Source organism: Bubalus kerabau, chromosome 16, assembly GCF_029407905.1.
Source record: "Bubalus kerabau isolate K-KA32 ecotype Philippines breed swamp buffalo chromosome 16, PCC_UOA_SB_1v2, whole genome shotgun sequence".
Lineage (NCBI taxonomy): Eukaryota > Metazoa > Chordata > Mammalia > Artiodactyla > Bovidae > Bubalus > Bubalus kerabau.
Window position 1 is genome coordinate 35,033,782 of NC_073639.1, and position 72,089 is coordinate 35,105,870.

General features: G+C 36.6%; 1 long non-coding RNA gene across 1 annotated transcript; it reads right to left on the reverse strand.

The window, feature by feature from the left end:
* Positions 1-27,239: 27,239 nt before the first annotated feature.
* Positions 27,240-44,292, reverse strand: LOC129629918 (uncharacterized). The gene is made up of 3 exons (XR_008703384.1): positions 44,098-44,292; positions 41,688-41,816; positions 27,240-27,277 (listed from the first exon to the last, which is right to left on the reverse strand). It is a non-coding gene; the product is annotated as an uncharacterized LOC129629918 (long non-coding RNA).
* Positions 44,293-72,089: the final 27,797 nt, after the last annotated feature.

Consider the following 72,089-nt stretch of genomic DNA (forward strand, 5'->3'; position numbering starts at 1 on the left):
CTTATCTACTCTAAAAATGAGTGTTATAAAATGTTACACACTGAAGCTTTATTGATGTAGAAAAACTATACATGCCAAAACATAGTCCATTGATTAAATATGTTATGGAATATATTCAATATATAAAAAGGGAGCTTATTGTATACTGAGAACTAACTATCTTAAAATGTCTATAACATGCTCCTTGATGTGTTAGGGTTGGTGCAAAAGTAATTATGGTTTTGGACTCTGGATTTTAAATCATTATAACTGGCTCAAATACACCTTTATTAATCAAAATAAGAATCATTACAATCAACACATTTTTGCCAATGAGAAATGTTGGTTTATTCCTGTAGCATAAAAATCCATGTTTCAGAGTTCGGCTGTCTTTTGGAAAGCATTTTCTGCATCCCACTGGTTGTGAAAGCATTTTCCCTGCAAAAAGATATTGAGATGCTTAAAGAAGTGATAGTTGGTTGGTGAGAGGTCAGGTGAATATGGTAGAACCTTGCAGCCCAATTTCTTCAACTTTTGAAACATTGGTTGTGCGACGTGCAGTTGAGTGTTGTTGAGAAGCAGAATTGGTCTCTTTCTGTTGACTAATGCTGGCTGCAGATGTTTCAGTTTTGAGTGCATCCCATTGATTTGCTGAACATACTTCTCAGATGTGATGGTTTCACTGGGATTAAGAAGGCTGTGGTGGATCAGACCTGCAGCAGATCAACAAACAGTGACCATGACTATTTTTGGTGCAAGTTTGGCTTTGGGAAGTGCTTTGGAGCTTCTTCTTGGTCCAGCCCCTGAGCTGGTCATTGCTGGTTGTTGTATACAGTCCATTTGGTCTCACATCACATCCAATTGAGAAATGGTTTGTTGTTTTGGCATACAGCAAGAGAAGACAACACTTCCGAATGAAGATTTTTTTGATTGCAGTCAGCTCATGAGGAACCCACTTATTGAGTTTTTTTTACCTGTCCAGTTTGCTTCAAATGCCAAACAGCTGTGGAATGGTTGACACTGAATTCTTGGGCAACTTCTCATGTAGTTGGAAGAGGATCAGGTTCGATGATGCTCTCAGTTGGTCGCTGTCGACTTCCAGTGGCTGGCCACTGTGCTTCTCATCTTCAAGGCTCTCATCTCCTTTGCAAAACTTCTTGAACCACCACTGCACTGTACATTCGTCATCAGTTCCTTGGCTAAATAAGTTGGTGATGTTGCAAGTTTTCTCCAGTGCCTGATGACACATTTTAAACTCAAATAAGAAAATCACTCAAATTTGTTTTTTTGTCTAACATCAATTCCATAGTCTGAAATATATGTAAAAATATGTAAAATAAACAGCAAGTAGTAATTCATTAGCAAAAAACATAAAGCAGGAAATGCACATTAAAATGATGTCTAACACAACCACATTTATTTAACGATGTATTCCAATATCAAATAGCAGAGTTCAACAATGCAAAACTATAATTACTTTTGCACCAATGTAGTATATTAAGCATTGTGTATGCATATCTCTTTATTTATGAATGGAGAAATTATGCAAGGAGACATAGAAATTCAGGACTTCCTTTGGAGATAGAGACAGGGGTCAGGTGGTAGAGGGATGCAGAGAGGCTTTGCATACCTTTTATTCTTTCTTTTTGAATCATGAAAACATAGCACTTATTCCAAAAATAATATTTAAATTGCAGTCACAAAATGAAGATCAACTATAATTTGTGAATATAGCAGCAATACTTAGATTAATTTTGAGTTGTGCCAAAGTGTTATTAGATCATAGAAAAGCAAGGAAATTCCAAAAATCATTGCTACTTCTGCTTTATTGATTACACTAAAGCCTTTGACTGTAATCACAACAAATTAGAATATTCTTAAAGAGATGGGAATACCAGACTACCTTATCTGCATCCTGATAAACCTGTGTGCAGGACAAGAAGCAACCATTAGAACTGGCAACTAGAACGACAGACTGGTTCAAAATTGGGAAATGAATACATCAAGGATATATATTGTCTGCTTATTTAACTTATATGCAGAATACATGATATGAAATGCTGGGCTCGATGACTCACAAGCTGGAATCAAGATTTACAGGAGAAATATAAACAACCTCAGATATGCAAATGATACCACTTTAATGGCAGAAAGCAAAGAAGCACTAAAGAGCCTCTTGATGAAGGTGAAAGAGGAGAGTGATCATGCTGCCTTAAAACTCACAGCAGGATCCTCTATGACCCACCTCCCAGAATATTGGAAATAAAAGCAAAAATAAACAAATGGGACCTAATTAAACTTAAAAGCTTCTGCACATCAAAGGAAACGATAAGCAAGATGAAAAGACAGCCTTCAGAATGGGAGAAAATAATAGCAAATGAAGCAACTGACAAACAACTAATCTCAAAAATATACAAGCAACTCCTATAGCTCAATTCCAGAAAAATAAATGACCCAATGAAAAAATGGGCCAAAGAACTAAATAGACATTTCTCCAAAGAAGACATACACATGGCTAACAAACACATGAAAAGATGCTCAACATCACTCATTATCAGAGAAATGCAAATCAAAACCACTATGAGGTACCATTTCATGCCAGTCAGAATGGCTGCGATCCAAAAGTCTACAAGCAATAAATGCTGGAGAGGGTGTGGAGAAAAGGGAACCCTCTTCCACTGTTGGTGGGAATGCAAACTAGTACAGCCACTATGGAGAACAGTGTGGAGATTCCTTAAAAAACTGGAAATAGAACCGCCTTATGATCCAGCAATCTCACTGCTGGGCATACACACCGAGGAAACCAGAATTGAAAGAGACACGTGTACCCCAATGTTCATCGCAGCACTGTTTATAATAGCCAGGACATGGAAGCAACCTAGATGTCCATCAGCAGATGAATGGATAAGAAAGCAGTGGTACATATACACAATGGAGTATTACTCAGCCATTAAAAAGAATACATTTGAATCAGTTCTAATGAGGTGGATGAAACTGGAGCCTATTATACAGAGTGAAGTAAGCCAGAAAGAAAAACACCAATTCAGTATACTAACACATATATATGGAATTTAGAAAGATGGTAACGATAACCCTGTATGCGAGAGAGCAAAAGAGACACAGATGTACAGAACAGTCTTTGAACTCTGTGGGAGAGGGAGAGGGTGGGATGATTTGGGAGATTGGCATGGAAATGAATTGCCAGTCCAGGTTCGATGCAGGATACAGGATGCTTGGGGCTGGTGCACTGGGGTGGCCCAGAGGGATGGTATGGGGAGGGAGGTGGGAGGAGGGTTCAGGATGGGGAACACGTGTACACCCGTGGCGGATTCATGTTGATGTATGGCAAAACCAATACAATATTGTAAAGTAATTAGCCTCCAATTAAAATAAATAAATTTATATTTAAAAAAAAAAAACCCTCAGTATTCAAAAAACAAAGACATGCATCCGGTCCCATCACTTCATGGCAAATGGATGCAGAAACAATGGAAATAGTGCCAGATTTCATTTTCCTGGGCTCCAAAATCACTGTGGACAGTCACTGCAGCCATGAAATTAAAAGATACCTGCTACTTGGAAGGAAACTATGACAAACATAGACAGCATAATAAAAATCAGAGATGTCACTTTACCAACAAAAGTCTATCTAGTCAAAACTATGTTTTTTTTTTTTTCCAATAGTCATGTATGGATATGATAGTTGGATCATAAAGAAGGCTGAGTGCTGAAGAATTGATGCTTTCAAACTGTGGTGCTGGAGAATACTCATGAGAATCCCCTGGACAGTGGAGATCAAACCAGTCAATCCTAAAGGAAATCAACCCTGAATATTCATTGGAAGAATTGATGCTGAAGCTGAAGCTGAAGCTCCAGTATTTTGGACACCTGATGCAAAGAGCCAGCTCATTGGGAAAAACCCTAATGCTGGGAAATATTGAAGGCAAGAAGAGAAGGGGGAAATAGAGGATGAAATTGTTGGATGGTATCACTGACTCAATGGACATGAGTTTGAGCAAACTGTGGGAGATAGTGAAGGACAGGGAAGCCTGGTGTGCTGCAGTTCATGGGGTCTCAAAGAGTCGGATATGATTTAGCAACTGAACAACAAAGTATTACAGTTATGTTTAAGTTGTCCTTACTTGAGGGATTTGATTGATTATCTTGTCTTAAAGATATATTTGTATCTCATAAATCACAGTGCTGACAGAATCCCATAGCTTACAAAGATCACCTTCTCTGCTTTTTCTTTACAAGAACAGACATATTTAGAACACTGTAATTTCGATAATCTGTCCTTAATGTAGTACCATATGAGATATTGGAGGACAGTATTGCACAGTTTTTTTGCACAATGAAATAAAGAACAAAGATCGCTTATGACCCTTTACATTACGTTTATGTAATCATTAGGAAGCTCTGGAATCTAGAAGTCAGAGGTCAAGATTTTAGCAGGGTAGGTGTCTTCTGAACTTTCTCTCCTTGTTTCCAGAGGGCCGTTTCCACCTCCCTTGACATGGTCTTCCCTCTCTTTGTGACTGTAGCCAAATATCCTCTTCTTCTAAGTCCACCTGCATGCCTTCATTTTTGACTTGATTACCTTTTTAAAGACTTTATCTCCAATTACGGTTACATTTTGTGATATTGTACAACCCAGGTGTGCTAAATGCCAACTGTGCTAATCAGAAAATCAGGAAGTTATAGCTTTGGTTTCCATTGAACTTTCAAAATCTCACTCACTTTCTTCTCATTAGCTGAACCTGAAAAAGCTCTTCCAGCAAGGGCTGCCTGGTGAAAGTGTGTCCAAGGTGTACAGACTTCTGATTCAGGGGAAAGCAAGTCAGGCAGTGAGTAATTCTGAACAATAGGCAGACAAGCTAGCAAGTTTCAATATGTTAGTTGATAATTAAATCATTACACCAAAATCATAATTTGCAGTCACGTTTTGAGAAGAAAATTAACACATTTAACCCAACTTTGCCATTTCAGTTTGTCCAATATGCGTCATTCATTTGAAATCTACAGGATACTTGACTGCATTCACCAGGTGTTTTAAAACAAATGATGTTTTAAAAGAATTCAGTGAAGACTAAAAGAGTTATTTCAAAAAGTGATACAAGGTGTATTTGAATTTTCCTCAACTATTGTATGTTTTATCACTGACTGTTGAAATTAAAGCTTTCAGAAAGTAATCCTGAGTTCAAGAATTCACTAGAACAGAATATTTCTTTTTTTTTAAATAGTTTGTTTACTAGTAATCAGAATAACTTCTGAATAGTGCAAATATATCCTTCATTTTGTTTTCTTTTAGGTTATTACACAGCTTTACTTCCCCTGTTCTCTTAATCTACTACTGAAAGTGATTCCACATATTTTTAGTAGAATATTTGTCCTTTGTTTTTGGACATTTTCCCTGATTTTGACAAAGTCTTTATATTATCAAACAACAACAACAAAACAAGAAACCAGTCTTCTCTTCCAGAAGAAACAGCTTTTGCTTGTGTAAAATTGAAGTCTAGTGGCCCTGAGAGTAAATGGGAAAGGCACAAAAAGGAATTTAAGAAAGAAATGTGCTGTATCTTTCTCAAGGTTTTTCTGACTCTTATTGTCCAATTTCCATGCTTTTATTTCAATTTTATTAGCTGGGATGTCTGCTAAAGGAAGTATGAGAACAAGCAAAACCCAGATAGAAGTACACAAGTTGATAATTTGCAAGCTTTCATATTATTTGACTCATTATGGAAATTTCTGCTAACCTAAAACCTTTGCCTGATTCTGTGTTAGGTTTAACTAGGTAGGCATGAAAGATACTGTATATGTCCAGTGAAATGTAACCAGCTCCCAAAGCATGTGCTACTTTGGATGAATATAATGTACATGCACATTGGCAAATGTTTTCCTTGAATATGACAACAGAGTGGTTCCAAGACAGATGCAATTTTAGTTTTATATAAAAAAAAATATATATATAAGTGGATGAGTGGGGATATAGAGATATAAAGCCCAATGGTTCTGACCAAGGGAAAAATAAATATTAACAGGTACGCTGAATTAATAAATGGTGTTTCTAACTTGAAGCATTTAGTTTAAGAGTTTCTTTGTATTTCAAAAGGTGATGCAACACCACCATCAGAGTGTAAGAATTTGTTACTAATGTGCTCTAACTTTTATAATAAATAGACATTAGCTCCACAATTTATTGTGAGTTATTGCTTGATTGTGTGACAGCAGTATTTAATGGTTGAAATAGTTTTATAGGCATAGCTGTCTTTCCTAATGCCAGAGTAATTATCCATATTTTCATTTTGCTTTGCCCCCACAGGAGGAAAAAAAAAGACCAAAAATGATCTAATTATGCTTTGAAAACAGGGATATATGAAGTTTTCACTTCTAATTGACATATAATACACTACCATGTGTAAAACAGATAGCTAGTGAGAAGCTGCTGCATAGCGCAGGGAGCTCACTCAGCACTCTGTGATGACCTAGAGGGGTCGAATGGCAGATGGTGGGGTGGCAAGGCTCAAGTGGGAGGGGATATATGTATACATATGGCTAATTAACATTATTTCACAGCCCTCTAATGAATGGAATTATCTATTCTACTTTCATCTTGAGAATTGCTGATTATTTGTTTTTATGACAAATGTTCAGAAACATCAGCTCCAATCAGCTCAATGCAAGAGAGATGTATGTACCATAAATATTAACATCTGTAGTATTTTCAGAAGGAAAAAGTGGGCTAATTGAGGCTTTTGAATGGGTTAACTCTATACAACAAAGCTGAAATTGGTACTTTCATAGCATTATAAAAATTATTTAAAAAGGAAAGCAAAAATACAATAATGTAGTTGTCTTAGTACTTGTGTGTTATTCCAATTCCCAGCTGACTTGGGTAAACACTCAATATAAGGCTAACTATAATTTACAGTGATTTCTTTCTTAAATTGTTTTGGCTGTTTTGTGTCCTTTTCCATATGAATTTTAGGATCAGTTGGAATTTGATATGAAATTCCTTGAACCTTAAAAGCCTATAGTTTGGGGAGTAGTGTCATTTTAACAGTGTTAAGATTTTCAATCCATTAATATGGAAGCTGTTTCTACCTCTTTAGATTTTTTTTTATTTCTTTAAACAATGTGTTGTATAGTTTTAGTATACAAGTTGTGCACATCTTAGGGTAGTTTTATTTCTTTTTTTTGAATTTTATTTTATTTTTAAATTTTACATAATTGTATTAGTTTTGCCAAATATCAAAATGAATCCGCCACAGGTATACATGTGTTCCCCATCCTGAACCCTACTCCCTCCTCCCTCCCCATACCATTCCTCTGGGTCGTCCCAGTGCACCAGCCCCAAGCATCCAGTATCGTGCATCGAACCTGGACTGGCAACTCATTTCATACATGATATTTTACATGTTTCAATGCCATTCTCCCAAATCTTCCCACCCTCTCTCTCTCCCACAGAGTCCATAAGACTGTTCTATACATCAGTGTCTCTTTTGCTGTCTCGTACACAGGGTTATTGTTACCATCTTTCTAAATTCCATATATATGCGTTAGTATACTGTATTGGTGTTTTTCTTTCTGGCCCACTTCACTCTGTATAATAGGCTCCAGTTTCATCCACCTCATTAGAACTGATTCAAATGTATTCTTTTTAATGGCTGAGTAATACTCCATTGTGTATATGTACACAGCTTTCTTATCCATTCATCTGCTGATGGACATCTAGGTTGCTTCCATGTCCTGGCTATTATAAACAGTGCTGCGATGAACATTGGGGCACATGTGTCTCTTTCCCTTCTGGTTTCCTCAGTGTGTATGCCCAGCAGTGGGATTGCTGGATCATAAGGCAGTTCTATTTCCAGTTTTTTAAGGAATCTCCACACTGTTCTCCATAGTGGCTGTACTAGTTTGCACTCCCACCAACAGTGGAAGAGGGTTCCCTTTTCTCCACACCCTCTCCAGCATTTATTACTTGTAGACTTTTGGATCGCAGCCATTCTGACTGGTGTGAAATGGTACCTCATAGTGGTTTTGATTTGCATTTCTCTGATAATGAGTGATGTTGAGCATCTTTTCATGTGTTTGTTAGCCATCTGTATGTCTTCTTTGGAGAAATGTCTATTTAGTTCTTTGGCCCATTTTTTGATTGGGTCATTTATTTTTCTGGAGTTGAGCTGTAGGAGTTGCTTGTATATTCTCGAGATTAGTTGTTTGTCAGTTGCTTCATTTGCTATTATCTTCTCCCATTCTGAAGGCTGTCTTTTCACCTTGCTAATAGTTTCCTTTGATGTGCAGAAGCTTTTAAGGTTGATTAGGTCCCATTTGTTTATTTTTGCTTTTATTTCCAATATTCTGGGAGGTGGGTCATAGAGGATCCTGCTGTGATGTATGTCGGAGAGTGTTTTGCCTATGTTCTCCTCTAGGAGTTTTATAGTTTCTGGTCTTACGTTGAGATCTTTAATCCATTTTGAGTTTATTTTTGTGTATGGTGTTAGAAAGTGTTCTAGTTTCATTCTTTTACAAGTGGTTGACCAGATTTCCCAGCACCACTTGTTAAAGAGATTGTCTTTAATCCATTGTATATTCTTGCCTCCTTTGTCAAAGATAAGGTGTCCATATGTGCGTGGATTTATCTCTGGGCTTTCTATTTTGTTCCGTTGATCCATATTTCTGTCTTTGTGCCAGTACCATACTGTCTTGATGACTGTGGCTTTGTAGTAGAGCCTGAAGTCAGTTCATGGATTGGAAGAATCAATATAGTGAAAATGAGTATACTACCCAAAGCAATTTATAGATTCAATGCAATCCCTATCAAGCTACCAACAGTATTCTTCACAGAGGTAGAACAAATAATTTCACAATTTGTATGGAAATACAAAAAACCTCAAATAGCCAAAGCGATCTTGAGAAAGAAGAATGGAGCTGGAGGGTAGTTTTATTTCTAATTATTTTATTATTTTTGCAATTTCTTTAAACACCCAGAACCAAAAAACACAAAATCTTCCACTACTTCCCAAGGGGCTTTGTGTGTGTTGGGCTGTACGTGTCACCGTCAACACACATCCAGGAAGTTTAAAATCGTGCCTGCATCTTCACTTTATGCTTCCTCAGAGCCTCAAGATTATCAAGAGATGGCAGCTACGGCTTTCTCTAGTCTTTCCTGAGGACTTAGTATTGTTTAGTCTCTATGTCATGTCTGACTCTTTGTGACCCCATGGACTGCAGCATGCCAGGCTTTCCTGTCCTTCACTATCTCCCAGAGTTTGCTCAAACTCTTGCCCACTGAGTCAGTGATGCCATCCAACTATCTCATCCTCTGTTGCCCTCTCCTCCTCCTGCCCTCAATCTTTCCTAAAATCAGGGTCTTTTCCAATGAGTCAGCTCTGCATCAGGTGGCCAAATATTGGAGCTTCAGCTTGAGCATCAGTCCTTCCAATGAGTATTCAGGGTTGATTTTCTTTAGGATTGATTGGTTTGTTCTCCTTATGGTCCAAAGGATTCTCAAAAGTCTTCTCCAGGACCACAGTTTGAAAGTATCAATTCTTCAGCACTCAGCCATTTTTATGGTCCATTTCCTACATCCATACATGACTACTAGAAAAACCAGAGCTTTGACTAGATGGATTGTTGTTGGTAAAGTGACGTCTCCTTTTTTATTAAGTGTCTAGGTTTGTCATAGCTTTCCTTACAAGAAGCAAGTGTCTTTTAATTTCATAGCTACAGTCACATCTGCAGTGATTTTGGAGCCCAAGAAGTTAACATCCATCACTGTTGGCATTTTTTTAACCCATCTATTTACCATGAAGTGATGGGACCAGATGCCATGATCTTAGTTTATTGAATGTTGAATTTCAGCCAGCTTTTTCACTCTCCTCTTTCACCCTCATTAAGAGGCTCTTTAGTTCCTCTTTGCTTTCACTTTCTGTCATTTGAGTGGTATCATCTGCATATTCTGAGGTTGTTGATATTTGTCCAGGCAGTCTTGATTCCAGTTGGTGCTTCATCCAGCCCGGCATTTCACATGATGCCCTCTGCATATAAGTTAGATAAGCCAGGTGACAACATGCAGCGTTGATGTACTTCTTTCACAATTTTTGACAAGTTCTATGTCCGGTTCTAATGGCAACCCGCTCCAGTGTTCTTGCCTGGAGAATCCCAGGGACGGGGGAGCCTGGTGGGCTGCCGTCTATGGGGTCGCACAGAGTCAGACACGACTGAAGCGACTTAGGAGCAGCAGCAGCAGCAGCATGTCCGGTTCTAACTGTTGCTTCTTGACCTTGATTAGATGTTTTTGTGGAATTCCTTTGCTTTTTCTGTGATACACTGGATGTTGGCAATTTGACCTCTGGTTCCTCTGCCTTTTCTAAACCCAGCTTGTACATCTGGAAGTTCTCGGTTAACCTACTCCTGAAGCCTAGCTTGAAGGATTTTGAGCATTACCCTGCCAGTGTGTGAAATGAGCACAGTTGTACTGTAGTTTGGCCATTCTTTGGTACTGTCCTTCTTTGAGACTTGAAAACTGTGCAGTTATGAACATGCGCAGGAACTTGAGATTCCCAGGAAAATGTTAAGGTTTTCAAAATCCTTAACGATGCATCTTTCCCCAGCCTTTCATCCAAAGCTTTTTTTTTTTTTTTCTTTTTTAGGCTATTGTTTACCTCAGCTGTTATCTATCACCTTGGGCAGCAGCACAATGTAAATATTTTTGACAAATTCTCTTGGAAGTAGCAATAGAAATAAGCTTTTAGAAATATGCTAGTCAATTCTGGTAGGTGAAATGAAGACACACCTTTTATGCTGTTATTCTTGGGCACAGGTCAGAACAAATAATTAGTGATAATTTATGAATGAGGTCCATTCTGCTCTTACAGGTACGGGGAATGTAGGCTGTGACTTTCACTCATTCCATTGAACTGGGGTGTGGGAGATGGGACTGGGGCAAGCTACAACTTCACTGTTCTTACCAAGAATCCACTGTTTTGTTTTGTTTTTTCTTCTTCCTTTTTTTTTTCTTTTTTTTGAATAAGTGTTCCCATGAATTGCTTCAAGCCTTTGGTTAATTTTGAGTTCTGAAAAAGTTTATTCTGATGATCTTTGCCCATTTGAAAAAAATTGCTTTATGGACGGGAAGAATTTCCAATTCCCTATTGTGCAGTTTTTGCTGATATGCTGACATCATTGTGTGCTAATTTTTACTAAAAAAAGTCTTTACCCTTTTATTGATCAACAAATTTATAGTCTTATTTTCTTAATCTTTTATTAGTTGATGAAAGCTTTCTTTTTGACAATCTGTTTTGCAACACTGGCTCTTCTGATAATAAACTTTATAAATATGTTTGTGCAACTTCTGTTTATTCAGCGAACATTAATTGAATGCATGCTATATGTGAGGTACATATCTTACTAGACATAGGATATAGACAAGTGAGCAACTCAAAGTTTAGTGGGGCAGACAAGCATGTAAATTGTATGATCATTTATACACTTTTGTCATTAATTACAAACATCACATTTTTCTAATATGAATATATTTACCCATTAAATAAGTCATTTAAATTAAAATAACAAGGTTAATTTAGCAACTGGGTATTTCTGATTTTGAAAGCACAGTCCTATTAAGGTATAGAACAAGGATTCTGAAAACCAGACATTCTCCTTGAGTTTGTTTAACTTGGACCAAGGACCTCCTTGCCTGAATGACATGCTTCATTCCGACTTTTAAACTGTCGACTGAGTTAAGATGTGTTGATGAATACTAATTTCTTTTACTAAAAGCTCTAACACTGAGACATGCCTGTTGTCTGCTTGCTCCATCAAATAATGAAAGGTCTTGGTGATTTCCTCCAATGTGTGGATGTTGGCACCTGGAGCTAATGGACATATTTCAGAGAACCCGTGTTATAAACTACTCTGTTTTGCCATTTATTGATGGCCTTGAAGGTGCCTTTATTCTATTTCTGCTGCACGTGTTTGATACTGTAGCCCCCTTTTGAGACCGTCTCAGGGATTATTTATAATGTAGTGATGTTACCTTCTTAGTAGCTGCTATTTCTGCACAGAAGCATGAGGTTTGTTGACACTTGTTTTACTGCTGAAACTTTATTTTTGGTGTCTGGTAGACCACTATGGAGTTTCACTCCTGAAACATTATGGCAGCCTGAGTGAAAAGTCATCCCATGTTCATTTTCCTGTGGGTCCTAAAGGTTCAAATAAGCACCTGAATAAGCTTTAGAGCGTGACAGATAATGCAATTTCACAATGTTACTGCATTCTTGTTTCAATTGGCACTTTTAATAGTCTTACAGTTTGTGGGGTTGATAACTTTCCTTTGCAGGAGTATTTAAAAAATAGGTTCAAAGTTATAGTATGAATGCAAATTTACAGAAGGGAGACATATTAAAGCATTTTTTCAAATTTAATTTTGGAACAGTGCTCTTTTAGCACTGCTGAGTAATTCCCAAGGCTGGCTCTCCTGTGATCTAGGAATCTACGCACAGAAACAACGTGAGATGATGGGAAGCCTTCACTCTGTCCAATTTGCAGGGGGTGCTTTTTTCTTCAGCTTCTTCATGAAGAGCTCCAAGCTAAGGCACTTTGGGTGGTCTTGGTTCTTTTTCTTCTCTGCCCTTTAGACATCTCTGCACCATCTCCTTTCTAGTTTAGGATAATCTAACCATTTTTAAATGGATGCACACAAACTAATTTTTAATTTAAAGTACATCTTGGGGGACAAACATTAACAAAATTGTATTTTCATTCTTTGAGGCAAGTTGTGTTTGTAAACATATTTATTTATTTATGGCTGTGTGGGGCCTCAGTTGCAGCATTCTGTCTTCTATCTAGTTGTGGATGTGACACACCAGCTGCCCTGCAGCATGTGGGATCTTAGTTCCCAGACCAGGGTCAGAACCCACGTCCCCTGAATTAGAAGGTGGATTTTTAACCACTGGGCCACCAGGAATGTCCCAAGTTGTGTTTTTTAATTAAAGCTTTCCCCCTATAAAATATGTATCTAAGACTGTTTTGTTGTTTCATTTTTCTTTGGTTATAATATGTTATAAAACAAGAAGGCTAGAGCTACATGTAAAATAACCCAAAATTTTGTAAAACTGAGGGTAAGAAGATTATATTTCTCATATATATACACACATACATACATATATATGTATATAGTGTCTGTATGCATACATATAAATATACAAATTACTCATCAGTGCCTATATACATACATTGATTGCATATAGTCAGTATATATACATATGCATATATACTGTCTATTGTATGTCTCTTTGTATACATATTTATTTGTGTATATATATATGTGTGTATACAGCTGGGAAAGATTGAACGTGGGAGGAGAAGGGGATGACAGAGGATGAGATGGTTGGATGGCATCCCTGACTCAATGGATATGAGTTTGAGTAAACTCCAGGAGTTGGTGATGGACAGGAAGGCCTGGCGTGCTGCAGTCCCTTGGGGTCGCAAAGATTTGGACATGACTGAGTGACTGAACTGACCTGAACTGATACACGTATAAATATGTATACAAAGAGACATACACGTTGGTATATGATATATATCCATATGTATATATATATATACACACACACACACTTGGGTTTCCCAGGTGGCACAGCGGTAAAGTATCCCCCTGCCAATGCAGGAGACATAAGAGATGCAGGTTCAATCCTTGGTTCAGGAAGATGCCCTGGAGTAGGAAATCTTCCTCTGGAAAATTCCACTGACAGAGGAGCCTGGTGGGCTACAGTCCATGGGGTCGCATAGAGTCAAACACAACTGAGCACATACACATACACCCACATATATGTGGTTATATATGTAAATATGTGTGTGTATATATGTACATGAGAATGGCTAAAATTTAGAAACAGATAAGTAGAATGTAACTTTTCTCATTTATTCGACATTTGTTTTTGATTTCCCAATGCATGCTAAGTTATGACACTCAGCATTGAGATACAAAGTGGCAAATTGGATGCTTGGGGCTGGTGCACTGGGAGGACCCAGAAGGATGATATGGGGAGGGAGGAGGGAGGAGGGTTCAGGATGGGGAACACATGTATACCTGTGACAGATTCATTTTGATATATGGCAAAACCAACACAATATTGTAAAATTAAAAAATAAACAACAACAACAACAACAACTTGGTCTTATGTATAATGACTATTTGTGTGTTTTTTTCTGAGAAATTCTTTTTACTCTTCTTGGCCTGTTTTTCACTGGGGATTGTTCATTCTTTAGTCATTGATTTGTATATCTTATTGTAAATGAACAGACATAGGCATTTATTTCTCATATGTGCTATAGGCATTCTTCCAATCTGTCTTTTGTTTTGACATTTTCAGTAAGAAAGCCTTGCGTTTGTTTGGGGGAGGGGACTTGGTCTTGCTTTCAGGTTACTTATACAGAGGAGGTTACAGACAGCTAACAGACATTTATAAGAGCCTGTGGAAACTGCTGAGACAGCAAGCAGAGAGTACTAGAAGAGCAATATAAACCACCTGAGGAGGCACAGAAGACTTCTGCGAGGAATTCCTGTCTACTGAGACCTGCAACGGAGAAGGCAATGGTACCAGTACTCTTGCCTGGATAATCCCATGGACGGAGGAGCCTGGAAGGCTGCAGTCCACGGGGCCGCTAAGAGTCGGACACGACTGAGCAACTTCACTTTCACTTTTTACTTTCACGCATTGGAGAAGGAAATGGCAACCCGCTCCAGTGTTCTTGCCTGGAGAATTAATTCCAGGGATGGGGGAGCCTGATGGGCTGCCGTCTACGGGGTCACACACAGTCAGACACGACTGAAGCGACTTAGCAGCAGCAGCAGCAGAGACCTGCAAGGTTGAATCTTTACTAGACAGAAGAAATGAGTGATGAGGAGGTAAGGAGGCAAACCAGAGCAGAAGGAGCAGCATATCTGAAGGCCAAGAGACCAGAAAGAGGGCATATATATATAGCTGGGGAGATAGGAATGGTCTTCATCAGGAAGATTTTCATAACTCATGTTAATGAGTTTTGAGTAGGAGAATAAGATGGTCACACTGAACATGTAGCAAAGAGCTGCACGATAGTGAGGTTGGAAATTCTAGAGTAATACAGCCATCAGGGAATTTTAAAACATGTCATTGATACTTAATAGCTCAGAATCACTTTTGATAAGTCTATAGGGCTTTCCTGGTGGCTCAGCCTGTAAAGAATCTGCCTGTGATACAGGAGACCTGGGTTCAATCCCTGGATTGGGAAGCTCCCCTAGAGAAGGGAATGGCAACCCACTCCAATATTCTTGCCTGGAGAATCCCTATGGACAGAGGAGACTGGTGGGCTACAGTCAATGAAGTCACAAAGAGTTGGACATGACTGAGTGACTAACACTTTCACTTTCATGTAGGTTAGCAATAGTTTAACATCAGTTAGGTTGACCTTGTTTTATCCCATAAATTATATATTATGTGGTAGTGAAGATCCCTTAAAATTTCGGGTTGACTTTGCTATGAATGTTTTATCTCTGGTTAGAGACAGTATTAGTATTAATATCTTGTTTCCTCTCTTAGTTTATAATGAATACCAATTAGGTAAACCTAGTAAATAGTAAGTTGTCAAAAGAAAATAGGAGAGAATTACAGACATATGAATGTCCCCTTAAGGAGGAAAATTCAGATTCTATATATTTTGGAAAATCAAGAAAACAAGAAAACCTGTTATGGGACAGGTCTAATTCCCTCCAAAAGAAAAAAAAAAAAATCATGAACATCATCAAGCCCCAAAGGGAGAAATGTCTTAAGGATAAATAATGGTTAAATATTTGACAAAATGTGAAGAAAGTCCCAAAGTTGTTGATGGCCCAGAGGACCTGTGCACCAGGATTTTCAAGATTCCTGGAATCTTCGATCTTATGCACCTCTTCAAGTTGGATTGGACTCTTGAAGATCATATTAAAATACTTTCATTTTTCCCTGGAAGAGTTATATATGAATTCATTAGCCTAGATTAGTTTGTCAGCCGAGTTGAATGTTGTCCAAGAGATGATAAAGTTGAAAAGAAACAGGAATTGGAGTACATATATTCTATGTGATAGAAGCAAGTTTGGGAAACTTGAAGATTTTAAAAAGTCAGGCTTGAGTGGGGAGCAATAACAGCAGTCTCACTATCTGGGGGCAGGAAGAGTTAAAACTTGGAGGTATGTTAAAAAGAAATTGAAGAAAAACTTGCATCTTGAAACTGCTAATTGTATATTGGGTCTAAGTGCAAATTTAATTAACAGAATTTTAACATAGTTACAATTATCTGGCGATACCTTAGAATTAATTGTAATAAAATGAGTTTTAGCATTAAAGTTCAGAGAAACAGTTTCCTTGTGTTGCTGTTGTTGTTCAGTCGCTCACTTGTGTCTGAGTATTTGCCACTCCACGGATTGCAGCATGCCAGGCTTTTCTGTCCTTCACCATCTCCCAGAGTTTGCTCAAACTGATGTCCATTGGTTGGTGATGCCATCCAACCATCTCATCCTCTGTCGTCCCTTTCTCCTGCCTTCAGTCTTTCTCAGTGTTAGGGTCTTTTCTAATAAGTCAGCTCTTTGCATCAGATGGCCAAAGTATTGGAGTTTCAGCTTGAGCATCAATCCTTCCAATGAATATTCAGGACTGATTCCTTTAGGATTGATTAGGTTGATTTCCTTGTAGTCCAAGGGATTTTCAAGAGTCTTCTCTAACACCACAATTCAAAAGCATCAATTCTTTGGCACTCAGCCTTCTTTATGGCCCAACTCTACATCCATACATGACTACTGGAAAAACCATAGCTTTGACTACATGGACCTTTGTTGGCAAAGTAATGTCTCTGCTTTTTAATACACTGTCCAGGTTGGTCATAGCTTTTCTTCCAATAAGCAATTGTCTTTCACTTTCTAGGCTACAGTCACCATCTGCAGTGATTTTGGAGCCCAAGAAAGTAAAGTCTGTCACTGTTTCTACTGTTTCCCCATCTATTTGCCATGAAGTGATGGGACTGGATGCCATGATCTTCATTTTTTAAATGTTGAGTTTTAAGCCAGCTTTTTCACTCTCCTTTTTCACCTTCATCTAGAGTCTGTTCGGTTCCTCTTCACTCTCTGCCATAAGTTTGGCGTCATCTGCATATCTGAGGTTGTGATATTTCTACCGGCAATCTTGATTCAACTTTTACCTCATTGAAGAAGAAATCACCAAGACTTGGAGTCTATTACATGCTCCAGCCTCTGACTGTTTTGGTACCTGAGTAACACTGAGAAGCGAACAGCTAATAGATGATATAATCCAGTAATGTCTATAATTCAGTAGGAGTGCCGTCACTTTCACTATGTTCCCTGGGGTTTCTGAATAGTTTGCTCATAAGGATAATGAGGAAATGTAACAATTGCTTTTTGAGGAACCCTTGCATCCTGTTTGGGAGCTTTTAGGAAAAGAGGGAGAGGGAGGCTGGTACTTGGGCCCTCCCTTCTCAAGCTGAAGCGGGCAGAGTCACTGTTTTAGTAACTAGGGTTCCATATAAGATTTCCTTAGGAAAAAAAGCTATTTTTTTAATAGAAGAAGAAAAATATGTGAATCCGTTCTTCTCAGTTTACCTTGAAAAAACTATGTACACTGAGGTTTAGCTCAGGTTTATACACAGATTAGAGCAAAATCAGGTAGTGAACAGGGATGCCTTATTTTCTAGTCCAATTTCTAGTCACCATATGGTCCTACAATACAGTCAGTACACATGGGTAACCGCTTTTTTTTTTTTTAATTTTATTTTATAACTTTACAATATTGTATTGGTTTTGCTATATATCGAAATGAATCTGCCACAGGTATACATGTGTTCCCCATCCTGAAGCCTCCTCCCTCCCTATACCATCCCTCAGGGTCGTCCCAGTGCACCAGCCCCAAGCCTGAACCTGGACTGGCGACTCGTTTCATATATGATATTATACATATTTCAATGCCATTCTCCCAAATCATCCCACCCTCTCCCTCTCCCACAGAGCCCACTATGAGGTACCATTTCACGTCTTTTGGTAACCACTTTTTAATTAACAAAATGTGTTAGACCACAGCTCAGAGGGTAGGCTTACTCAATCATTTGTGCATACTTAATCATATATGTCTTTTAATTTCCTAAATTCGTGGCTAATGCTAACTGATATAGTGGATGACTTGTGATCCATTTGGTGATGAATTGAAAGTCAGCCTGGTGTTTTTCTTTTCTGGCATACCTAATTCTTATTTGTGGATTAATCACTGATCCTAATCAAGCAGCTTGAGATAGATTTACTTCTTCTAAGTAGAAACAGCTCTTCTTGGGATAATAATGGATATAGGACACACACACATGCTTGGTCATATTTTTGAGTGTTTTGTGCTTATCTGCATGCATATTTTCCCGTGTATCTTATCAGTAGCATGGATTGAAAGGCAATATTTTTGAGACAAAGGATTGCTTGGTAAGCTTGACAAGGGGTGCAACCACAGTCGTCTGGATAGGCCTTGTGGAGGTAAACATTCTTTTATTAGTTGGAAGTGTGCCCATTTTCAAATTTGTTTAAAAGGAAAAGGAAATTTTCTCCTTACTGCTTATTCCATTTCTAAACATCTTGTAAAGACCTCTTTTTCATCTTTTATTACAGGACATTATGAGGATGGCAGAAATGAGACTTTCCTGGGCATTTACAAACCTAGTGTTTTGAAAGGTATATTACTTTTTCCACTGGAAATTAATGTAATGAGAAATGTTTTACAGATACTCTAAACTATAAAAACACAAACACGTTTCGTGTGTGGCATTTCTATTTCAATGGAACCCTAGTTTCTGGGTAGATCATCCCTCCATGGCCCTGACACTGTGACCTCTGCCTTGCTAGCTCACCCATTTTTCTCCCTGGCTCACTTTTCTCCTAAATGGTCTTTACACCTTTGTTCCTTTTCAATCTGCCTTTACTTCTTATTTCTTTTCTCTAAAATTGTACTTCCTTATTTGCTTGTGTTTATATGAATAACTGACATTTTTCTTTCAGATTTGCCTTGATATATTTCTATTTTTCCTGGATTTATGTTATTCTTTTATGCTGAGGACTACTAAATCTATATTCCTAACCACTGGAGGAGGAAATGGTAAACTACTCCAGTACTCTTGCCTGGAGAACCCCATGAATGGTATGAAAAGGCAAAACGATATGACACCAGAAGATGAGTCCCCCAACTCTGAAGGTTTCCAATATGTTACTAGGAAAGAGTGGAGGGCAATTACTAATAGCTCCAGAAGCAGTGAAGAGGCTTGGCTAAAGCAGAAATGGTGCTCATTTGTGGCTGTGTCTGGTGGTGAAAGTAAAGTCTGATGCTAAAAGAACAATATTTCATAGAAACCTGGAATGTTAGGTCCATGAATCAAGGTCAAGCAAGAGATGGCAAGATTGAACATCGACATATTAGGAATCAGTGAACTAAAGTGGATGGGAGTGGGAAAATTTAATTCTGTACTACTATAGGCAAGAATCCCTTTGAAGAAGTGGATTAGCCCTCACAGTCAATGGAAGAGTCTGAAATGCAGTACTTGGGTGCAGAGCCTCAAAAATGACAGTATAACCTCAGTTCATTTCCAAGGCAAATCATTCAACATCACAGTAATCCAAGTCTATGCCCCAACTAGCAATGCCAGAGAAGCAAGCTGAAGTTGGAAAGTTCTGTGATGATCTGTAACACTTCTTAGAACTAACATCACAAAAGATGCCATTTTCATCATAGGGGATTGGAATGCAAAAATGTAGGAAGTCAAGAGATACTTGGAGTTGCAGGCAAGATTGGCCTTGGAGTACAAAATGAAGCAGAGCAAAGGCTAACAAAGTCTTGTAAAAAAAATACTCTGGTCAAAGCAAACACCCATTTCTAACAACACAAAAAATGACTCTACCCATGGAATCACCAGATGGGCAATACTGAAATCAGATTGATTATATATATTCTTTGCAGATGAAGATGGAAAAGCTCTATACAATCATCAAAAAATAAGACCAGGAGCTGACTGTGGTTCAGATCATGAACTCCTTATTGCAAACTTCAGGCTTAGATTTAAGAGAGTAGGGCAAACCACTAAACCATTCAGGTATAACTGAAATCACATCCCTTATGATTATACAGTGGAGGTGATGAATAGATTCAAGGAATTAGATCTGATAGACAGACTGCCTGAAGAACTATGAACAGAAGTTTGTAACAGTGTACAGGAGGCAGTGACCAAAACCATCCCAAAGAAAAAGAAATGCAAGAAGGCAAAGTGATTGTCTGAGGAGACCTTACAAATATCTGAGAAAAGAAGAGAAGTAAAAGGGAAAGATAGACCCAAACTGAATACAGAGCTCCAAAGGATAGCAAGGAGAGATAAGAGGCTTCTTAAATGAGCAATGTGAAGAAACAGAGGAAAATGATAGAATGAGAAACTCTAGCGGTCTCTTCCAAGAAAATTGGATATATCAAGGGAATATTTTATGCAAGGGTATGCATGATAAAGGACAAAAAAGGTAAGGACCTAACAGAAGCAGAAGAGATTAAGAAGAAATTTCAAGAATACACAGATAAACTCTACAATAAAGGTCTTAATGACTCAATTAACCACAGTGATGTGGTCACTCACCTGGAGCTGGACATCCTGGAGTGTGAAGTCAATTGGGCCTTAGGAAACATTACTATGAACAAAGCTAGTGAAGAAGACAGAATTCCATCTGAGCTATTTAAAATCCTAAAAGATGATGCTGTTAAAGTGCTGCACTCAATATGCCAACAAATTTGGAAAACTCAGCAGTGGCCACAGGACTGGAAAAGGTCAGTTTTCATTTCAGTCTCAAAGAAGGGCAATGCCAAAGAATGTTCAAACTACTGCACAGTTGCACTCATATCACATGCTAGCAAGGTTATGCTCAAAATCCTTCAAGCTAGACTTCAGCAGTATCTGAACCAAGAACTTCCAGATGTACAAACTCGGTTTTTGAAAAGGCAAAGAACCAGAGATCATATTACCAACATTCATTAGATCATAGAGAAAGCGAGGGAGTTCTTGAAAAACATCTACTTTTGCTTAATTGACTATGCTAAAGCCTTTGACTGTGTGGATCACAACAAACTGTGGAAAATTGTTTAAGAGATGGGAATATCAGACCACCTTACCTGTCTCCTGAGAAGCCTGTATGTAGGTCAAGAAGCAACAGTTAGAACCAGAACAACTGATTGGTTCAAAATTAAGAAAGGAGTATGATAAGGCTGTATTTTGTCACTCTGCTTATTTAACTTATATATAGAATACGTGCATGCTAAGAGTACCCCATGGACTATAGCCTCCCAGGCTCCTCTGTCCATGGGATTTCCTAGGCAAGAATACTGGAGTGGGTAGCCATTCCATTCTCCAGGCAATCTTCCCAACCCATGGATCAAATCCATGTCACCTGCATTGGAGGCAGATTCTTTACTATCTGAGCCATCAGGGAAGCCCAAGTATTATATGGATATTGTTAAATGGAATTTAAATTGCAAAAATAAATGCAGTTTGGTACTGTTGCTATGTAAGCTAATATTGTTATTCTTAGGAAATACACATTGAAATATTCAGGGGTAAATGACAATGGTATATGGAAAATACTCTTAAATGGTTTAAAAAGTTATGTTAATGTACACATGCATATATATATACACATAACATATATAGATGTATGTTTAATTGGGTGGATAGGTGGACAATGAAAAAGCAAATGAAGTAAAATATTAAATGTAGGTAAATACAGAAGCAGGGTATATGAGTATTCATTTTATCATTTTTATCTTTGTCTAAGTTGTGTCACTCCCATATGTGGTGTCTGTGATTTATTATGTGGGCCTCAAAAGGAAGACCTTTAAATGAGTAGATGTTTTTCACAGACTTTGAGAACTTTTTATTTATCTGCATGGTTTATTATTTTTATTTTTAACCTGACTTTCGCATAAATTAGTCTGCCCAAGATAATAAGTAGTTGATTATATCCATATTAATTAAGAATTGATGATATTCAAACTATGTAAATTCTTAATAGCCAGTAGGACTCAGACACTGACTAGTCACAGCAGGCACTTTGGATTGTAGTGATCTGGCTGACATGCGAGGTCAAAAGCTACCTTGAGCTGAAGTGGTGTGTGCTAGTGAAAAATTAGCTATGATATTCCTACTTTGAAGAAAGAATGAGAAAAATCTCATCTTTAAAGATAAGATAAAAGATAAAGAAAAAGATAAAAGAATGTATGAAACTTAGCTGATTAGGTCACTTTAAGGGCTTTATTGATAACTTTATGTGGTTTATTGGAGAAGGCGATGGCACCCCTCTCCAGTACTCTTGCCTGGAAAATCCCATGGACGGAGGAGCCTGGTAGGCTGCAGTCCATGGGGTCGTGAGGAGTCAGACACGACTGAGCGACTTCACTTTCACTTTCACTTATGTGGTTCTAAACTTAGGTTTTTTCCATGAAACTACTTTTCTTCTCCCCAAGTTGCTGCCTTTCTCTGTAGAAAACCAAGTTTGCTTGGCACTTTAGATGTGTTATCTTTTATATCAGGCATAAGAATATATGTTTTACAGATGAGGAAATTGAGTCACAGAGAGGTAGATTAATAAAATGCTTTTAAATTTACAGGTTTTCTCATGGTTAACACAGTAAATTCTATTCTAGAGGATCTAGTTTTAATAAAGAATTTGGTCTGTTTAATCTACTACTGTATTAATTAAACAACACATTTATGCACATATAGTACATATACCAAATATATACACAAAATATATATGTAACATATGCATAATATTTATATACCATATATAAAGAAATTTCTCCCCAGCATAGTCTACAAAATTTCTATTTTCATAAGCAGTGTATTAGATCTATTTCCTTCTCCAAAAACTTGGCAGTTTTGTTTTTGGGAGTTCTGTAATCTGATAGATGTGGTTTGGGAATTTTTCTTCAATACCTAAATATTTTCAGTACTAGATAGGGCCTTCAAAATCATCTATTTCAAATATTCATTTTCATGTAGAAAAATGAGTCTCAGGACCTTTAAGTGATTTAGCTAAGCTTTTAGAATCCATTACTTGACTCTCTCCCAGTCTTGTTCCCATTCTAATATGCTACAACCAGTGATCAGTGATCTTATCTATCTAAATTGCTTCATACACTGTTTCTAAGTTAAACTTTTTTCAAATCATTCAGTGCTAATTTTAATTTGAATTATTTGTCTGAGAAGCTATAATACAGAAAAATAGAAGTTGGTCTTTATGATTTAGATCAGCAAATTCTTTAAAGCTATTAAAATTGTTCCATAACCTGATTGAATGGCATTGTGCAATTAAATTATTTATTCATTGAATTGAAGCTTCAGTATTTACAGTACGCATTACACTCTCTGAGATGTTCTTTAGTTTTGCATTATTAACATGGATAAAATTAAGTATTAATTTAGAACATTCTGTAAAAAATTTATAACATTCTATAATTTAGAAGCGTGCGCCCCTAACTCTAATGTTATCACCATAGTGGATAATGACTCTGGAAGTAAAATTGAATTCAATAGATTACTTTAGTAATTCAAATGTGGTTTTACTAAAACCATTAAATGTGCATGAAAACAACCTTTAAATGTGGATAATTTGAATACTTTCTTCACATTTTAAAATGTTAGTTTTGTTTTTCCCACTACTCTCCAATCGTTGTCTTTAAAGAAAAGCAATTAACTTTAGAATACATACTTGACATTACTCTAGGGACCTAATTCTGAAAAAGATTAGCCAGGATAATAGAAGAGGGACAGGGTAGTTTTGTATTTCCCATGAGCTGATGCTTGATTTTCCTCAGGTCTTCATTAGATTTACCTTATGCTTCTTGGCATCTGTGTTGGTGCTTATTTCCAAGATTTTATTAAGGTAGTTAATTATGCTGTTGTTTGTGGACTTTTAATCTGAATCTCATTATTTTTTCAATAACTGTTTACTCTGAATTTAGAATGCACAGCAGGAAAGCCAAATTAAAGGGGTCATTATAGAGCAAGAGGTACAGAGTGCTTAAGAAGCTTTAAAATATGAATTTGACATTAAAACAGTTTTAAAAACCTTTAAAAATTCCCTGTCTCTCCCTGACTCTCTTGTCTCTCTCTGTCTCTGTCTTTTATTTATTTTTTGACCTGGAGTTTATTTGTGTCCTTTAACCACACAGGAGATGATGTCAGATGACAGGAGAGTGTTATAATGTCTATATGAATTATCATAATGGGTTACAGACTTGACAGTCCGCCATGATCTCACCAAGGAAACAAGGTTAATACAGATTCATATGTTGGAAGCACACAGTCTGGAGCTGTACTAGTGAGTCAGGGAGTAGATATCTTAATTTGGGTTCCTACAACCTGCATATTTCTAAATACTAATTCATCAATAAACTTCATTAGTTTCAGAAATTCACTGACAAAGAATTTTATTTTTTAGGTGGTGAATAAGGAAATTATCTCTTACTATATTTGAAAAATCTCTCTAGTATTTTTCATCTTTAAGCTAAGAAGTATTTATGAAGTTAAGTTTTATTATCTTTATGTTTACAGTTTTGAACCAATGATTCAATATGAGTCTTAATGGTGCAACAATGAGTACTAATTGAGTGGAAGAAAGGAGAAAATTGTTATGATTGGTGGACAAATGACATGAGTGTAGAGAAGGTTTCTGCTTCTTTCTCAGTACTTACTTTACCTTGGACTCACAAATTTAGATTTTAAAAAGAGATATCACTGTAGAAATTGCATTTAGAAGGTATCCTGTTCAATAATATTGTGTAATAGAGTAAAAATAGCTTTGCCAAAGTGGTAGGCAATCTAAAGTAGCTCAGTTAGAGAAAAAGACGAAGAGAATTTGCTCTTCCTTTCTCTGAGTATGAGTTAGTCTGGACTCAATTAACAGCTACCTACCTACCCAAAGTAAATTCAATTATAGCATACTATTAGGTGACCATCTTTTAATTTTTATGTCTTTAGTCATTTATACTTATCATACTTTCAAGTTGAATTGTCCCATATGAAAAGTTTTACTTTAAAACAGATAAGATAGTATAAAATATATATTTCATATGATCAAATGTATATGTTTAGAGTGTGTATATTATTGTTGATACTGATTACATAACACTCACTTGTTAATTTTGTGACTTATTGTTAGTAGTCCAAACAATGTTTTATCATTAGTCCCATATGATTATCTTAGCCTACGAAGTTCAAGATGTTTTCAGTTTTTAAACATTAACATGGACAACAGCTGGATGATGGAAAACACGTTCATATTCCCCAAGACTGCTTTTCATGTGAACAATAAATAGAAAATCTTAGAACATACAACTGAGGGTTCTAAGATTAGCCCAGCCTAAAGATAGAGATAACATATCAACATGAATTTCCAAAAATAATTGAGCAAAAGAACACATGAAAAATGTAGGCTCTTTTACAGCCCTAACTCTAATATGTGCTATCCATTTTTATCAGGTGGAAACTAAAGCATGGGATTTGGATCTTTCATTTTCTTTTTAAGTTCTCTTTCCTCACCTTGTGCATCTTATCTTTGAAGAAATCCATTTCTGAGAAACAGTTAACTGATTTCACGTTCTCATTTACAGTGATTTCTAATTTATATAGTTTTACATGTATGGCATTCAACTTGGTTAAACCACAGAAGAGAGGAACAAGTCTTTTAGGCAAGAATGTTAGTGTATCTTGAACAGAGAAACTTAAAAGGACATAGTACACATTCTAAAAGAAATATACATGGTCTTCTTATTTATTTATCTCAGAGGCTGATACCTTATTATTTTGCCTGGTGCCTTATTATAATGTCTCTCAACCTGATGTAATAACCAACTATGATGCCTTTGTTTTTTGATAATAAGTTTTGTAAAACTCTCTAGATTAATGTCAAACCAACTTTTCTGATACACAATGAAAAGGTGCTTATTGGCCTATCTAACCTAATACTGCTATGTTCTAGTCAAATATCAAAATTGTAAATCTCATTTAACTGTTTCCTTTTGGTCTTCTGAAATTTAGGAAAATTTGCAACTACTGGTGAATAAAAAATATTATTCCTTAGGCAGAAATATAGTATTGATGACTCTAAATAATATAATTAACAGACTAACATAATATAAAATACAGACATTAAAAAGGACTTCTAATAAGTCAAAGAAACACAAAACATAAGGAAAGACAAAGAAGTGGGGTAAGCAAAGGGCTAAATATTACACTGTAAGTAGAAAAATATATTTCTAATAATTTACATTGATATCATTAGTTAAATCTTTTTAGAAATATTTGGGAAAACTCTCCAAAGCATAAAATATTACAAAACATAGTTAAGTATGATAAATTAGAGAGACTAGGCTAAAAATATGCCCATCAAGTTTAACAAATTTGACAATGATAGAAAATAGCTTAAATTTTTCTTTAAATAGGAATAATCTATTATTAAATAGAATCCATTTATCTGCTAATACAGGAGGCACCAAAAAAATCACATTATTTAAATACTAATAAGAAAAAACCATATATAAATTTAACTCAAATAATAGTAGGGATTTTAATATCAATTTTGAAACATAGAATTTAACCTGAGAAAACTAAATTTCATTTCAAGTGAAAATCACTGATTACAATATATTAAAATTTAAGGTGACTTATTATTACATCTTTTGTATAAAAATCATAGCATCAGGAAAAAACATTGTTAAAAAACCATAATAAATAGAATTTTAGATAGAAAATATTAAACATTATTATTAGTATGTCAGACCAATTAGCAGGATCAGTAAAGAAATGGATAAAAGAATAAAATGTATCACATTACACACTTTGCAAATATAGACTGTGCTTTCTATTGCGTCCATTTAATATATATGTTGATGATCTTTATTGACAAATACAATTCCAATAAATACAATAAGAAAAAAAACAGGGTTCTGTTTTCTGATGAAAATATAATAGTGTGTGTGTGTGTGTGTGTGTGTGTGCGTGCACACAGTTACTCAGTCATGTCCGACTCTTTTGCGACCTCATTGACTGTAGCTTTCCAGGCTCCTCTGTCCATGTCGTTTTCCAGGCAAGAATAATGGAGTGGGTAGCCATTCCCTTCTCCAGGGTATCTTCCTGAAGCTGGGAATGAACCCATGTCTCTTTGCATCTCCTGTGTTAGCAGGCAGATTCTTTACCACTGTGTCACCTGGAAAGATTTAATAAAAACTAATTGAAGGTCAATAAAAATTAAGTAGAAACAGTGACAGATTTTATTTTCTTGGGCTGAAAATTCACTGGGACGGTGACTGTAGACATAAAATTACAAGATGTTTGCTCCTTGGAAGAAAAGCTAGGACAAACCTAGACAGCATATTAAAAAGCAGATATATCACTTTGTCAGAAAAGGTCTGTATAGTCAAAGATATGTACGGATGTGAGAGTTGGACCATGAAGAAGGCTGAGCGCTGAAGAATTGATGCTTTTGAATTATGGTGCTCAAGAAGACTCTTGAGAGTCCCTTGGACAGCAAGGAGATCAAACCAGTCAATCCTAAAGGATATCAACCCTGAATATTTATTGGAAGAACTGGTGCTGAAGCTGAAGCTCCAATACCTTGTCCACCTGATATGAAGAGCCAGCTCACTGGAAAAGACTCTTTTGCTGGGAAAGACTGAGGGCAAGAAAAGTAGGGGGGCAACAGAGGATGCGATGGCTGGATGGCATCACTAACTCACTGGACATGAGTTTAAGCAGCTCCAGGAGAGCAACCCTGGTGTGCTACAGTCCATGGGATTGAAAAGAGTCAGACATGATTTAGTGACTGAGCAACAATTAATTAAATGAATTAAATAATTTAAAATTTTATAATAAAATATTAATCATTTGATAAAATTAATTAAACTAATAAATTCAGCTAAAATAATGACAACTATGAAATAATTCAGTTAAAAATAATTACAACTATTGCATCAAAAAGAGCTAATATATTTATAGCAAACATCTATTTCTGCTTTACTGACTACACCAAAGCCTTTGACTGTGTGGAACACAATAAACTGGAAAATTCTGAAAGAGATGGGAATACCAGACCATTTGACTTGCCTTTTGAGAAACCTGTATGCAGGTCAGGAAGCAACAGTTAGAACTGGACATGGAACAACAGACTGGTCCCATATAGGAAAAGGAGGACGTCAAGGCTGTATATTGTCACCCTGCTTATTTAACTTATATGCAGAGTACATCATGAGAAACACTGGGCTGGAAGAAGCACAAGCTGGAATCAAGATTGCCGGGAGAAATATCCATAACCTCAGATATGCAGATGACACCACCCTTATGGCAGAAAGTGAAGAGGAACTAAAAAGCCTCTTGATGAAAGCGAAAGAGGAGAGTGAAAAAGTTGGCTTAAAGTTCAACATTCAGAAAACAAAGATCATGGCATCTGGTCCCATCACTTTATGGGAAATAGATGGGGAAACAGGAAACAGTGTCAGACTTTATCTTTTTGGGCTCCAAAATCACTCCTGATGGTGACTGCAGCCATGAAATTAAAAGACGCTTACTCCTTGGAAGGAAAGTTATGACCAACCTAGACAGCATATTGAAAGGCAGAGACATTACTTTGCCAACAAAGGTCCGTCTAGTCAAGGCTATGGTTTTTCCAGTGGTCATGTATGGATGTGAGAGTTGGACTATAAGGAAAGCTGAGTGCCGAAGAATTGATGCTTTTGAACTGTGGTGTTGGAGAAGACTCTTGAGAGTGCCTTGGACTGCAAGGAGATCCAACCAGTCCATTCTGAAGGAGATCAGCCCTGGGATTTCTTTGGAAGGAATGATGCTAAAGCTGAAACTCTAGTACTTTGGCCACCTCATGCGAAGAGCTGACTCATTGGAAAAGACTCTGATGCTGGGAGGGATTGGGGGCAGGAAGAGAAGGGGATGACAGAGGATGAGATGGCTGGATGACATCACTGACTCAATGGACATGAGTCTGAGTGAACTCCGGGAGTTGGTGATGGACAGGGAGGCCTGGCGTGCTGAGATTCATGGGGTTGCAAAGAGTCGGACACGATCAAGTGAATGAACTGAACTGAACTTAAGCGTGAATATAATTACCTTAAATAAAATTGAGAATATGATAGAAAACTACAGAATTTGGATTTTTAAAATTTGCATTTTTATGCTTTCTTAAGTAAATATAGAACAGATATATGTGAGCCAAGCTTTAATATCAACATTTAATAAAGTATAAAACACTGTTAATCAAAAACTAGTAAAAATTATGAATATACATAAATTATAAATGAGATATTAATATATAGATTATATTTAATATAATTATTTCCCATCATCACACACTATTTATTTTATGTTACAAAATTAATTATCAGAAATCTATTTAAAAAAACCCCACAAACCCCACTTTTTCTTAGTATATTCTTGAAGCCAGAAAGAAAGAAACAAAGAGACAAACATTTGAACTGTTGAACATATTTTTCTCTGTCAGTATGACTGAATATGAGGAAAATCTTACTCTTTTGGATTTCATGTACATCCTACCATATTTTCTGATATTTATTGTCAAATATGTGGCTTCCCTCATAGCTCAGTTGGTAGAGAATCTGCCTGTAATGCAGGAGACCCCGGTTCAATTCCTGGGTCAGAAAGATCTGCTGGAGAAGGGATAGGCTACCCACTCCCATATACTCAGACTTCCTTTGTGGCTGAGCTGGTAAAGAAACAGCTTGCAATGCAGGAGACCTGGGTTCGATCCTTGGGTTGGGAATATCCACTGGAGAAGGGAAGGGCGATCCACTGGAGAAGGGAAGGGCTACCCTCTCCAGTATTCTGGCCTGGAGAATTCCATGGAGTATACAGTCCATGGGATCTCAAAGAGTCAGACAGGACTGTGTGATTTTCACTTTCATTGTCAAATATTTAAGAGAATCTATAGCATTTATCTGATGCAAACTGCTCTCCACTATAGATGGACAGGAATAATCATTATTTCCTTCATCTTAACCTCCATTTCTTTTTCCTCCAGTAATGTGAGTGTTTGTATTTATTTTATTAAAAGTTAATCTAGGAAGCCCCAACAGGAGAAAGGGAAATAAGGCAAAGAACATGAAAGAATTCATGATAGAGTGTATTAATGAGATGTTATCCTTGTGGGCAAGTAAGGCTTTGACCTGTTGGAGACTGCTCATGTAAAGAACACTTCTGGAATCAGTCCCATGGAAGGAGAGTGGAAGCTGGGGCATTTATTCTTCAGTTCTCATTCATCAGTGACCAAGATTGCCAGGGTTGAGAAGGAGTTATCTCCCTAGCACTAACGAACTGTCCCTTGCTAAGAGAAAGCCCTGGTTGAAGAGTCACAGGTACTAGATACTAGATCTGAGAGGTTACAAGTAGAACACCTGTGGTAGGAGGACTTCCTCTCCTCCTGCTTTAAAGAATCTTTTTACACAAAATTACTCCGATGAGGCAAGCAAATTGACATTAGTAGTACAATATCTGAGTCATAATGAAGTACTATAGATGGCAACTGAAATAGTATTCTTGGAAAGAATGAACTGCTGAACTTTTTAAAAATAGGAAAGAGATCAATAAAATATATACAGAAAGATTTTTTTGGACATACCTGAAAAAAAATTCAAAACTGAGCAGATGTGTTAAAGTAGAAAATGGGATTAAATGAGAAATTTTTATAGTCTATTTATATGGAAAGTAATAAATAGATGTTTTTTCAATTAAAACATTGTAAATTATTTCAAATTATACCTATGCTCAATTTTGGAATAGTGGTTTATAATGGAAATTTAAGAGACTTTGCATTTTTTAAGACAGGTATTTTAGAATATTTATATATATATAAGCATATTTAAAATATATGCTTTAAAATATATTTTTTAAATGTGTATTTTAAAAATATATATTTTTCCCCACTTGAGAAACTAAAGTATCTTTGTTAGAATATAGAATACGCAAATAAGCAAATATCAATAGAAAATGCTTCTAAGTTCATTAATTGTTCAGGTTATAATTAAAATAAATGTTTAAATTTTTATGACATTTAATACTTTGAACATGAAAAGTGGCTGGTGAATACTTTTATTCGGTATGGAAAAACAACTTATATATTTGATTCAAACTTCTTGTTTTAATTAAGAAATGCTATGCATTAAAAACCTACAAAGCTATGCATTATTTTCACTTAAAATCAGTTACACTTATTTGTGGTGGTTGAAGTAGAGCCACATTTTAAAGGTGGGGTATTCCTGACTATCACAGTTTTATCATGAGATTATTTTTAGGTGTGATTGGAAATCCTATGTTCTGTACTTCTTAGAATAATGCACCGATATATTTTTGTTCCATCCTCTCTCCCTCCTTTCCTCCCTTCCTTTCTTCATTTCTTCTATCCTCCCTTCTTTTTTTTTATGTGGGATTTTCTGAAATATTTAGGTCTGTTTACACTTCTTATTTCAAGTTCAGTGTAAATGGTTACATATATTTTATGTAACACTGAGATTTTCACAGCATACATAATGTAAACACACGACTTGTATAATTCCAAATTCTGGATTACCCCTTTTTTAACTCCATTTTTTTCCTTCCATTCAGAAAAGTGTATGGAAATTCAGTCAAGTAACAGTGACAATTAAAGAGAGAAAAAATTTCAAAATCCAGTTTCTTGTTGCTCAGGCTATTAGTCTCAAACTAGCTTTCAGTATTCATCAAATACTGTCAGCACTTTGATCTACAATCTGCTCTAGAGGGAACTTCCTTGTTGCCATTCTGAGTGTTATTGCTCAGAATTCTGAAGGAATATCTGTTCCTAATCACCCGCAAGATTTTGTTCATTTTTTATCTATCTTTCTTGAATGGTTAATGCTAATGGAAATTACCTTAATCTTTTGCAGCTTCACTTTTTCTTAGTTAATTTTTTCCGCAGAAGGATAAGGCAGGGTGAATCAGGTGTCAAATAGACATTATTCAATTTTACTGTTATTAAAATAGTATTGAACTATATTGATATGAACAGCTGTCCTGTTTATGGATTCCTGATTATGATTAAGAATAAGAGAATTTGTGATTTTTTAAAAAATATGCTTACTCTGACAAAACTAGATTTTTCCTCAGAAGAAAACTCCCCATGTAAGTTCCCGAGCCTGGCTTAATTCAACATTTAGTGTTCTAATTGGGTTATGTTTATCTTCTAATGACATCTGTTTTTTCATTTAAAAATTTTCAAGTTTCTGTAGGGTTTAGACTCAAACTCAGGATATCATGATACACAGAAATTAATATGTGCTTTCTTGAAGGAAATTATTCAAAGTTACCTGAAAGGAAGGCAATGATGTTTTTGTTTTCATCTGTAACATAGGAAACCTTGATTTGAGGAAAACAAAAAGCAACAGCAACCACCAAAAATCCTGTGTCCCTCTTCTTAGTAAGGCCTGAAACACTGCTGATAATCAACCTAGGATCTAATCAGCCTACACAGCTTGACAAAGCTCCAGCTTCTGGGTCCTTTAACAGTAAACCAAATGCATCAGATTATCTGCTACTGAGACCCAAAGTTCACCCTCCTCTAAGACTGTTATAACTGTCTAATATTTTCAAATCCCTGTTTTCCTCAGTCAGTGTCTAAAATGTAAGCTTTTAGCCACTGATTTTTTATTTTTTTGCCACATCATAATGTCACCCATAATGGTTGTACCTCTTTACTCCTAATGTAATCCTTCATATATCCCCACTAAGCTGGAATTGGTCTATAGCAATCCTATCCAATAGAAATATAATGTCAGCCCCATATACAATTTAAAATTTTCTAGTAGCTGCATTAAAAAAAGTAAAAAAAAAAAAAAGAAACAAGTGAAAATAGTGTTAATAATATTTTAACCTCTTATATTCAATATTACTATTTTATATGTATTGACAGATTATATATTACAGGTTGACTATATAATGGGCTTCCCAGGTGGCGTTAGTGATAAAGAACCTGCCTGCCAATGCAGGAGACATAAGAGAGGCAGGTTCGATCCCTGGGTTGGGAAGATCCCCTGGAGGAGGGCATGTCAACCCACTTTAGTATTCTTGCCTGGAGAATTCTGTGGACAGAGGAGCCTGGCAGGCTACAGTCAGTGGGGTTGCAAAGAGTCGGACATGACAGAAGTGATTTAGCATGCATGCATATATGTAATAAATATAAAAATAATTTTAAAAATTTTGTGTATTTTTATATACTAAACCTTAGAAATCTGGTGTGTACTTTACACTTATATCATGTCTTAATTCAAAGTAGCCACATTTCAATGTTCAATAGCTACACGTGGATAATGGATACCACATTGGACAGAGCAGCCATGAGGAACATGGCATTTATTCTCAACCTTTCTTTCTGTATTTCCTGGATATCAAATTTGAAGGGATAAACTTACATGACCCAGAGAAGTCTCAGCAGGAGACTGAACATAGGAGTGAGTCAGGCATCTTTCTTGAGAAGTGGCAGCTGGCAAGCCATGTTGAACATGTGAGTGTGGTGGCCAGGCTACACGTTTCATGTGTGAAACCTCCTCATAGGGGTGGGACAGTGAGGCAATGGACTGGTGGGAGTAGTAGCAGAACCACTTGATCTTTTTTCCACCTGGGGTCCTGCAGTTTTCTCTCAATGTCTAGTCATCTTTTCATCATATCCTTTCTTTCTTTGAGTAATATGCTTTCAAAAGCTAGCTCAGGAAACATCTCCTGAGCAACGTTCTCTGCCCTTACCAATGTACAATTACTTCTTCCCTGAGTACTTATCACACTATTTTATACTCGCTTTTTAAATTTTTCTGTCTTACTGAAAGTGGGGATAGTCTTTTCACTATTGCTGTTTTTATTATTAATAGTTGTTTAGTATCTGGCACATTATAGGTTTTCAGTAAATGCTTATGAAATGAATGAGTGAAGAATGGACAGAATAACAATGGTCAGAGTACACAGAACTAAGAATAGGACAATCCTGGGGCATGTGGTGCAAAAGGAGTTCTGCAGTGTGGGAGTTTTGGGCACGGGGGCACAGCATGTGGAGAGTTCTGACAAAACATGGTCCACTGGAGAAGGGAATGGCAAACCACTTCAGTGTTCTTACCTTGAGAACCCCATGAACAGTATGAAAAGGGAATAAGATAGACACTGAAAGATGAACTCTCCAGGTTGGAGGGTTCCCAGTATGCTACTGGAGATCAGTGGAGAAATAACTTCAGAAAGAATGAAGAGATGGACCCAAAGCAAAAACAGCCCCAGCTGTGGATGTGACTGGTGATGGAAGTAAAGTCTGATGCTGTAAAGAGCAATATTGCATAGAAACATGGACTGCTAGATTCATGAATCAAGGCAAACTGGAAGTGGTCAAACAGGGGATGGCAAGTGTGAACATTGACATTTTAGGAATCAGTGAACTAAAATGGACTGGATGGATAAAATTAACTCAGATAACCGTTATATCTACTACTGTGGGAAAGAATCCCTTAGAAGAAATGGAATAACCCTCATAGTCAACAAAAGAATCTGAAATGTAGTACTTGGATGCAATCTCAAAAACGATAGAATGATCTCTGTTTCCAAGGCAAGCCATTCAATATCAGAGTAATCCAAGTCTGTGCCCTAACCAGTAATGCTGAAGAAGCTGAAGTTGAACAGTTCTATGAAGACCTACAAGACCTTCTAGAACTAACACTCAAAAAAGATGTCCTTTTCATTATAGGGGACTGGAATGCAAAAGTAGGAAGTCAAGAGATACCTGAAGTAACAGGCAAATTTGACCTTGGAGTACAAAATGAAGCAGGGCAAAGGCTAATAGAGTTTTGTCAAGAGAACGTACTGGTCACAGAAAACACCCTCTTCAACAATGTAAGACTCTACACATGGACATCACCAGATGGTCAATACCGAAATCAGATTGATTATAATCTTTACAGCCAAAGATGGAGAAGTGTGATACAGTCAGCAAAAACAAGACCAGGAACTGACTGTGACTCAGATTATGAACTCCTTATTGCCAAATTCAGACTTAAATTGAAGAAAGTAGGGAAAACCACTGGACTATGAAGGTATGACCTAAATCAAATCCCTTATGATTATACAGTGGAAGTGAGAAATAGATTCAAGGTGTTGGGGGCCAGCGTGAGGCACTCTGCCCGTGGCAAAGGTCATGAGGAAGGAGGCTCGACATTCGCAAAGGCGGGATTGAGCCTCAGGAGTCCCCCTGGAAATCCTCGAGCATCTACCCCCATAACCAGAGCCGGCCTACTTTACTACTTTGTGCTCTCACCTACACCTCTGACTTTATGGGGGGCTGTCCCCCACCACCTCTTTTGGAGAAGGAGTTAACTTAGAGCTCCAGTTAATAAAAACTCCTGGGCGTGATAAGAGTGTTTTAACCTACACACTCCTCTGAATGTTCTCTAGCCTGCCTGACAGGCTTGTCCGGCCACATGTGATTGCTCACAGCCTCCCAACCGAGAGAGGCATGAGATGCTTTAAACCTTCTAAAAACAGTTTCCTTAGAAAAGTTAGAAAACCATTAGTATAAGTATAGTGGGCTGATTAGAAATTGTATTGGTGAAGGGTTTTTCATTTGTTGAGCCAATGTTTGTTGCTAAGTCTCCACATCCCCTGCCCTTACACACATTAATGAATATATAGAAGAAATAAGTATTAACCTTTGATATTAATCACGTTAGACCTTAGGCTAAGTAAATTCTTTCCTTAACTAAAACCCACTACACCCTCGCCCTATAGGAATGTAATTTTATTTGGGTGGCATCTGTTTTAAGAATAATCACCCCTGGAGAAATAAGTGTCCTGGTTGACTGACCGCTGTCACAAGGAGAGGGTCATAAATTGTCAGCAGGCCCCCTGGCCAGAAGATGATGTAACACCCCTAAGACCTCTGTATACATTTGTATGAAGCACCTGACTTTAATAAAAGTCAGGACTGCTGACCCTGCATGACTTTTGCATAACATCTCAGTGTATAAAAGTAGACCATGGAAAATAAAGAATTGGGATCAGTTTCTCGAAATACTGGTCTCCCCATGTCGCTCTCTCTCTCAAACTCTGGCTGAGTCTCCATCTGGAGCACAGAACCCACCATGCTTACTAATTATGCCTGGGCTTCTAAGATCCGACCAGGGAGGCCTCAGTGTCTCCTCTCCTTCGGGAGAACGGTAGGATGCCTGCAGCCTATGTAAGTGGTGCAAACTTCTTTTCTTGAAGTTTTATTGGTCTCCCGTGTAAACCAAGCTACTCAGCCTCTTTTCTCCACTGAATTTTCCTACTGAGCTATCCTCATTCTATTACTCTTTACATCTCTAATTAATACCTAATTGAAGCTATTGTATCCTGATCCTCGCTGACGCCGTCCCCGCTTCGAACTCCCTGGATCAGCTGGGGCTGGACCTCGGCATCAAAGGATTAGATCTGATAGACAAGAGTGCCTGAAGAACTGTGAATGGAGGTTTGTGACACTGTACAGGAGGCAGGGGTCAAGATCATCCCCGAGAAAAAGAAGTTCAAAAAAGGCAAAGTGGTTGTATGAGGAGGCCTTACAAATAGCTGTGAAAAGAGAAGTGAAAAGCAAAGTAGAAAAGGAAAGATATACCCATTTGAATACAGACTTCCAAAGAACAGCAAGGAGAGATAAGAAAGCCTTCCTCAGTGATCGATGCAAGGAAAAACAGGAAAATAATAGAATGGGAAATACTAAAGATATCTTCAAGAAACAGAGATACCAAGGGAACATCTCATGCAAAGATGGGCTTGATAAAGGACAGAAATGGTATGGACCTAACAGAAGCAGAAGATATTAAGAAAAGATGGAAGAATACACAGAAGAACTATACAAAAAAGATCTTCATGACTCAACTAATCATGATGATGTGATCACTCACCTAGACGCAGACATCCTGGAATGTGAATTCAAGTGGGCCTTAGGAAGCATCACTACAAACAAAGCTACTGGAAATGATGGAATTCCAGTTGAGCTATTTCAACTCCTAAAAGATGATGCTGTGAAAGTACTGCACTCAATATGCCAGCAAATTTGGAAAACCAACAGTGGCCACAGGACTGGAAAAGGTCAGTTTTCATTCCAATCCCAAAGAAAGGCAACACCAAAGAATGTTCAAACTACCGCACAATTGCACTCATCTCACATGCTAGTAAAGTAATGCTCAACATTCTCCAAGCCCGGCTTCAACAGTATTTGAACTGTGAACTTCCAGATGTTCAAGCTGGATTTAGAAAAGGCAGAGGAACCAGAGATCAAATTGCCAACATCCGTTGGATCCTTGAAAAGGCAAGAAAGTTCCAGAAAAACATCTACTTATGCTTTATTGACTATGCCAAAGCCTTTCACTGTGTAGATCACAACGAACTGTGGAAAATTCTTAAAGAGATGGGAATAGCAGACCACCTTACCTGCCTCTTGAGAAATCTGTATGCAGGTCAAGAAGCACCAGTTAGGACCAGACATGGAATTACAGACTAGTTCCAAATCAGGAAAGGAGTATGTCAATGATGTATATTTTCACCCTGCTTATTTAACTTATATGCAGAGTTCATCATGAGAAATGCTGGACTGGATGAAACAGAAGCTGGAATCAAGATTTCAGGAGAAGAAATATCAATAACCTCAGATATGCAGATGACACCACTGTTATGGCAGAAAGTGAAGAACTAAAGAACCTCTTGATGAAACTGAAAGAGGAGAGTGAAAAAGTTGGCTTAAAACTCAACATTTGGAAAACTAAGATCATGGCATCCGGTCCCATCACTTCATGGCAAATAGATGGGGAAACCATGGAAACAGTGACAGACTTTATTTTTGGGGGCTCCAAAACCACTGCAGATGGTGACTGTAGCCATGAAATAAAAAGATGCTTGCTCCTTGGAAGAAAAGTTATGACAAACCTAGACAGAATATTAAAAGGCAGAGACAATACTTTGCAAACAAGGTCCATCTAGTCAAAGCTATGGTTTTTCCAATGGTCATGTATGGATGTGAGTGTTGGCCTATGAAAAAAACTGAGTGTCAAAGAATTAATGCTTTTGAACTGTGGTGTTGGAGAAGACTCTTGAGAGTCCCTTGGACAGCAAGGAGGTCCAACCAGTCCATCCTAAAGGAGATCAGTGCTGAACATTCATTTAAAGGACTGATGCTGAAACTCCGATACTTTGGCCATTGATGCAAAGAACTGACTCATTTGAAAAGGCCCTTATGCTGGAAAAGATTGAAGGTGGGAGGAGAAGATTGATGCTTTAATCAGCTTTTTGACTATATCCATATTTTTTTTCTTTAATTTGTTTCAAGTGGTGAACTCTTTGTTTTTCTTTCTTTGGAAAATTCAGGCTATTTTTTTTTTTTTTTTTTGCAGCCCTCCTCCCTGTTTAACTGTGTAATAGAATTTGATTTTATCATCATACTTCTGATCATAAAATTAGCAAAGAATTCTTTTTCTTTTTAATTTTATTTTATTTTTAAACTTTACATAATTGTATTAGTTTTTGCCAAATATCAAAATGAATCTGCCACAGGTATACATGTGTTCCCCATCCTGAACCCTCCTCCCTCCTCCCTCCCCATTCCATCCCTCTGGGTCATCCCAGTGCACCAGCCCCAAGCATCCAGTATCGTGCATCGAACCTGGACTGGCAACTCGTTTCATACATGATATTTTACATGTTTCAATGCCATTCTCCGAAATCTTCCCACTCTCTCCCTCTCCCACAGAGTCCATAAGACTGTTCTATACATCAGTGTCTCTTTTGCTGTCTCGTACACAGGGTTATTGTTACCATCTTTCTAAATTCCATATATATGCATTAGTATACTGTATTGGTGTTTTTCTTTCTGGCTTACTTCACTCTGTATAATAGGCTCCATATTCTAATATTTTATACCAAGAGCAACATGAGAAAATTTATAAGATTTTAAAGAAGTTTAATGAAACCTATCTCTATTACTTATTAAAATATATTAATCAGTATATATTTTAATACAATATATTAACAACCTACATGGTGCTAATGCTAAAGAACCTGTCTGCCAATGCAGGAGACTTAAAAACACCAATTTGATCCCTGGGTCAGGAAGATCCCCTGGAGAAGGACATGACAACCCACTCCAGTATTCTTGCCTAGAGAATCCCATGGACAAAGGAGCCTGGTGGGCTACAGTCCATGGGGTTGCAAAGAGTTGTACATGACTGAAAAGACTTAGCATGCACGCATGAGCTCTGATAATTTTCACATGATTACAGCATTCTGTTGTTAAGGATTTCAGTCAGTACATTTGCAGAATTCCTTTTGATTAAGCAAGGGGACTTTCTTTTATTGCCCTATCCTCTCTGTCCAAACCTAGCAACACTTCTTGATTTTAGCACTAAAATTTTCTACAGAGGATTTTGTTGAGCAATGTGATCAGGATGATATTACTAGGTATTCTATGAAAGAGGGCATCCTTTGGGAATCTCAGTTGGGTAAATGCTCTAGCTCAGGTACTAAAATAATTGCAGAGTTTTAAGCATGTTGACATGGAAGGAAACTCTAAGATGAGAGAGTATTGAACATTTTCTCAGCTGATTGAACTACAGAAGTGTTTTGCTTTTTGCTTTAACATTTTTGTTTTTATTTTTATTATTTTTAATGTTCTTATTTTTAAAGTATTCAAGTGAAAGTATTGTTATGCTGCAAACTCTTAATTTTTCAATTACTTGAAAAGATACATTTCATATATACAAGAATGCTAAATATAACTTTTAGTTTCCAGAATATTCAGGCAGTATTACCCCTCAATTCAAGAGTAATCTAAATATTATAGTTCTTCTAGGATCTGTTGTATTTTTAAAAAGGAATTATATCATGGGGTTAAGTCTGATCTTTCTTTTGTGGAGAGGACAAATGGTTTAGTCACACAACTCTACATTCTCTGCTACAGTGGAAGGAGGTGAAGAACCTGTAGCAGGAACTGGCTCTCTTAACATTTCAATTCTCCCCAAGATACAGTACCTTCTACTGTATTACTCTGGTCTTTTGTAGTAAAGCAGCAGCCACTTAGGTATTCTGCTAGGAATAAGTTTAAAATGAAATTAGCAGCAATATATCCAACCTTAGGAGTCCTGAGGGAGCAAATGTTAGGTTTTGCTAGGTTGCTAGGTTTTGAAGCAAAGATTGCCTTCAACATCTTTGGAAGTGCAAAGATCACAGAAAGCTACTACTAAGAGAGTAGGCCACTCCCAACACCAAAGTTTATGCAGGAAGTCTCCCTACACTAAGGGCAAAGGACCCATGGATATACCATCTTCCACTGCCCACATGACTTCCCACAATGACCACAGAAAATAATGGTCATTTCTTATCTTTTGTCTTTAAAGTCATGTCTCATTGGCCATGTCAAAACAGACCTGCTGGGAAGTAAATCTATAAAATATTTCTGGGATTTAAGGCTCTGTAATCTAGGAGATGCCTTAGAAGGATGGAACTAGAACCTGAGTAACAACAACAAAAAATATCTAGTATACCTAAATTGTAGGTAGCAAGTGGAAATATAGAAGGTGGCAGTTATATTGAGCAGTTAATATCCATTCAGTGTTGGAGGAAAGGGAAAAATTACAAAGAAAAATGGTATTCCTAATTCCACTAATTGGAACAATCAGTTATCAGAAAAGATCATATACATTTTTGGTTCTTAAAATATGGTTTGTGTTTCAGCAACAACAATGTCACTTGCAAGTTTTTCGAAGTGAAAAATCTTGAGCCACCACAGACAAAGTGCATCAGAGACTCTGGGAATGGAGCCTTGAAATCTGTGTTTTAATAAGCTCACTGGATATTTCTGACATACACTAAGTTTTGAGAATCATTGGTATAAAGTTTCTGAAGGGAGTATTCCATGAGTATGGCTTCTGTTCTTAAGAAGGGTAAAGAATGCTTGAAGCTTTATAAACCCTTAGTAGAGGCTAAAATGCCTGAGATTCTGTCCAAGAATATCTGGGTAGAGCTGAGAAATTAAAAGGAAGCAAGCCAGCTGAACTTTCCATTTTGCAGAGTATTAGTGTAAGAGTAGGAAGACTGGTGTCTGAATTACTGAAAATGAGCTGGCAATCACAACAAAAGACATTAAAAGGGATCAATGTAAGTGATTCTAGTTTTTATACACATACTCTGTGTAAAAACGGATAGGGTATGGGACATGGATATGGAGTAAGCACCAGAATTACCAGTGTAGTTCCCTGGTCTTCTTCAAAATTCATGCATCCTGAGCAGCAATTCAGAGCTTCAGGCAGCTTCTGTTCTGTGCTTGATCCACTGTAAGTTCTCTGCATTAACCCTTCATCCACTCGTGAAAAGCACCTTGCACTGAGGGATCATGGGGATGTGAAGACCTACTGGCTTTGCAGCCACCATGAGGCTAATTATGGTAAAGCAATGCTTTCTTTGTTACTTCCAAAAAGGGATCTCTGTTTTTCCCCATCCTTAATTTTAAAAGGAGGAAGAGAAAAAAAAAAAACAAAAAAAAACCACCAATTATTGGTTAACAAAACTGAAGGAGTTTGAACTCTCACCATGCACAAAGTGAAAACAGGTTTTCAAACTGTCGCTTTTAATTTAAATATTGCTTCTGTATAAGAAGATTTTCCAAAGTCATCTAGCAGGTAGCTCAAGGGCAGAGTTAGTCTAGCAGCCATCCTTCCCTGGGGATTGAAAGGAATGACTTCTGAAACCAGCCATTTCTTAGCAAATCATATAAAAACCTCACTGGAGAATTTTGCTGCCAGGAGAGAGATTTTATGCATCCACTGATGAAACCTCTAAGACAATAAAGAGTGCCAGATGCATCCGATTTGAGTTTTAAAACTGCTGATGTCCACATTTAGCCTAAACATGCTTTATCCAATCTTGAAAAACTAATGTAGTGCTACATTCTTTCATGTGAGGTAATGTCGATTTGAAGAGATTTTCTTTTCCTGCTAATACAAATCAGAAGGGTGGCTGTCTATATAAAGCAAAGAAAAACAAAAATAAAAATATAATATCCTGATTTATAGTGGAAAGAGAAGGATATATGTTTTGGTGGGGGGAGGTGGGTTGTAGTTTAAAAGGGAGGGAGTGAAGGAGATAGAGGGAAAGAGAGATGCATAATACACATCCCACATCCCCTGTTCTGAAAGAAATGAGAGTTGTCATTCAATATATATGATTTTATGTCTAATCATCCTATAATTGAATGTCTTCTATTAATCAGAGCCAAAGTAAAGAAAAGATATTAAATTTTTGTCATGGATCAGGCTTTTTAAAAGTAGCTCTTATTAAATTCTTATAAGTGTAGGGATGTTTGAAAGTGATCAAACTGTTCTATGTCTTGATTGAGGCACTGGTAGCATCCCTATATACATCTGTCAAAACTTACAGAACTGTACTCTCAAATGGGTGAGTTTTACTGTAGTAAATGTAATCTTAGTACGAAAGTCGCTCTCCATATTTTAGACTACTGAGAGAGTAATCATTGTTTTGAGCATCTCTGAAGTTGTCAGTAAAGCAAATTAATTTTATAATTTGTTGAATTAAGTTGTATAAGAAATATGTTTGAAATTAATGCCAAGATCAAGTACATCAATAAGAAAAAATTGCACTGGAAAAAACAATACCAGTAGTTTAACTTAGCATGGGCTATAAATGGAATATTTTGATTTAACTTCCTTGAATGTATTTTTCTTGTTCCTCCAAAAATCTAGATCCATCTTCATTTTTAAAAAGAGTCAAATGAGGTAACACTGGCAATCTCCATTGTGGAAAATTTTACACACTGTTTAAATGCTCTATTTCTGTGACATGAACAACCAATTATTTTCTCTCTCTCTCTCTCTCTCTCTATATATATATATATATATATATATATATATACACACACACACACACAAATTTTCACATAGATGCCTAAGTAGAAGGAAATATGCATTAACCAGGTGATGAAAAATTATATTAGTTTCACTTTTATAATAAGCAATTAATGATTTTGGATTTTTTTGTTTCTGCTTCCACAGTGTACTTTTTAAAGCATTTTAATAAAGTATATTTTTAAACTTGATTGTTAAAGTGAGTTTTAACATGACTCTTTCCAGTGTCTTTAAACTTTGGATTCCATCTCCACCCTCTCCCCTCCCAGCCAAGCCATTGTAACCTTCTAATGGGTCCCTTACTTTTCCTTGTTAAATCTTAACAACCGATTACTGGCTCTAGGCTGGTTGGCTCGCTGTAGAAGTATATGCTGTTTTTGAATCCTAAGTGCTTAAGGGCTTTTGGGTCAGATAAGGGCCATGGGGTAGAGCCAAAGAAACTGGTAATGTTGGTACCTAAAAGAAATCTGAAATGAAGGCTTATTATGCAGAGAGTGATGAGGTGAGAAGCCAGGAGGTTTGTGTGTAGCTTATTGTATTTGCTGTTTGACAATGTCATTCTTTAAAAATAAAAACCCTTTTCACTTAAAAGGTATGAATTACATCACACAAGCTACCTTTTCTCTCCCTTCCTTTTTAACACACTTGTCCCAATACATCAGTTGACCCAACTTAATTAATTTTCTTTATCCAGTATTACTGACTTTTACTCCTTTTTTTTTTTTGAAAAATCCCCAAAAGAAGAAAATAGGCAAAATTTGTGATTGTCATGCCCATCGTTTTTAAAATTACCATTTTATTTAAAAGTAGATGAACCTTAAGGTCACTTTGAAATAAACTGTAGCTATGTTATCAAACTCAGGTCTGGCTGCTCACTACTGGAAAATCAGTACTAGAGAGACAGGCAAATGTTGGTTAAAAAAAAAAGGAAAGTTGCTTTTAATCAGAATGCTGGCAATCTGGGAAGATGGTGTACTCTTTTTGGCAAAAAACCCAAAAATTCAACTTGGCCTTGCAAGTTTTTGAAGGGAAAAGGGAAAGTAATCTGAGCTAATCATTTGAGATAGATCAGACTCACCTCTGTCTCCAACCTTGTTCAATCTTGTGACTTCCCACCTTCTTTATTTAGACACTATCTTGTTCATGCAGTTTGTCCCAATTGTTAGGTTCTTCTTCCTTGACTCGTTTCTGGTTATAGCAAAGAATTGAAATTACAGACCATGATAGCTCACGCAGGCAAAATTCATCGAGTATGCTGTAAGCAGTACTCTCTCAAGACATGAGAGTGGACCAACCCCTGCAGGAGTGGTCCTAGCCCATCTTGGCTTCCCTTTTAATATCCTTTGTTCCCTCTCCATGAGCCCGAGGCCAATCAGGGAAGTGGGTGTGCCAGACTTGTTTTCCCCCAGGAAGTCTTCACTCAAGTTTGCAGTTTTCTTTCCTTTTTTTTTTTTTTTTCTTTTCTTTGTTGGCCCTCCATATACATGATCTCCTAGCTTCCACTTCCTCTAACCACCATTTTGGACCCCTTTCTTCCTATTTTAACTGCTTAACAATGTGATTACTGAAGGCGACACTATGGAAGTCATGTGTTAATTACTTACTCTTCATTTCTACTTCTTTGACCAATGGAAAGAATCAACAGGTTAGGCAAGATATTGCGTAATCAAAAGATCTGAAAGGTATGCTAAGGCCAGAGATGAGTAGATCATGGGGGTGCCTGGTTTAAAAGTTAGTTACAAAATTGACTTAAATTGATAAGAAAAGGGGTTTCTTCCTTAGAGCGGTTTCCTGCAAAGTGCTGCTTATGGTTGGTTATACTGAAAAAAATTTCAGTGAAGAGATTAACTTTTATAAATCACCATAAACGGTCAGTCATCCTTTTATTTGAATAACTGTAACATCCTTAATTTTCAATTTAACACCAAGCTCATCATACCAAAGTGACACTAATAGATAAGTTACATATAATAAAATATTATATATTTTATTACATATAATAAAACTGTGGGCCATGTCCAATAAAGTTTGACATAATTTCCAGTTAAATTAGTAACAGACATCTTGAAAGAGGAGAGGACTTAGAATGGGTGGAGCTGCCACTGAGAATTCTGGGAAGATATTTGTACAGATAAATTTCCCTGGTAAAACTTCACATCTTACTATTGCTGCAACTACACACTGAAGCAAATCCTTTGACTTGGATACACTGACTTCATTTTCCTCACTTCTGGTATTGTTTACATGTGGTAGTGCCCACTCTTGTCACAGTAAGACACTAGTGGAACTGGTATAACTGACAGAGAGTTTATGGTGTTTGAGAAACTGGCAAGAAATGGAAGGCAGGCTGGATTAGAAATGTAAATGGTTGTGAAGAAAATTGTTGTACTTGGTAAGAATATGAGTTTATTGAGGATTGCTGGTAACTTGTATGGCTTCTTCAACTAATTAGAAGTAGAAAAGGAGGGCAGATTCCTTTTATCTTATGGCCATCCTAGAAAAGCAGAGGCACCTCCCACTCAAAATTTGATTCATATTGAGACTGATGATGCTGTAGGAATACATATGAAAAGTATATAAAGAGTTTATTTCCTACAAACTTGAGGTTTCTGGGGGAGAACAGGAGGAGAGAAGCCAGGCCTGGGTTTTAACTGTGGTGCTTTGTGGGGTGGGGCTGGAGTGACAGTAGGGATTTGCGTGGTTTCAGTCTCCCTGGGGTGCTAAGGGGAAGCCAGGCTTTCTAATCAGCTTGGCAGATGTAGGGTGCAGGGGAATAGGGAGTGGTAAAGCTTAAAAGCTTTCAGCACTCAAACATCAAAAACTGGAATCAGACTCCTCATTATAATGTAGGCTCCAAATTCCTGCAATTCTGGTCTTACCTCTTCCCTTGAGAAGGAAGTTCAGGATTTTTTTTTTCTCCCTCTCCCCCATTATCTTTCATAACAAATTGCCCCAGCATTTTTGTGTCGTATTCAAAACTGAGGTCTATTATCTTGTTTACCTGCTAAAGGAAGGGAACTCGCATCCTCTCTTTGATGCATATATAGACAGTTGCTGGCTTTCAACACAGCCCTGCGTTGATAAACTCCCTTACAGAAATTACCGTATTGTTTTTTGCTGAAGAGGAGGCCTAGAAACAGAGATGATACCTTGACAGACTCCGTCTGCAAGAACATTGATCCGGAACCTCAGTGATTGTTACTGACCTCACAGTCATTGCTGCTGGTGTCAGCTGATTTGTGCAGGTCTAGTTGGCAATTCTCAAGGCATAAAATTAGAGGAGTCTTGCTGGAGAGAAGGAGAGAAGTTCATCAAACCTCACTCGGATTTTTGTGACTGAGGAGACCAGCAGCAATTCCATTAATGATAGAGATTAACATGCTCATGTAGAACAGCTTACAGCAATAACTTCTCAAGGTCCTTACTAGTTAACCTGCATGAGAACAGCTATGTATTTCAGAGCAAATGCTCACTCCAACCGTCATCCTGTTAGAGCCCCTAAACATCTAGTGCTGCTGCTGCTAAGTCACTTCAGTCGTGTCCAACTCTGTGCGACCACATAGACGGCAGGCCACCAGACTCCCCTGTCCCTGGGATTCTCCAGGCAAGAACACTGGAGTGGGTTGCCATTCCCTTCTCCAATGCATAAAAGTGAAAGTGAAGTCGCTCAGTCGTGTCCGACCCTCAGAGACCCCATGGACTGCAGCCTACCAGGCTCCTCCATCCATGGGATTTTCCAGGCAAGAGTACTGGAGTGGGTGCCATTGCCTTCTCCGAAACCTCTAATAGATACTTATATAAAAGCCCATTGTTACATTTCTAGTTGTCAAGGTTTTTACTCTCATCAGTGTGGAAAGCATACTGTCTATACTAATGATTATATTTAAATACTTCTTCAGGATAATCTAGAAATCTTGGTTAAAACCAAAAGCCAGATGCTTCAGTTAATATGGAGAACACATCAAGCACCCTGCTGGCTTTTGGTTGGTTATAGAGGTGTGACGTCATAAAGCCTGAGTGTGTCGTTACCTTACATTAGCGGCTCAAGATAGTGTATTTGAGGAGGTGATAGTAAGAGGACATTGAAAGGAACCTGAATGTGCTACACGAACCAGGCTCCCTTTCTCTGTCTTCTAGTTGGGTTCAGCTCATGGACTGGCCGATGCTATGCTCCTCTACTTAAGGCCAGAGCCCTTGATCGGGGCTTCCGTCTCATATTCTCATAGCTACAAAGAAAGCTACGGTTTCTTGGGTCCAGTAGCTGCTTGTCTTCCTTTGCTCCTTCAAACTTTGGGGTGGTGACTTCCACACTGTTTCTAGTCCCAATTTTTGGTTTCTTTGCCCTGACTGAAGCTTTGTAAATAAACTCTTTATTTAAATTTCCCCAAGTACTCTGAATTTGCCTCTCTCTTCTCTTGGAGCATTGTCTGATTTCCTAAAATATAGGAAGGAGCCAGCCATGCAGAGTTAGCAGAAGGGCATACCAGGCAATGATGTCAGCAAGTACGATTGTGTGAAACACAAACCTGTAATGATGCAGATAGTTGTGATATAAAGGGGACAAATTAATTATAAGACATCCAGAGTTATTTTAGATGGGTGACTTATACAACTCATTGTTGGTACACAATTTTTTTTTTTTTTTAACCACCTGTTTAAGGTGATGAACTAGATACTGCAGCTATATTGTAGATCCAGTTCAAATATTGCCATATTCATTGTTGAATTTGAGTCTGTCAACAGATCACATTCTTTTGATGCTGACTTATTGGGAGCAAAAGCAGTAGCATATTTTTATAGTGGGATCACTTAAAGAATTCCTTCCTTAGTGACACTGCATGAATTGAGATGACTACTTAGAACTTTCCATCCCTTCATGCCCTCTCTCCATACACACACACACACACACACACACATCCACAAAACAAAGTTTTAATTTATTCAAGTTTCAGCTTCATACTTAAAATTCTCTCTAACAAGGTCATGTAGGTTCTTTGCTACAGGTTTTATACTTCAAAGCATATTATCCTTAGCTTGGCATCTACTCTAATATTGCCTTTATAAGAACATTCTTTTCTGTTTTGGAGTAATATACTGCTTTGATGTGATTAATGACAGCCCAATATTTCCTTCACTATTTCAGTGGAAGAATATGGTTTTTCACAAAATGTCCTCATGCGATAAAAAGATGCCAGAATTTTGTTCCATGCAAGTTTTCATTAGATATTAAATCAGAAATGAAAATGTAGTTTGGGAAAATAAAAGGGAGTCCTGTTTAGCTTTGGTTTTCTCTGTTGGTCTTATTTTTACAGTGACTTTTATCAGCCCTCTTCTCTATCATGAAGCTTGGGAAAGTTTGGGCTATTTACATTGCTTTTCCTGTTTTCATTTGGCAGACATGCATTGTTAAGGAAAAAAAAAAAGAAAGTCTTCTGTTAAAAGCCAAAGGTGAGAGAAAGAGAGAAACTCCCGAAATTTTAATCATGTTTTTTCTAGTCTAAATTTTTAAAATTTTATATTTAATCTTTTTTAGACCATACATCTCATTTAAAAAATAATTCTCTTTCCATCAGAAATTTTTGTTGATCACATATTAAGTTTTCTTAACTTTTACTGGCTTAGTTTTTTAAGAAAATTGTTCTTTTTTTCTATATTTATGACATATTTATTTAGAATACAAATCTAAGAGTTTCTTCTGGTGAATTTTGATTCTTCTCTCACATTATATACACTTGTTCAATTTACAGTTTCTATTTAGTTTTGAGAATTTTATTTCTCTCTAATTAACTGTTTGAACAAGAAGAGATGTGGTATTGAAGGCAGAATTGGATAAAGTACACAGAATTATGATATCTTGCATATAGAAAACCCTATTATTAGTACAGAGACTAAAAGAGCATTCTGAAATCTTATTAGGGAAATGTTTGATTTGTCCAATTATGTTTTACTTATGACTGCTTTTGGGAAGGCATAATAGGTAGAATTGTCTCCCAACGATGTCTACACCCTAATTTATTTAACCCATGAATATGTAACATAACATGGTAAAGATTTCTTACCATGGTAAGAAAGATTCAAACCTTGAGATGGTCTCTATTAGATTATATCTATCAATTATCAGTTAATCTTATTATATTTTGGAAAGAGTTTGAAGGTAGTCATTTAAATATAGACCTCTCTGGAAAATTCTGAAATGCCAATATCATATGAGTCATTAGTAGAAACACTGATACTTGGTCGAAAAAGATTCTAGATGACAAATATAAAATCAGTAATTTTGTGTTCCATATATGTTGGGGTAGGTGTGAAACTGCCTTCAGTGTTGGGTGAGGTGTTAAGAGTATCCCTCGAGCTGGGTAGAACCAAGAGAGTTTTTACCTGAATTCCTGGGTGTGCTGGGGGTTGTGGATCAAACTAAGGAAACTGGTAGAATGGGGACTTGTCTTATGTCAGTAAATGTACTACTATCCGCACACTTGCTCAAATCATAATTTAGAGATCATCCATGATTTGTTCCCAAGATATTTCTATCAACCTTCTGATACATATCATTCCACTCATTATATCTTTCCATACTCACTCAGTGGTACCATCTTAAAAAAGGATACCTACAACTTATAATACTCTAACTACTAAGTGCTAACTCCAATAATATATATGTGGGCTTCCCTGGTGGCTCAACTGGTAAAGAATTCACCTGCAATGTGGGAGACCTAGGTTTGATCCCTGGGTTGGGAAGATCCCCTGGAGAAGGGAAAGGCTACCTGCTCCAGTATTCTGGCCTGGAGAATTCCATGGACTGTATGGACCATGGGGTCACAAAGAGTCGGACATGACTGAGTGACTTGCACTTTCACTTTCTTTTTTTCACAACCCCTGGTAGCCACTGTTATTATTTTCTTTGAAATAATAAAGAATCTAAAGAAGTGACTTGCTCAAAATCACACAGGTTGTAAATGGCAGAGAAGAGTTTTGTCAATCTCTTTCCATAGCCTGCACTCAACCAGTCCATTACATTCATTTCCAAGTCCAGGCCCAAGACCCCTTCACACTGCACTGAAACACTAATACCTGTGTCCTTCTGTGGACATTTATCTAGGAAAATGCTGCTTCTTAACATCTCTGCTTAATTTTGGGGAGTATTCTATTGTGTGAGAATTGGTTGGAGGCACTCCCCTCTGGTTTTCACTACAGAAAACAAAGGGACCAGCTTTGTCTTGTGACATCCTTTGTTAAGTTTGAGTATGGACATATGACACAGTTTAGACCTTTGATAGCACTCAGGAATTTGAATCTGAAGACATGATGCACAGAGGCAGAAAGAATAGGAGAAATGTTTATGACAACAGAGAGGCATCTAGAATCCAGCAGAGATTATGAGAATTTAGCACAGGCATCACTGAATAATCAGTGGCAGTGACATTTGGGAAGGCATCCCTCCAGACTATGTTTTTATCTTCATTTTTCTGTGCTTCCTGTTGTCCACCCTTTCTTGATTCCTGTTGGCTTTTATATCCAATCCTCTAGGCTTCTGGATGATTCTGTGGGTTACTTGACATTCTTCCAAACAGTTCCTTTCCTGTGTAATTTAGTCAAAGTATGTTTCTAATGCTTGCAGCCAAGAACCATCATAGTCTTCCAACTTCTACTCTTGGTCTACTTGTGTTATTTTCTCTTCTTGGTAGTTAGAATGGCCTTTAAAAACATTAATTGATATTATCTCTCTCATTAAAAACTCACAATTGCACTGAGAATAACATTCAAACTCTTTACTCAGGCTTACAGGCTTACAAAGTCAAACAGTATCTACCTACAGACTTTTCTTATCTACGCTTGTTCCAATAACTCTATTTTTTCAGAGTTGTTCTCTCTAGTTAGAAGGCTGCCCATCATATGGTTCAATAAATATCTTTTGGATAAACTAGCATATAAATTAATAATTGAGCTTGTTATATTTTAGCCTGCTTCTCCTTTCATCATACCTATTCTTTCTTTCTATTAGCACACTTCTCATATGAGAGGAAAGTGGCCAGGCCCTCGTTCTCTTCCCATAAATGAAGAGTCAGCAGGTAGCATGGGTTTAGATATTCAGACTTGATGCCCAGACAAGGACATAGAGACAGGTAGAGGTCATATTTTAACCAGTGGCAGTATCTGTATTAAAACCAGCCTCTTTCTGTTGTGTGGCTTTGCTATGTATGTTTTTTATTTCCTCACTTTGTCAGAAGTTCTTGGTTCCTGTCAATTTCCCAAAGCTGATATTCCAGGTTCCTATTATGTCTCTGAGACTATGATATTTTTCCAATAAATTCATTTTTTTTTTACTTAAAATATGTTGCTAACTGCCAAAAATGTCACTGATGATTATAGCTTGGTAACTTAAGTTTACATGGTGGGAAACAAAACTCTGTCAACTTAAAAGATAAGACCAAAATATAACCGCAGTATGGTTGGTTGGATATATGACTGGGGATATAGGGAAGTGGAATGCAATATGTTTAGGAGACTTGGTTCATTAATCAGGCTCATATTCTCAGATAGTCATTTTACATTTTTTTGAAGGGGACCTTATCTGTTGTACCTCCACCTGAGGTAGTACCATGTCTATAGAAAGAGCAAATATTTTTCTAAAAAAAAAAAAAAATAGTTAAGTGGAATTTGCATTTACTAAACTGAGAGAAAAGAACTTGTGTGGAGCCCTAGAGTTCTGTGTCATAAGTTAAATGTAGATATGAAATATTCTGGTGATATTGAAGTACCAATGAATGTCTATGTGTGGGCTGGAATGATGGCTTGCTCTAGGTGGAGTTCATTATAAACATAATCCAAGGATATTGGCACAGCCCTGCATCTCAAGGTAATGCTATGCTATGCTAAGTCATTTCAGTCGTGTCCAACTCTGTGCGACCCCATAGACGGCAGCCCAACAGGCTCCCCCGTCCCTGGGATTCTCCAGGCAAGAACACTGGAGAGGGTTGCCATTTCCTTCTCCAGTGCATGAAAGTGAAAAGTGAAAGTGAAGTCACTCAGTCATATCCAACTCCTAGCGACCCCATGGACTGCAGCCTACCAGGCTCCTCCGTCCATGGGATTTTCCAGGCAAGAGTACTGGAGTGGGGTGCCATTGGTAATAGGAAATCCTAATGATGTAGGGAAGTTTCATTCAAATTTGACAACTCAAAATTGAATGGATTCTTTGTTGGGCCTGAAGCAAAATTTCTAGCTGATTATTTTCTCAAAAGTTCAGTTATATTTATTAGAAGTGGGTTGGGAGTTCTGCTAGAGTGTTGACTTATGTTCATGATGCTAATTACTACATTTAGTTTATTTTTTACTTTTTCTATGACCCATTCTTCAGGATCCATTCTTCACATGGCTGCCACAGAGATCTTTTAAAAACATAAATTAGATTATATCACTTTCTTCCTTAACCCTACAATGACTCCTATTGCATTTTCTGAAATCAGCCTCCTAACCATGCCCTGAAAGGACTGACTATATCTGTTTCTGTACATTTTGCTTTCTAATATCCAATCACACCAATATACATGAAATATATCAGGCTTATTCCTATTTTGGGGCCTTTGTCACCATTACCTCTGTCTAGAATGCTGTTTCCTCAATGGTCTTTCCTTTGGCTGGGTTGCACTTCCAAATGTCATCTCTTCAAAGAGTACTTGTCCATGACTCTAAAATACTTCTTCCCCATTACTTTCTATGTTTTGCTGTGTTCTGCTTTGTTCACAGCACTTAACACTTCCTTATGCTTGCTTTATTTGCTTGGTATCTTTCCCATTGAAATGTAAACTATTCCCCATGAAATCTATTTATTTCATTCACTGAGGCATTTCCTATATAGAGAACAATGCCTAGGTGAGTGAGTAAGTAGTGTTTTATGGAAGATCTAGATGAAGATTAGTAAACAACGCTCTACCTGTTGATAGGGTTGTGGATTTGCTACCAGGTGAGACCACAGTAAAGTGGGAAGCCAGGAAGTGGGTAATATAGAATAACGACTCCCTAAATTAGGCCCCCATGTGGCTCTCTGATGATGTGTTCTCAGTTTGAGTGGAATTCCCTTTAATGAAAATAGTCTTTGAGGTACTAGTAGCCACGTAGCCTTCTGTCAGACCTTTAGCTCCCCTTACACTACAACACTTTGGGAGCATCCCATCACAACCCACACGCCTTGTTAGGAAGGAAGTGTAGCATGGAATTTAGCCAGTGCTAACCAGAGCTAGACACAGAGCTCAATTAATTTGGCTTCTCTGCCAGATTTCACAGCCAAGTCAGTTCATCCTTTGGGCCTGCTGTGAATATTTTTTGGTATTACACCTGCAGTGAAATATGATCCCAAGACAGTTCTTAAGTAAGTAACTAAAATGCAGAGGTATGATAGTCAATGAGATGTAGGAATAAAATGTAGAAGTGATTAACTGAGTAATTAGGTAGAGTCCTCACAGAAAGATATTTGAGCTTGAGTTTCAGGGTAAAGGATGAATAACATTTAACCAGGCAATGGAGAAAGATCAAATGCAAGGCATATGTTAAATATGAATAGAGGTGAGAAGCTCATAGTGTGGATAACTGAGATTAGTTTGGCCTCACTAAATTATGAAAGAAGGATAGAAGTCAAGATATGATGGAGATTGAGACTGGAAACCTCATAAGTCTCCAGATTATAAAGGAGCTTGAGGGTTAAGGAATTTCATAATCATTTTATAATGGCACAAAACTAATGATGTCATTTATTTTGAGGAATATCGTCATTTTTGTGTCTAAATCAGGTACTTTTTAATAACATTCATTCAATACACATATATTTAGCATCAGTACTTCCAATGAATATTCAGGACTGATTTTCTTTAGGATTGACTGATTTGATCTCCTTGCACTCCAAGGGACTCTCAAGAGTCTTCTCCAGCACCACAGTTCAAAAGCATCAATTCTTTGGTGCTCAGCCTTCTCTATGGTCCAATTCTCACATCCATACATGACTACTGGAAAAACTATAGCTTTGACTAGATGGACCTTTGTCAGCAAAGTAATGTCTCTGCTTTAAATGTGCTGTATAAATTTGTCTTAACTTTTCTTCCAAGAAGCAAACGTCTTTTAATTTCATGGCTGCAGGCACCATCTGCAGTGGTTTTCGAGCCCAAGAAAATAAAATCTGTCACTATTTCCATTGTTTCCCCATCTATTTGCCATTAAGTGATGGGACAGGATATCATGATCTTAGTTTTTAGAATTTTGAGTTTTAAACCAGCCTTTTCACTCTTTCACCTTCATCAAGAGGCTCTTTACTTTTGCTTTGCTTTCTTCCATAAGTGTGGGGTCATCTGCATATGTTAGGTTACTGATATTTCTCTGGGCAATCTTGATTCCAGCTTGTGCTTCATCCAGTCTGGGATTCCACATGATGTACTCTGAGTATAAGTTAAATAAGCAGGGTGACAATATACAGCCTTCACATACTCATTTCCCAGTTTGGAACCAGTCTGTTCTATGTCCAGTTCTAACTGTTGCTTCACAACCTGCATACAGGTTTCTCAGGAGACAGGTAAGGTGGTCTGATATTTCCATCTTTTGAAGAATTTTCCACAGTTTGTTGTGATCCACACAATCAAAGGCTTTAACATGGTCAATGAAGAAGAAGTTGATGTTTTTCTGGAATTCTCTTCCTTTTTCTATGATTCAATGGCTATTGACAATTTGATGTCTGGTTCCTCTTTCTTATCTAAATCCAGCTTGAACATCTGGAAGTTCTCAGTTTGCATACTGTTGAAGTCTAACTTGGAGAATTTTGAGCATTACTTCACTAGCGTGTGAGATGAGTGCAATTGTGCAGTAGTTTGAACATTCTTGGGCATTGCTTTTCTTTGGGATTGGCATGAAAACTGACCCTTTCCAGCCCTGTGGCCACTGCTGAGTTTTCCAAATTTGCTGGCATATTGAATGTATCACTTTCACAGCACCATCTTTTGGGATTTGAAATAGCTCAACTGGAATTTCATCACCTCTACTTGCTTTGTTTGTAGTGATGCTTCTTAAGGCCCAGTTGACTTTGCACTCCAGGATGTCTGGCTCTAGGTGAGTGATCATACCATCGTGGTTATCTGGGTCATGAAGATCTTTTTTGTTTAGCTTTTCTGTGTATTCTTACCACCTGTTCTAAATATCTTCTGCTTATGTTAGGTCCATACCATTTATGTCCTTTATTGTATATTGAAGATTATATAATAAAATAAATGACATTATATTTTTTTAAGTGCTATAATAGATGGAACATGGATCCACTGGGTAAATTAGGAATATTTTAGATGGAATGCTCAATAAAAGAAACCAGAGTCTATAACTGTGGAAGATTAAAGAGTTTCAAATTCTTTGCTACTAATTCCAGTTTTTTTTGGTTTTGTTTTGTTTTGTTTGTTTGTTTGTTTTAAGGGGAGGGAATATGGATTGGTTGTTGCAAACTTCTATCTTTTTTTCTTTTGTTTTTGACTGTGCTTGGTCTTCATTGCTACATGAAGGCTTTCTCCAGGTGCAGCAAGTGGGGGTTACTCTCTAGTCGTAGTGCAAGCACTTCTCGTCGTAGTGGCTTCTCTTGTCCTAGAGCACAGGCTGTAGGACACGTGGGCTCTGGCGGTTTCAGGTCGTAAGCTCTAGATTACAGGCTCATTAGTTGTGGTGCACGGTCTTGGTTGCCCAGCAGCGTGTGGGATCCTTCCAGGCCAGGGATGAAACCAATGTGCCCTGCATTTTGGGGTGGACTCCTAACCACTGGACCACCGGAGAAGCCCTATGTAGTTGTTTCTAATTTCCCTTCCCTTGAATTTGGGATGGCAGTGGTGAAATATAATCAATAAGCAAAAAAAGAAAAGACCTTCTGGAATTTCGTAAGTGAAGTCATTGAAGCCTTTGCAGCTTTCTTCCAGGTCTTTTAAGATACTAGCTCTTAGAACTCTAGATGACATATAAGGCATTTGGCTACCCTTAGGACATCATGATGGAGAGACCATATTGAGGGAGCATATACAGTGGCCCTAAGATGACATAAAGAAAAGTTAATGCTTGGCCAGTCCCTAGCTGTCCTAGCCACCAGCTATTAGAGTGAACCCAACTGAGGTATGAGACAATGTAGAGTGGAAATGAGTAGTTACTTTCTAGCTGTCTCAAACTGCAAACTCGTGGGTTTTTCAAGTCACGTGAAATACCAGAGAGTCAATCCAAAGTGAGAAGGAGACACAAATTCAAAGTTAAACTGTCTGAAGACAAATAAATAGACATGGGATGCAAGAATTGGAGGAGAAAGGAAGACATCAGGGTAATTGCTACTGTGCTCACTAGTTGTCTAATATTAGAAAGTTAGTCCAGATTAAGAACACAGTGTCAGGGAATATGTTCCATAGAAATAAGGAACAATGCCATCATAAACCTTCTAACTTACTATAGTGGATGAAAAGCCAGAAGTTGACCAAAAATATGTGTAATCTCAGAGTAGAATAATAAAATAGAAAAAAATTTAAATATTAGAGTAGTAGAATTGAGTAACATTTATATATATGTAAAATTATAATTAACTTTAAAAAATAATTCACATAGAAGTAAAAATCCCTCATTTTTTCCTCTGTGAAAACAGATACTACTTTTTGAAATTAGTATTTATATGAAAATTGAAAAGAGAATGGGATGGAATTGAATGACAATAGTTTGGAATATTGAGACATTGAGTTGTATTAGGGTGACTGGGTTGTGAGTAATTTTTTTTTTTCTTCTCTAGTAATTTTTCTTTACTGTGTTGTTGCATTGTTGGTTTAATTTAAAAAGTTAAAGTATAGAAATTGAAAAATTCAAATAAAATATGTTTTATTTCCTGAGTATATAGTGCATTTTCATTTTTCCTCTAGATAAGACTGTGTTTTCTTCACTGTTAATATTGGTATTGCCAAGTCTTGCTAGTTTTATTTTCTTTGGAAGACCTGTAAATATTCTATAAATATCCTGGTGTTGCAAAATTGTCTTCAGTTTGCCTATTTTTATTTATGGAAATTCTTGTGAAATTTCACCAACAGCATTGTAGTGTCTATTACTGTTAAAATAAAGAATACAAATATTCTATATGTCAACATTTATATATAATGTATATGTATATTTTTAAAATTCTTGACTATGTTTGCAATTTTGGGAGTAATCACTAATATCCATTGGATTCCTTGTTCTATTTTTAGGTTCACAGGATTTAGTTAAAAATAAACAAACATCATGAAAAGAAAAACATTTTTATACCCTGTGACTCTTGTATGAAATATTGGATTGGCCAAAAAGTTCGTCCAGTATTTTCTGTACCATCTTCCAGAAAAATCTAAATGGGCTTTTTGGCCAATCCATATATATTTGTGTGAAAGGAGAGAATAGGAAAAAAAAAAAGAAATAACAGATACAAAGGATAAATTTTGATAGTGATAAGTAGAAATAATTTTTGGCGACATCTTATTGGCTATCTAGGAAAATACAAATCTAATTTTTACCATACCTGCTTACTTTTCTCTTTGTTTTCCTTAAGGCATCTAATCCTTTATTGATATCATGAAATCTGTCTCTTTTTAAAATCAGTACATCCATCATTAAACAGCATTATTAATATCTCAACTCTAAAACTCATTATTGTAGACCACTGCAAATGTTATTTGTAATAGTAAGTAATGAAATAACAGCACTGATTAGTATATAATACATAGTTTATATTGTATCTAAGATCTTGATGTTTTAAGTTGTTTCTAAAATACAGGAATTGGTCTCAAGAGTTTTTAACCCTCAACTTGATTATACATATGCAAATAAGTACATAGCCACAATTATATGATTTAAAAGAAAATTGAGCAGGGACTTCAGGTAATTACTCTGGGCTCCTTTATTTATATTTTTGATAGTTTGGACATTCAAAAAATTATTTGCTACTTGGGACTTCAGACATTTGCTCAAGCAGAATTAATATTATCTTATTTTGAAATGTAACATCTGTTATATTATGTAGTTTATTCTTCCCCAAAACAAAAATCCATGACTGTTTTCAGCCTTGAAATATATTTCATTTTTTCCTTCTATTTCATGTTTGGGTTTTTTTGCCCTGTAAATTTAATCTTTGAAGTTTCAAGGTCTTGTTAAGTTTACTGGTATATGAGATCAAACATGCTTTGAAATGCTAAAGTTTTATACAGTCCAAAAAAGAGCATCAGTCATTCATTCATTTCTATGATGCCCTTTAATGGTATTTCTAGTTACATGGATTTACCAGAACTTGGAAATTTACAATGACTATTTTTTTATGTATTTTATGGTGAATTTTTATATGGAATAGAACCTTCTTCTCTGTTAAAGTCAAATGTCATTTTAAATTTACTTTACATTTAAAAAGTCACTCTCAGAACTTTCTGAATGGCAATATTGCCCTTCTACACCTTTAATGTAATTATAAAAGTTTGCCTTTGAATCTCTAACTGTTGGTTATTTGTGTTTAAATGTATTATACCAAAGTTTCCCTAGTAATTTAATAAATGTGAGTCCTTAAATGAGTATGACTTGTATCTTTGCTAAAGAAAAAAAAATTAACTTAAAAGTGGAATGCCCTGCGCATATGGAGAAGATTTTATTGACCCAGCATCAGTTGGCCATGTGTCTTCAGTTGTTTTTCCAATAATTGTAATGGATTTACACTCATTCACCCATACCCTTTCATCCAATTCTCATTGTGAAGAAGAACATACATGTGCAAGATGGCTGGAATAGAGAGTGTATGTGATAGTCACAGAACAAAGAGAGTTAAGATACAACAAATGTCTGTTCAGTGTTTGCTTATACCAGACTTTAAGTGCATTTTTAATTGATTCTATTCATTAAATTTGCATAGAGGAAAATCAATCAGCTTGTTATTTTGTATAGTGAAGTTTTAAAATGTTCTTTAAAAGAAAGACATTCAGAACCTTCAAATATAATATATATATATATTATTATTATTATGCCAAATCACTTTAGTCGTGTCTGACTCTGAAACCCCATGGACTGTAGCCCACCAAGCTCCTCTGTCCATGGGATTTTCCAGGCAAGAATACTGGAGTGGGTTGCTATGCCCTCGAGGATATTCCTAACCCAGGAATCAAACCTGAGGTTCCTATGGTTCCTGCATTGTAAGTGGGTTCTTTACCACTAGCACCACCTGGGAAGCCTATGTGTATGTGTGTGTGTGTATATATATATATATATGTTTGTGTGTGTGTGTGTGTAGCCTATCTGAAGTAAAGAAGAAACCATTTCCAAATGTAAATGTCCTTTTGAAAGGATATAAGTCAGGGCCTAAAGGAATCTTTGATTTGGGAAGAGGCCAACTGGATGGGTGTTATATGTAGTATAGACATTCTACCACTAGAATCAACCAAGAAGAATAGAAAAATCAGGGCACAGAATCCAAGCTGCAGACCACAAAACAGCCCTATACATTCTAGACCGTGTTGAAACTTTCAGAAAATCTGTCATGTGAGGTCCTTTCTGGATGAGTAAGAATTTGCTAAATACTTTAGGGCTTTTTTTTTATTTGTTTATAATGTTAGTACATGATTACCCGAGGGAAGTTATTTCTATAATTATAACTCCTTGGAAAGAGGGCAGAAATCAAGATAGTTTATGCAAGTATCATGGTACTAGAGGAAAAATAGCAAACAACTTGGTCCTGCTCTGTCAGTGCTGACTTTAAGAGCAATTCTGTCCCAACTGCCACTGTAATTTTTCACTCTGAGTAAGATACAACAGATATGCTAAAATAATTCACTTCCTCATACCACATATTAGCCTTGAAAAAAAAAATGAAAGTGTTAGTTGCTCAATCATGTCCTGTTCTTAGTGACGCCATGTAGCCTACCAAGCTCTTCTGTCCTTGGAATTCTCCAGGCAAGAATACTGGAGTGGGTAGCCATTTTCTTATCCAGGGGATCTTCCTGACCCAGGGATCGAACCTTGGTCTCCTGCACTGAAGGCAGATTCTTTACCATTGGAAACACCAGGGAAGCCCTATGGGCCTGTAATCCAATGAAGCTCACCTCTTCACATTCAGATGGACCATCTGTGGGCAAGATAGACCAGTGAATGATGAGGTAGCCTTCTCTTCCCCCTAATTCTGATGACACGAATTGGGAGAAAATTTAGTAAAACATTAGCCTTATTAGACTAATTAAGCTAATAAAATATTAATTTTATTATACTAAACACTAGTCTTATTAGATTAGAGTAATAGTTATTAGTATTATTAGTCTGATAAGAATGACCTCTGGTCACTTGCGTCACTGTTTATATATCATTTTAAAAACAGGAAATCATAAAAAAATAAAACATCAAACCTATTGCCATGGCCTAGACATACCTTTTATAATATTTAAAGTAATTTTTGTACAGCATGTTTTTTTGTTTTAAGTAGTGAAGATAGTTCTTTTTATTTTGCCTTTAAAATATATACTTTTCCATGAGTTTTATAATTTTTCATTTGCTATGGCTGTATGATATGCCATTACATGAATATACTTGATTAATTTTAATCTTTTCTTTGAGATATATATTTTGAGATCACTTGTTTCTTAGTGTTTTTGACAAGCATTGTTGTGAGCAAATCTTTACATATGTTTTGTGTGTGTGTGTGTGTGTGTGTGTGTGTGTATCTGTGTATGCCCCCGATAGACTCCTACAAGTTAATATACTTGGGTCAAAGTAAAGAAAATGTATGAGGTTGTTAATAAAAATTGCCAAATTGCTTTCCAAACCACTGATTTGACTTTCATTCCTTCAATTAGTGTATGAAAATGCCTGTTGAACAACACCCAGGGAAACACCTTGTTAAAAGTGTGATGCCTGAAGCAGGAGGGACAGGCTGAGGCACTAATGTTCACACATTCTGCTAAAAATAGATAGAAGCCTGAGACATTTTGGCATAGAAAGCTGGCCACTTTCAAATCCCTGCAGCCAAGGCAGGCTGAGGCCTTCTAAAGCCAGCTTCTCACTGGTTATGTGACCAGCTGTTCTTGGTCCAAGCCAGAGACTGAGTCACACCATCTGGGAGTATCAGTGTGAGTGTTTAATAATGTGCTCCCTCAAAACTAATCAAGTCATTTATGGATTGTTTCCATAGCACCTATGCATTATTAAGTAAACTTTGCCTAAGTATATCAGGCTCACACTCGATCAGCTAATGATGGACTGTTTTAGAATATCTTTCATGCGATATCTTCCAGCCAGTTATTTAGAAGATGTGGTTTCATTGTCTTTGTCTAGAGAGCCTACTTACTTATGTAGCTAATTATGTAAAGAGTTGACATAAAAATGAGTGAGAATTAGAGATGAAAGTTCTGATAAACCATTAGAATTAAATTTAGAATTTTAGTATTAAGTATCAAGAAGAACAAAATGCAACTTGATTAAAGATAAAATGCACATTAATTAGGCTAAAACTTATAATATATGAAATGATTTGGACTTTGAGAAACAGTACTTTCCTTTGTTTCAGAATAGATTTGGTGACTATCTAGCCTTTTTGAGATGAGCATTGAACTGAAGGAATATAAAGGAAATAACACTACTTAGGGTAGGTATGAAATAGTATGAATATACTATTAAAATTGTGTCCAAAATGTATTAGTCTGTTAACAAAACCCAGTTATTTCACATAAGCCTTTTGGTTGGCTTTCAATGACATCATGCCTTGATGTAGGTATACTACTCATGCATAAGAGCCTATTGGAGAAGCATTCAGTTGCTTACGATTCTATTTCTTTGAAAGTACTCCTTTGTAATTTTTTTTTATTTTGGTGGTGATACTTCATTTCTTCTGGGTTATACATTATTTGTGCTATATTATTTTAATAAGGAATTTATATAAAATTTACACTTTTTATTGTGCTAATTTACTTCACACACACAAAAAAAGTGATCAATGAAGGACTTCTTATTGCTTGGTCTTCATTCCAGATTAAGCCTTCATCAAAATACAAAATTCCAGGCAAAAGTTTAGTTTGGAGAAGATGCCTATCAAATTATATTCATGGGTTTAGAGATCAATTACTAATGTTAAAGAATTTAACTTTGTAAGTAATGTTTCAAAGTTATAATATGATATGATTTTCTTTCTATTAAGTGCTAACAAAGGTACAAAATATTTTTCTTCATATCCACTGTATTATTTATAGTCATTCCTTCTTTCTTCACTTATAGTTTTTGGTACTCTTCTTATTTTTCTCTTCTAACAGTAAAGTAACTAAATAACTAATAAAACATTTTAATTGCTATTATATTGCTTTCAATTAAAAAGTATATATTCATAATACTCTATTATTCTTATAGTCAAAGTAATAGCATATATGGCTGTTAAAAGTAATCAATAAGGTAGTTAAAAAGTAATTAAAATTTTATTTTCTCTATATTTCATTGTGTATATTTCTGTGTTGCTCTTGCAGGAAGGAGAAAACCATAATGAGAGGTAATTCATTTTACATTGGGTGGAATACTTTTATCTCTGAGTTTCTAACAGTCTACCATATGAATATCAAGGACCCAAGTCATAATGAGTAGCATTCTACAATTGTTGATCGCATGCCAAGCTCTATGTTAAATATTTTAGACACTTTCTTTTTTAATCTTCACAATGATTCTATGAAGTGGGTGGTAATATTTTAAAAAAGGAATTGATAGAAAAAAATAATTATTAGCATTGCTTTGCACTTATTTAAACAAAAGCAGTGATTTGGGCATTTATATGTTTATCAGCTTGTATTTACCATGAATAAGTACAAAAATGTTTTCTAAGAACATTAAAAAATGTACTGAATATTTTCTGTACACCAGAGTCTTTCTACTTTGACCTAACATTTGTTGTTAATCCTTGATTCTGGGTTCAACCATATTATTTGCTTTATAAAATGCCATGTTAACATATACGATGCAAGCAGAGTTTCAAAGCATGCTCTTTTGATTAGGCTTACTCTTTTTTGTGCATTTGCTATTGCCACAAGAAGATATGCCTATCTGAACCCCAAAATACCCATAGGCAGATTACAGACACTCCAGAAGCAAGAGTGAGACCCCAACCTAAATCACCCTGTTCCCAGTATTGTGATTTGTGAGCTGTAATAATTTTGGATTGGTTTTTTCATCAGCGATAACTGCTGCTGCTGCTAAGTCGCTTCAGTCGTGTCTGCCTCTGTGTGACCCCATAGACAGCAGCCCACCAGGCTCCTCTGTCCATGGGATTCTCCAGGCAAGAACACTGGAGTGGGTTGCCATTTCCTCCTCCAATGCACGAAAGTGAAAAGTCAAAGTAAAGTCGCTCAGTCATGTCCGACTCCTAGCGACCCCATGGACTGCAGCCCACCAGGCTCCTCCGTCCATGGGATTTTCCAGGCAAGAGTACTGGAGTGGGGTGCCATTGCCTTTTAACTGATACAAAAGTCTAGAGATGAGTTACTCATAGAACCTCCTAAGAAGGAAAAATGAGAGTTACAAATATGAACTTTACATAGTACTTTTCTGTATACTAACACATTTTTTTTGTCCTCTAAATGGTGAAGTACACAAAACTGATTGATGTAATGGAGCTGTCCGAATTTAATTTCATTCCAGGGGAGAGATTGGTATCACATGTATTCAGTAATAAAAGTGTTATTGAAGTATTATAATTCTCAGAGATCAATATCTCCAGTTTTTTTTTTTTTCTCTCTCTCCAATCCCCTTGCTATACTTTAGCCATAAGGGTCATTCAAAACAACAAATCTTGTGAGTTTCCTGCTAAAAATCTTTAATTTTCTCTTTATATAAGGTCCAAAATTCTTAATATTGTGGACAGGGTCTTATCTATCTTATACATCTTTTTCTAGCTTAATTTCATGTAATTCGAACTCCTGTTTTTCATGCTATGTCTCTACCTTTTTTTCTTTTTTTCTTACAAGCTATTGTCTCTTTGATCCCTGTGCCTTCATGCACATGGTTCCCTCCACCTAGGACATGTACCATGTTATTTCTTGCCTAATTTAAAAAATATATTTTTCCATTTTCATCTTAGAAATCAGTTCATTTAAGAAGTCTTCCCTTCTCAGCTAGTGCGAGTTAGGTAGTCCTTCATTTAGGACAGGATACTTCCTTTTACTTTCAGTTACACTGCAGGCAATTGTTAGTTTACGGACCCATATGAGACCAAGTACCCTGCAGATTCGCTCATTGCATTCATAGGTGCTTACATGGGACCTAACAAGGTGGATGCCCTTCAAGTTCTTAATAAATATATGTGCTGTGCTGTGCTTAGTTTCTCAGTCTGTCAGACTCTTTGTGACCCCATGGACTGTAGCTCACCAGGCTCCTCTGTCTATGGGGATTCTCCAGGCAAGAATACTAGAGTGGGTTGCCATGCCCTCCTCCAGGGGATCTTCCCAACCCAGGGATTCAACCCAGGTCTCCCACACTGCGGGTCGATTCTTTACAGTCTGAGCCACCAGGGAAGCCCTAATAAATAATTTCATTTAACTTACACCAGTCTTTCTAAAGCAGGATTAGTAAAGACTGCAAAGTATGAACCACTTTGACCATTCAGTCATGCTGATAAAGTTAAGAGGTAGACTTTATGATTTGAGTATTCAATTTCCTGAGGATACAGACATCACTAGGCAAACTTGGGACACTTTGATTCATTGAACTATTTTACAACATTTTACATAAATTATTTTTGGATGAGTTAGTCATATGACTAATGAACCATATAAGCCAAGTGTTGTGTTGTATTCTTTAAGGATTGTCTCCATACTCACTGAATATTTTCCTGGCACACACATTAGGCACCAGGATAATCATTGTCAGCACTTTCTCTAGCTTGTTTTATTTTCATATGTCTGTATATTATTTTGTTGTTGGTGTTTGTAGCAAATACTGTAGTAGAGCCAACTGATACACATTTCTATTTTATGTCTATTTTGTACTGAGTTTGAAAAACCTGATGGAAAAGTTATGTCTTAGTGTTTGTGGAAACAAATATATAACTGGTTTAAAGATATCTTCCTATAAAGAACTCTTTGAGGATCTATATGTATGTGCATGCATGATTTTTTCTTTCCTTATTTTTTTAAATTAATGAGGCAGTGTTTCTCCTGAGGAGCTGGGGATAGGGAGTAGAAAGAGTGTGGCCTTGGTTTTGTTTTTCCTGAGGAAGAGGACTTGTATTAATACTATCTCATGATGTTGCTGGTAATGAGTTATTGTTGAATAAAGGATGGGTGTAAAACCCACTGGACCTGAATGCTTGGAATTTATTAATATAACACTGAGCTCTTTCATTTCGTAGAGCTATGTGGGCATATAATTCAGACATAAATGATCACAAAGGCTAATTTTGAGGGGCAAAGTAGAATTGCATATCCCATTTGCTTTGGCACATCGATTAAAAAGCCAGATGTTAAGAACAGATGTCAGGGAGCTATTTTTCATATGCCATGGTTTACAGTTATGAACTCTCCATTTATCACCTCAGATGGGAACAGTTAATTTGACAGTGAGTGCTTTGGTTATTAGCCAATTTCAACATCAGTCCTTGGTTTTTGAAATCTGATGTACAGATATGTGATAAAAGACTTACAATGGAAGCACTGTTAACTTGAATTTTGTGCTTTAGGGTTTACCAGTGTATATGATGCGGTAGAAATGAATGTTCGCTCTTCTGGTGAATGAACATAAATTCAGTATTGGCAAATAAATAATGTAAATGTTATGACTGAAATACAGAATGGTTAATCCAAATGTAATTTCTAAATAAGCAAAAGTCAGACCTTATATGGGTGAATGGCATAGTGGGTTTTTCTTATTTGTTGTATTTGATTGTAATAACAGAGTTCATTGAAATATTTCTGGCTATGTTTGTATTAAAGTTATTCTTGGTGTTGGTTTCAAAATTTTGCTCTATTATAAAGTAATTATGGTATAGAATGCCATATTTCAAATTGTTTGCTTTGTTGATATAACAAGTATTTTAAACCAGCAATTTACTATAATCTACAAAACTTAAGCAACAGATAAAAATAGCATAATAATAATTTTGAAATGCATATGAACAATATTTGGAATATTAAAAAGTACTTCTATATATCTTTATATTTTCACATCAACTTTATGAGATAAATAATTATTTTTACTTTATTATTCCTAAGGCTAGGAAGGATGGAGGTGGAATTTCAGGGTTGTTTTTTTTTTCCCATTTTCTATACTGGTTTTTTTTTTTTTCTTACTATATTTCACTCCCTCTTCTTCAATTTAGAACTCAAAAAATAATACTTCAATCCAGGGGTTTAAAAATGTATCATTTGGTCTTTGGAGATCTGATCAATTTAACCCCTTTCCAAATTGTTACCTAAACTGATGACTTTGATAAGTGCAATAGAAATTAGGTTAAATTATCCTTAACCAACTGCTGGATTAACTGACACTCTCCATTTTCTCTGTAACATACTATTTGACCCAATAGCACACTGAAACCTCTGTATTTCTGTTCGTACTACATTAACTGTGTGCTGAATATAAGCCAGTACTGTCTTTTCATGATTCTTTGTACTATTAATAGTTGCTTCTGTTATATTAGTTGAATATTGTATAAGCCAGTGAAATATGAAAACTAACAATTATTTATATGAGAACTAAGTGGAATGGTTTGAAATGTTAAATCAAGGTTAGCTGCAATAAAATAGTGCTCCTGAAAACTTTTGATTATTGGGGGAGGGTATTATATAATACTGGAAAACTTTTGCATTCAATTTGATTTGCATATACTTTCACAAATTCTAGTTTCTCTTTAAAATGGCAAGAGTAGATGGTGCCTTTTGCATATAACTGTAGTAAGAAAAAGGATAATTTTATAAGTAACTGCAAACTGTAGATCAATTCTTCAAAAAGGCCTTTTTTTCCTACCATATAGCACTTCTGTGTTTCAAATTAAAATTAAATGTTTAAATTATGATTATATTGCTTATTAATTCCAGCTTTAGCTTCTTTTTACAATGATTTTACCAACGCCTGATCTCAAATATTCCAGATATAAGCAATTCACTTATTTCTAAATACCTAATATTGACTTATTAAATACCTGTTGGCTAGCCCAGGGTCCATATCAGAGTGATAATTGTTCCTGGAGCCCCAGAGTAGACTTGCAGAGGTTTCAAAAGTCCCCATAGACTGTAGCAACCAGGCTTCCCTGTCCATCACCAACTCCCAGAGTTTGTTCAAACTCCTGTCCACCAAGTCAATGATGCCATCCAACCATCTCATTCTCTGTCATCCCCTTCACATGCTGGCATCAATCTTTCCAAGCATCATGATCTTTTCCAAGGAGATAGTTCTTCATATCAGGCAGACAGCATTGGAGTTTCAGCATTAGCATCAGTCCTTCCAGTGAATATTCAGAACTGATTTCCTTTAGGATGGACTGATTGGATCTCCTTACTGTCCAAGGGACTCTCAAGAGTCTTCTCCAACACCACAGTTCGAAATCATCGATTCTTTGGCATTCAGCTTTCTTTATAGTCCAACTCTCACATCCATACATGACTACTAGAAAAACCATAGCTTTGACTAGATGGACTTTTGTCAGCAAAATAATGTCTCTGCTTTTTAATATGCTGTCTAGGTTGGTCAAAGCTTTTCTTCCAAGGAACAAGTGTCTTTAAATTTCATGGCTGCAATCACCATCTGCAGTGATTTTGGAGCCCAATAAAATAAAGTCTATCACTATTTCCATTGTTTCCCCATCTATTTGCCATGAAGTGATGGGACCAGATGCCATGATCTTTGTTTTTTGAATGTTGAGTTTTAACTTAACATTGAGTTAAATATTTGAGTTAAATTGAGTTTTTCACTCTCCTCTTTCAATTTCATCAAGAGACTCTTTTGTTCTTCTTCACTTTCTGCCATAAGTGTGGTGTCATCTGCGTATCTGAGGTTATTGGTATTTCTGCTGGCAGTCTTGATTCCAACTTGTGTTTCACCCAGCCAGGCATTTCACATGATGTACTCTGCATATAAGTTAAATAAGCAGGGTGACAATATACAGCTTTGACGTACTCCTTTCCCAAGTTGGAACCAGTCTGTTGTTCCATATCCATTTCCAACTGTTGCTTCTTACCCTGCATACAGATTTCTCAGGAGGCGGGTCAGGTAGTCTGGTATTCCTATCTCATGAAGAATTTTCCACAGTTTTCTGCAATTTTCTACATAGTCAAAGGCTTTGGCATAATCAATAAAGCAGAAGTAGATATTTTTCTGGAGTTCTCTAGCTTTTTTGATGATTCAGCAGATGTTGGCAGTTTGATCTGGTTCCTCTGCTTTTTCTAAATCCTGATTGAACATCTGGAAGTTCATGGTTCACATACTGTTGAAGCCTTGCTTGGATAATTTTGAGTGTTACGTTGCTAGCCTGTGAGATAAGTGCAATTGTGCAGTAGTTTGAACATTCTTGGCATTGCTTTCCTTTGGGATTATTATGAAAACTGACCTTTTTTAGTCCTGTGGCCACTGCTGAGTTTTCCAAATTTGCTGCCATATTGAGTGCAGTACTTTCATAGCATCAATTTTTAGAATTTGAAATGGCTATACTGGAATTCCATCACCTCCATTAGCTTTATTTGTAGTGATGCTTCTTAAGGCCCGCTTGACTTTGCATTCCAGGATGTCTGGCTCTAGGTGAGTAATCACACCATTGTGGTTATCTGGGTCATTAAGATCTTTTTTGTATAGTTCTTCTGTGTATTCTTCCACATCTTCTTAATATCTTCTGCTTCTGTTAGATCTTTCTGTCCTTTACTGTGCCCATTTTTGCATGAAATGTTCCCTTGGTATCTCTAATTTTCTTGAAGAGATCTCTATTTCCTTTCTACTGTTTTCCTTTTCTATTGTCTTTCCTATTCTATTGTTTTCCTCTATTTCATTGCATTGATCACTGGGGAAGGCTTTCTCATCTCTCCTTGCTATTCTTTGGAACTCTGCTTTCAAATAGGTGCATCATTCCTTTTCCCTTTGCCTTTAGCTTCCCTTCTTTTCTCAGCAATTTGTAAGGCCTCCTTAGACAACCATTTTGCCTTTTTGCATTTGTTTTTCTTTCAGCTGGTCTTGATCACTGCCTACTGTACTGTGTCACAAACCTCCATCCATAGTTCATCAGGTACTCTATCTATCAGATCTAGGCCCTTAAATCTATTTCTCACTTCCACTGTATAATCATAAGGGATTTGATTTAGGTTATACCTGAATGGCCTAGTGGTTTTCCCTACTTTCTTCAATTTAAGTCTGAATTTGGAAACAAGGAGTTCATGATCTGGGCCACCGTCAGCTCCTGGTCTTGTTTTTGCTGACAGTATAGAGCTTCTCCATCTTTGGCTGCAAAGAATATAATCAATCTGAATTTGATATTGACCACCTAGTGATGTCCATGTGTAGCATCTTTTCTTGTGTTGTTGGAAGAGGGTGTTTGCTATGACCAGTGCATTCTCTTAGCAAAACTCTGTTATTAGCCTTTGCCGTGCTTCATTTTGTACTCCAAGGCCAAATTTGCCTGTTACTCCAGGTATCTCTTGACTTCCTACTTTTGCATTCCAGTCCCCTATAATGAAAAATACATCTTTTTTGGGTGTTAGTTCTAGAAGTTCTAGTAGGTCTTCATAGAACTGTTCAACTTCAGCTTCTTCAGCCTTACTGGTTGGGACATAGACTTGGATTACTCTGATATTGAATGGCTTTCCTTGGAAACAAATAGAGATCATTCTGTTGTTTTTGAGATTGCATCTAAGTACTGCATTTTGGATTCTTTTGTTGACTATGATGGCTACTCCATTTCTTCTAAGGTATTCTTGCCCACTGTAGTAGATATAATGGTCATCTGAATTAAATTTGCCCCTTCCAGTCCATTTTAGTTCACTGATTCCTAAAATATCAATGATCACTCTTGCCATTTCCCATTTGACCACTTCTAATTTATCTTGATTCATGGGCCTAACATTCCAGGTTCCAATGCAATATTGTTCTTTACAGCATTGGACTTTACATCCATCACCAGTCACATTCACAACTGCTTTGGCTCCCCTCTCTTCATTCTTTCTGGAGTTATTTCTCCACTGATCTCCAGTAGCATATTGGGCACCTACCGACCTGAGGAGTTCATCTTTCAGTGTCTGTCTTTTTGCCTTTTCATACTGTTCACTGTGTTCTCAAGGCAAGAATACTGAAGTGTTTTGCCATTCCCTTCTTCAGTGGACCATGTTTTGTCAGATCTCTCCATCATGACCCATTTTTCTTGGGTGGCCCTACATGGCATGGCTCATAGTTTCATTGAGTTAGACACAGATATAGTCCATGTGATCATTTTGATTAGTTTTCTGTGATTCCAGCTTGTCATTAAAAAAATATATTTCACTCTCATATAAAAATTTCTTTAAATGTATTTTTCTGACTAAAGGGCTAAAAATCATTGGTTAGGATAAACACACAATAGGAAAATATTTTTAAACACATTAATTTTGAAACTTAAATGCACACACAGTTATTTTATATCAACTCTGGTTAAATCCCTGGAATATTTAATCTTCAGTTATACATCTAAACCTTCTCTTTTGATCCTTCTAGCACCTAGTTATATGGCAGAAAAGTGCTTATATTTGCACACAGATATTAATGATGATTACTAGAGGTAATCTAGTAATGATTATTACTAGAATAATAATTCAGATTATTTTGTTAATTTAAATTTGGCTCTGTTAAAAATTCTATAATTCTATTTTATGATCCATATAAATATGACCTTGGAAGGGAAAGCATATAACATAAAATAAAATATAATACCTATCAGTTCTTAGGTTTTGTTTTTTCATCTGCAGTCCTGCAAAACACGTTCCTTTCCTATCCACAAGTTAATTTCTTAAAGTTGTCTTAAGAATTTTATCTGCATGAAAATTTTCAGTTACTGTGAAGTAACTCGAAATTTCTCCAAAGATATTATGATTAAATTACCAGGGAAAAGTCTTACATGCTTGGAATTTCAGAATGATTTGGACAAGCAGCCAAAATCTTTGTCATCAAATCTGTGGTTACCAAGTATAGCTAGACAATTTAATGCTATTTTTGTGCTTTACATTCCTCAATTCTGTGACAGAAAAATCAAGATTGTACACATATCTATGTGCATAGCTAGTGAGGCCATATTGACTGAATTGACCCAAGATGAGAAGGGAGACTCTTTATCAAGAAAAATGCTGTTTTTTTTTTTTTTCCCTAGAATTTTCTTGCTATTTACTTGTCTACTAATTTAATCAGAATGTTCAAACAGTGTACAATTGGCCTTCTATATCTGCAGGTTTCCCATCAGTGGTTTTAGCCAATATTGGATCAAAAAAAACTAATACAATTTTGTAAAGTTTAAAAATAAAATAAAATAAAAAAAAAGAAAACAAAAACAAACAAAAAAAATCCAGAAAATTCCAAAAAGCAAAACTTGAATTTGTGTTTACATGGCATTTACCTTATATTTATAACTATTTCCATAGCATAATGGGAAAGACTAGGGATCTCTTCAAGAAAATCAGAGATACCAAAGGAACATTTCATGCAAAGATGGGCTCGATAAAGGACAGAAATGGTATGGACCTAACAGAAGCAGAAGATATTAAGAAGAGATGGCAAGAATACACAGAAGAACTGTACAAAAAAGATCTTCACAACCCAGATAATCATGATGGTGTGATCACTCACCTAGAGCCAGACATCCTGGAATGTGAAGTCAAGTGGGCCTTAGAAATCATCACTATGAACAAAGCTAGTGGAGGTGATGGAATTCCAGTTGAGCTATTCCAAATCCTGAAAGATGATGCTGTGAAAGTGCTGCACTCAATATGCCAGCAAATTTGGAAAACTCAGCAGTGGCCACAGGACTGGAAAAGGTCAGTTTTCATTCCAATCCCAAAGAAAGGCAATGCCAAAGAATGCTCAAACTACCGCACAATTGCACTCATCTCACATGCTAGT